Raw genomic sequence first — 72,089 nt, forward strand, 5'->3', positions numbered from 1 at the left:
AGAACCTGGAAGTTCGTTCAAAAGTTGGCGATTGCTCCCGCTGGCAAGGCAGAGGGGAAGCTGCAGTAGAAAACGTTACAGAATCCCCTCCTACAAACACCTCCAGGTCATCCTCTTTTATGAGGATGCCTCCTGGGTTGTGTGGGGTGGGTTCTATGAAACTATTCATTGAAGGAGGGGACTAGGATGTCCTCTGCACTGACCCAGCAATGTTCCTCTGGGCTATACCTTTCCCAGTTGACCAGATATTGTAGTCATCCCCCTCTCCTCCGTGTGTCCAGGATGGCATGACCAATGTAAGCTGGTGCTCCATCAATCCAAAGCTCTGCCAGGGGTGTATGTGGAAGGATGGAGAGATACTACAATGAGAGGGTAGTTGCAGATGGTAGTTGACAGGGTTAATCTTGTGTGTGATCGTAAAGATTTCAATGAAGCGTGGACTGAGTGTTCTGCAAGTTAGTTTGATGCTTTGAGTGAAGTTGATATGGAGGATGTGGGCACAAATAATGGTTGGCCTGGATGTCCTGGTGTTGCACTGCCCTCTGAAGATGTACTTGGGTCCACTCCCATATCTCACTGCTCTGGAAAAAACAGTCGTCAAAGGCTGGCACATCGGTAGTTTTGCCCGTCCAAGGGAGGGAGGGTGTATGGGCTGGTATCTGAGGATGCATTGGAATATAGTGAGGTTCATGGACGAGTAGGTGAGAGAGTTTTGAGTGTACTCGGCCCAGATGACGAACTTGGTCAACTGTTGCTGTTCTTGGCTACAGTACATTTCTAGGAAACTGCCGAGGTCCTCAGCTTGGGAGGTCAGTGACAAAGTTGACCGTGATGTGGGACCATAAAGTCGAATCTCTTAAAGAAGAGAGCCCACTGGGCTTGACTGGGGTTAAGTTATGTGGTTTGGTCTGATTTGTTATTGTGTGTTCTGATTTGTTACTTTGGTTTCAGATTTGTTGATGTGTTTTCGGTCCGTGTAGGTCCGTGTACTTTTTGGTATTTGAAGTTTCTTTTTATAAACAGAAACAAAAAAACAAAAATGAAATCGTTTTTTAATTATGTGATGAAAATGTCAGACACCTTTTTAAAATTGGACTTGATTTTCTTTCCTCATTTATACTTTAAATAAAGAAAGTTCTCTTTCAAACATTCGTTCGGTATCTCACTATGGGAATCGCCTTGGGCGTGACCGATCCTGGAAGCACGAATTACACCACGTCTGTCAGTTGACAGACCAATCACGAAAGTGATGCAGGAGTCCCGCCTCCCTCATATATATTGCTGCCAGCGGTCCCTAACTCATTCTCGTTCTCTTCCCCGTGAAGATCCTATAGTGAAGCTATCCTCAGCAGATCCTCGTAAGGGGTGGCCGCTAAACTGTTCAAAGACAAGCCGTTATTTTTAGGTACGTCGCCGAACGCGGCTGCTTCTTTGGAGAAATATTCACTGTTGAAATGAATATTTTCTCTTTCTGCTGTTTTTTCTTATCTCCTTTTTTTCCCTGAGTGGGGACCAATGCATCAAGGCGGGTTCTCATTTTCCTTTCGAGCAGTCACAAGCTCCTTTTTTCTCTTAATTATCCCCCCCTGCATTAAGCGGTGCGACGGAATAATTGTTATAAGACCCAATATCGAGAGGCACGTTGTGGTGATCTCGTTAATCCGCCGGTTTTCGCATCTCTGTTATGGCAACTGCGAGCCCATCTGGTGGCACAGCGAAAGGGAAAGATCCCTCTCGACCGTGGGCGTGCGGGTCTATGATCTCTTCTAAAGACTCTCTCCCTCTATGCATAGCGTTTTTGGGAGTCAGACACGCTCGCTAATCCCGAGTGCTGCCCGCACTGCTCTCTGTTCCCCTTAAGGGTTTTGGAGCGCCGAGTGCCAGTCGTGGCCGCGACGAAGGGGGATCCGAATTTTTCTCCACCTCCCGCGGAAACGCTGGAGGTTGCCCCACAAGCACGGAGCTGGGGAGAGTTGATGGATGAGATTTCTCCTGAACTTCCTCCCCTTTTCGAATCAGACCCTTTGGCAGGGGAAAAGGAGGAGGAGGAGGAAGATGATGAGGCGATTGCTTGCCTTTTAGAGGAAGATTTGGAAGAAGATGAGGAGGATGCTATCCTCCCTCCTAATCTTTCCTCTAGGCCTGGCAGTGCCATGGATGTGTCCCCCTCCCCCATGCCAGGGGAGCTGGACCTCATTGAAATGTGTCAGAGAGCAGCTGCTAAACTCTCTATCGACTGGCCCTCTCAGCAAGAAGGCCAAGGGGCAGAGAGGGATTTATATGATGGGAAGAGGCTGCCATCGCGCACTTCCCCAGTCAAGCAGCTGATTCCAGCCGTCCCAGCATGCGTGGCAGAGATGCAGCGCTTCTGGGACAAACCCTTTTCACACAGGGTGCCTGTTAAAGGTTTCTCTAGGCTGGATGTCTACAATATGGAGGAGTTGGGGATGTCCAACCCCCCCCCCCAGTCGAATTATCGGTGGCAAGTCACCTCCACCCTAATCGGCGGGTAGCCCTATCCTCCCCCTCTCTTTCACTACTGGGACGGACAGAGAGACTGTCTGCTTCTCTTTTTCAAAAAATTTACTGCTGCTCTGCCCTGGCTATCAGAGCCCTAAATGCCACCTCTTTACTTACAGCGTATCAGGCTGAGCTTATGGAGGAGATGGGGCGGCAGACTGATGCTGGGTCGCCTGTCTCAGCATTATGGGAAGAAATCTGCGTCATTGCAGATCTCAATCTGCGCTCCTCTAGAGGAGCAGTCCAGAGCTGCGGCCGCAGCATGGGCTTAGCCGTGGTGGGGGAAAGAGCCCTGTGGTTGGGATTGACAGGTTTGTCAGAAAGGGAGAAGGCAGACTTCCTTGATGCCCCTGTGGAGCCGAAAGCCCTTTTTGGGGCTGCAGTGACGAATATGCTTCAGCAGTGTGACCTGTGCAAGAAGGATGGGGAAGCTTTTGAAACTTGCCTCCCCAGGAAGCCTGCTGCTCGACCTTCCAAGCCCATGCATCCGGGGTTTTCCTCTTCTTCAAAGGGGGGAAATCCAGGGTACAGAAACCCTAGGCCCCCCCCTCCACCTCAGCAGTCAATGCAGATGGAGGTTCACCCAAAACAGCCCCAGCCGAGAGGTAAGGCCTCGTTTGCGGCTGCAGCGGCTAAGCACTGCCCAGTTAACCCTCAAGGGGGAAAAAAGAGGCGGACAACCTAACCTGTGGTCTAATGGTGGATCAGGAGAGGGGCTACAGCACTCACGGAGTCTCTGTAGCACCTCTCTACACATCACAGGAGTCTTGCTCCCCCCCACTAGCAAAGAAGCGTCGGGGTGTGACTCAGGACAGATGTTTAACAGGGCAAAGTTGTCTTGTTGGAGAGTTGGCACCAGTTCATCCAGTGCCCCACAAGTTGTTCCTCCCCTCTCCACCCGCGGGGTTATGCAAGAGAGATGAGGGTTTACAAAAATGCTTTCATGTGAAATAAATAAAAATGTTCCCTGTGCATCCAGGCAGTGGGCCAAGGGCACAGAAGTGTGTGAAAATAAAAACAAAAATACACACAAAAACACCCAAATCAGAGCTGCAAACCCCAGCTCTGCCACTGGATGGCACAGTTGCGCTATCGGTGAGCAAGAGCTGCAGCGGTCCGCTTGCTGCTCACGCGGAGAGTTGGCGCGCATGCGCAGTACACCCTTGGGTTTTATCCACGATAAAACGGGGTTATCGTCTGCAGTTTGCTGTAAAACCTCCACTCTTCAACAGTATGTTAATGTCGGAGAAAGAAAGAAGGGGAGTCAGCTCAGATTTTAGAGGAAGAAATAACCTCTTTAATGAGCAAAAGAGCAATTCGGGTTGTGCCGTGGGAGGACAGCCAACACAGTTTTTACTCCCGGTACTTTGTCATTCCTAAGAGAGGGGGGGTCTCCGTCCCATTCTGGATTTGCAGAACCTCAACAAACACCTCAGGAAGTACAAGTTCACAATGCTCACAGTGAAAACATTATACAAAGTTATTCGTCCCGGAGACTGGTTTATATCTGTGGATTTGAAGGACGCTTACTTTCACATAAGTATCTACCCGGCACACAGAAAATTCCTCAGGTTTGCCTACCAGGGCACAGCCTACGAATGTTTGACAGTTCCGTTCGGGCTGTCATTAGCCCCAAGAGTGTTCACCAAGTGTGTTGAAGCGGCTCTATCGAATCAGCTCGTGTCTCATTTGAAGGGCTTAGGCTTCAAAATAAACAAGACAAAAAGCTGCTTAGTGCCCACTCAAGAAATAATTTACCTGGGTCTCAGACTGAACTCAGACCTGTATCAAGCTTTTCCATCAGAAGAGTGGATCAGGTCAATTCGTGGATGTCTTTCCCTTTTTCAGAAAGGAAAAAAAGGTCCAGTTCAGACTGTGTTTGCGTCTTCTAGGGCTGATGGCCTCGGCAGTGTCTGTCATCCCGCTGGGACTGCTGCGAATGAGAGAGTTTCAGTACTGGGTAGCGGCACAGCGTTTATGTCCGAAGCGCCACCTCAACCGCAAAGTGATAGTGTCATCGCTCTGCATGCGCGCTCTCCGTCACTGGAGAGGTCGCGCTTTTCTCGAGTCAGGGACATCGCTGGGGGCGATTTCTCTGAGAAAAGTACTAACGATGGATGAATCGCTTACTGGTTGGGGCGCTGTGTGCGAGGGCAGAATAGCAAAAGGGAAATGGCCCGTCTCGCTACAGAATGCTCACATAAACTTCCTGGAACTGTTAACAGTGTTTCTAGCATTGAAACATTTTGTGCAGTTCCTACGGAATCACCACGTTCTGGTCAGATCAGACAACACAACGGCGGTGGCATATATAGATCGCCAGGGAGGCACGCGCTCTCCTCAGCTCTGTCTGGCACGAAGACTGATGGTGTGGGGCATGAAGCATTTTTATTCATTACGGGCGGCTCATGTCCCGGGGATAATGAACACGGGGGCGGATCTCCTGTCCAGAAGGACTCCTCTGTATGGAGAATGGAGGCTCCACCCTCAGGTAGTGGACCAGTTGTGGGAGAATTTCGGCCAAGCTGCCGTAGATCTCTTTGCCTCGCACGAAAATACTCATCGCCGTCTATTCTTCTCTCTGGCGAAAGACGGTGCACCTATGGGTGTGGATGCTCTGGCGCACCCGTGGCCAAACGTGCTGCTTTACGCGTTTCCTCCACTGAGTCTGATCGTACCAACTCTAAAAAGAGTAAGAGAAGGCGGTCACTCAGTAATACTGATTGCTCCGAACTGGCCAGGGAAATTGTGGCTGACGGAGATAATCCAACTCCTGTGCGGTCGATCCTGGCCTCTCCCGGTGCACAGAGACCTCCTCTCACAGGCGTGCGGGGAGATTTTTCACCCGGCCCCGGACAAAGTGGCTCTTTGGGCCTGGCCCGTGAGAGGTTGAATTTAAGTGTTGCGGGTTTGACTCCGAGGGTGATTGGGACGATTCAAAACACGAGAGCGGCTTTGACGCACTCCGCATATTACAGGAAGTGGAATGTGTTTGAGCTATGGTGCGCGAAAAAGCAAATTGTTCCTTTTCACTGTTCAGTGGCAGAGGTGCTATGCTTTCTGCAAGAACTGTTGGATAAGGGCAGAGCCTTTTCGACCATTAAGGTTTATCTTGCTGTAATTTCTGCATGCCATGTGGGGATTGACAGAATTTCTATGGGTAAACACCCACTTGTATGCAGGTTTATGAGAGGTGCGTGGCGTCTGAGCAGGGTTTCAAAGCTGCTGATTCCGCCGTGGGATCTGTCCGTAGTAGCACTCTCTAAGCCCCCTTTTGAGCCGATAATGTTAATTTAAAGCTCCTTTCACTAAAGGTCGCTTTATTATTGGCTCTTTCAACCGCGAAACGGGTTAGTGAACTGCATGCGTTGTCGGTTATGACTCCTGTATGCGGTTTGCTATGGATTTCTCGTGAGTAACTCTCAAGACTAATCCAGCTTTTGTGCCTAAGGTGAGCGAGTCAGCTCTCGCCTCTAGACAGGTGGTTTTACTGTCTTTTCATCTGCCGCCTTTTTCCTCATCGGAGGAGGAGCGGCTTCATTGTCTGTGCCCTGTCCGTGCATTGCGTCACTATGTGGACAGGTCGAAGGGACTAAGAAGGAGTAATCAGTTATTTGTTTCATGGGCTGATTCTCACAGGGGTAAACCTATCTCCTCTCAGTGCCTGTCCCACTGGGTGGTGGAAGCTATTATATTGGGCTAGAATAGCATGGGTCTTAGTCCTCCAGAAGGGCTGAGGGCTCATTCTACCAGAGGTATGGCTACCTCATGGGCACTGTTTAGGGGCGTTTCAATTCAAGACATCTGTGTGGCGACGAGCTGGGCTTCGCCACACACTTTTGTCCGATTTTATAGGCTGGATGTTACAGAGCCGTCGCTGGCTCATTCCGTCCTAAGTGTGTAAAAAAAAAAAAAAAAAAAAAAAAAAAAGAGCAAACTCGCAGAGGAAAATCTTTTGTTTTTCACACGTCTCCATTACATTCTGTGAATAAGGGAGGCTTTGTGTTTATGTTATCATGCATCATGAGTTGGTTGACAGGCCTGCTTTGGACAGCATATCTGCAATACGGGAGTGGTCTATATCCCATAGTGAGATACCGAACGAATGTTTGAAAGAGAACTTTAGGTTACTTACGTAACCCTGGTTCTCTGATAACAGGAGTGAGGTATCTCACCACACTTCCCTCCTTGCAGCAGCACAGAGAAGAGATATGCTGAGAATGAGGTAGGGACCGCTGGCAGCAATATATATGAGGGAGGCGGGACTCCTGCATCACTTTCGTGATTGGTCTGTTAACCGACAGACGTGGTGTAATTGGTGCTTCCAGGATCGGTCACGCCCGAGGAGATTCCCATAGTGAGATACCTCACTCCTGTTATCAGAGAACCGGGGTTACGTAAGTAACCTAAAGTTCTATAGCACAGAAACGGAAAAACAGCTGCATTTTCTTTGTCTAAAACTGGAAGTATCTCTTCTTCTGTCATTTGTGGCGATGTACAGTCTTCTTGGCGCCACTACATTCACCTGGATGATGCCACTACAAATCGTTATTTAATTACAATTACGTAAGAAACCGGAAGTTGTTAGAGCGAGGTGCGTGCTACCCAGCATCTCACCTGCAGGCTCCTGCAGCTAACACCGGTCCAACTGGTAGAGGAAGGTCATGGCTTTAGAACTTTACTCAGGCATAATTTTAGAAATGGCAAAACAAGGCTTGTCAGCGGAAGATATCTCTGAACACCTGTCACAGGAATATGGAGAAGTGAGAGGGTTTTCCGCAAGAAATATCAGAAAATTTTGTGCTGAAAATGTCCCAGCTTGTTCTTGCCTGTTGGACACACACTTGGAATTAGAGGTGGCAAAAGCTATAAATGAGGTAAGACACCTCTAACTGTCTGAGACACTCTTTCATTCTTTCTTTCTTTCTTTCTTTCTTACTTAATGTTATTAGCACAGTGTCTTCACATGTGGTATTGGAAGCTACTTTTTAGTATTTCTTTATTTGTTTATTTATTTATTGACTGGTGGGGCCAACATATGTCCGCAAAATGATGAAGGGATATCTGTCCACGAAAGGCATACATGCTGCAGAAGGACGAATTGGGTCAGTTTTAAAGGAGGTGCATCAGCCTTATCATGAAGCAAGATGCCAAGTAAGTGATCTTGCTAATCTTTCTTTACATACAGTATGTTTCATCAAATGTGTTGAATTCATGCGTAATGCCTGTAATAGTCAGTTGTACAAAAACTGCTCATAAACTTTAAGTAAACATGCCAATACTAGGCTACACTGTAGAAATACTGCACTAAAAGTAAATGTACAGAAGTGTGATCAAGAAAATGCAATTAATGCAAGTATCAAAAGTATGTGCTCCCTGAAACTGATAAGTGATCATTCAGTACAGTAGAGATTATCAGTAGTATTTGAATGTTGTAGCCAATGAAAGTGCAGCTGTTTCAAGCACTATAAACCGGACATTCCTAACATATAAAATGAAGAGAAATCTAAAAGTCCAAATTATGTGAGATGTTTAGACTGGTAACTACACTTTGGTGAAAAGCCTGTTACCAGAAACAATGGGTTTGTATTGAAATTTTAAATGTAAAATCCAAGTCTTTTGTCAACTTTCATTCATAAGTCAGATTTTATTTACATAGACCAAGATGGCAAGTTTGCTTTCTACCACTGGTAATAGTAAAAATCCCAAATTTCAGTTAGCTCACATGGCTTGAGCTTACTGTTAAAAGCTGTCTTTATTGTATTTGTGGAATAAAAATCTACTGTACTCACTACTAAAATCTGACTCCAGCTCCACACTGACCCGACAGCTCAGTCTGAGTGAGACTCATAGTTAGTAAGGCCTCAAAACTAAATAAGCCAATCAAGCAGACTAGATGAATACAGATAAGAGATTTTATTTTGTAATCAGCGCTGATACAAGAATTGAGATGCTCACGCATGAACGTCCCAACAACCTCTACCCGGGGAACTCCAACTACAGCCTTTATATACATTTCCCTTATCTTTCCCAATGCAACACGTCACTGGTTCTTTGCCTAGACAATCCCACCCATCTTTCTTTTTTGACCTTTTAGATTCTTTTTTTACACCATTATCTTTGGATTTACAACTTTTCGAATACCATTATAATTAAACTTTCCTGAATCATTATATTAAAAATTGGGCGTTTCCGCCCCCACCAGTGGGATTGTCTTTGGCCTCACTCTCGCCAATACCTCATTCTTCTTCAGGAGACAGCATGGGTAAGTTCTCAGTTCTTCAGGGGCCAACACCCCTTTCTTTTATTAACTTTTACACCTCACGGATTTTCTGATTTATCCGCTGTCTTCCACGCATGTTCTCTAGATATTTCGCCTGGTACCACCATTGCCATTCAACACGCACTGCGTTTACTTCATGATGAGCTCACTACCGCTCAAGGTACCAATGGAGTGAAGATTGACCACAACAATCTAGGGTGCGTCTCTGCCATTGATTGGTCCAAGTTTGGAAAGCCTGGTACCGCAGAGAAAGCCTGCCAGACTGACATCATTGGTACAACTACTTGTTCTTCAAAGCCCCTGCAGCCTGTGTGCAAGGCCCGTGACAGGCCAACATGCCGTGTTAAACCTTATATTGTTCTTAAGCTCAAACGACCTAACGAATAAACTTTACCTGAGAACTCACTCCTGCTGTCCCCCTGATTATTTCACACATACCTTATACATATATTCTTATTTACAAAATTATCTCCCACATATTCTACTGTGATTTTTTTTAAATGAATCTTGTTATTTTTAAGGGAGCTCGGAACCTTAAACCCATACCATACCATGCTGAATATATGGGCCATAAGCTTCACCTCGACCAAAATGAAAAACTTCATATAACAAAAACATTTATTGTACAGTAAACATAGGGAAAAAAAGTATTGCACAACTCTTGGATTTTAAACATATCCTTCTAAAGTGCCTGCTGTAGAAAGTGACACCGCATCGCATTTTATACATCCTTAGCAGTAATGTTTGTTCTTCAACTACCAAATAAGTACACCACAACATTAAAACCACCAGGTGGGTATAATGTTGTGACCCTGACCAGTCTGTGGCTACACTGCCCCATACACAGCAAACTGCCAAGCACTGTGGCTATGAACGAAAAGCTTACCGAGAACCTACAGTGCATCATTTCTTGCTGCATATGGGACTGTGTAGCCTCACACCAGTCAGAGCCACATTACACCTGTTGGATTTTAATGCTATGGTTGATCAGTGTATGAACAGGTACATTCAAAAGTATAACAAACAATTAACAAAAAGTGCAACATTGTTGGACAGAAATGAAAATGACATTTTGCACAACTTCAAATAATTTTCCTCCTCTAGGCCTGCAGTGATCACCTATGGTATGTGGGATCAAGTGCGAGTAGACCATGGAAAGGAGTTTTACCTGACACTGTTCATGCAGGAGATGCTGTCACACCATCAGGAGAGACTGCCTTATCTATAGACTTCATCTACAAGAGTAATATTTCTGCACTATCAACAAAAGAAACTGAAATTCTTTCTAATCTATACTTGTAATAAATTCAAGTGGTGTTTTGTTAAATCAGAACCACACAGTTGAACGACTTTGGCCTGAGATCAACAACCGTGTTAACTATCCCTTGAAAACAGCCCTTCTGCAGCTGATGGACCAAGAGGAGATCAATATGGAGGACAACCTTGTAAGATACTGTGTGTCCAATCTAACTTGTAGGCTGTGCCACACTGGTCTTACAAGCGTGGCAGAATCATGGAATGCTCATATGATTCCAGGTAAAATATGTAGTAGGCAGTATAACTTGAGCACTTGAGTAAATTTTTGATACACACACTTGTTCTTATGTTAACAGGAAAAGGCATACCAAATCACGTTGCAGAACCTGGGTGTAAACGAAGAATTACATCAGGACTCTGGCCACATTCATTTGGAGCTGCAGACCTTTACAGACAGCATGTAGGATCTGGACTGACAACACACTCAACGTTTAGAGTTGATCCCTTTACAAAAGAACAGGACAAACTCAGAACGGAGAATCATTTTTCAGAGAAATATCCTGACATTTCACATTTGTTTCATAGAGCAGTAAACAACGACTTTGCTCCATACAAAGAAGCCTTGCTTTATCTGATAAACACAACTCAGAGAAATGCATGAACTGGTGCATTTGCAAGCTACAGAACATACTGAACTGAAACAACTACAATACATAACTGTAAGGGTTTACCTTTCTGTGAGTAATTAAAACATTACTCTTCCATAAAAAGGATTTCAAAACTGAAAAAGCAGCAGTTAGACCTGCAACTTCTGTTGCACTGTTGTTGAGTTTTCTACATTTTGCACAGTGTGGAGAAGCCTCCTTCCACTGCTCCACACATGTCTTGCAGCCAATAATGCTTCTGCAGCACAGCGACAGCATTGGCTCTTCAATGATATCTGCAAAAGTAACGTGACAGAGGACTGTTTTGTTCAGAGGATATGTTTTCTTTTCTCCAAGTCTACTTATATGCTGATACATGTTTGGTCATGCAGTTATTCCACATATTCTTATTGATTTGCAAGCATTCATGTATTAACTTAGTTTGATTGTAAGCGAAAGGTGAATAAATCAAGTCGTCTCTGCACAAAGGCTCTTTAAAATTTAATATCCTAATTGAGGCTTCAGCAGTCTTTTTTTTGCTATACGTCTTTGCTGCTGAGAGGTCTGTTACTATTGCAAAAAATTATCGAATAATAAACAAAAAAACTAAAGGTACAGTTAAAATATGAAGTCTAAACGAACTGGTGTGTGCCCTGTGCTTAAATGTCAGTTTAAAGACGATACAACTTTAAAAAAAAAACAAACCTCTTCCTTCACTCTAGCTGACGTCACACACACACACACACACACACACACACACACACACACACACAGTAGTGGTCTGAAGTCTGTGAAAAATACATTTAAAAATCCATATAAAATAAACTATAATACTTATCAGCATGAAAAGTAATAGCACACCTAAGCAGCATTTTAGCGCTGTAAGCATGTTTCTAGCTATTACCGTATTATCGGGCGCTCTACCAAATAAGCTAAACTGCAGCTTATAATACTACTGAGATCAGTGGAGTAATGTTTTACATGCTTGTTCTGCCGAACATCTCAGAGAAAACCGAACTGTGTGCGCTCTTCTTAAATATCCGTGCGGAAACCAGAATGTGAAGTCCGTAAAAAATGCATTTAAAATTAATAAAAAATAAACTACAATACTTTTCAGCATGAAAAGTAATAGCACACTTAAGCACAGCATTATAGCGTTGGAACCATGTTTTTAGTTATTACCGTTTAGGACTAGTAGCGAGTCCAGGAACCGGAATAATAATAATAATAATAATAATAATAACAACTAGAATGTTGCATTTCCAGAAGAAAATGCGAGTGTGATTGCGAATATGTTGCTTAAAGTAATGCAAGACATGCTCAAATTCACAGTTTAAAAAGTTGAAGGTAGTTTATGTGGCTGTAGAGTAAGAATTCAAGCTGTAGGAACAGTTTAAAAACAAGGTGTCCTTAAAAAAAAACCTCCTATAAAATAAACTATAATACTTATCAGCATGAAAAGTTATAGCACAGCCAAGCAGCATTTTAGTGTTGGAAGCATGTTTCTAGCTATTACCGTATAAGCGATATACCACACAGCCAAGTGGCTTATAAGTGCCTTGAAACATGCTTTTATACAACTCACTGCACAGCACGTAGCGCAAGCCTCTTTTACATATACATAAAAACTTTACATGCTTAAACTATTGCAAAAAATTATCGAATGATAATTCGATAAAAATGCTTACGCAATCACACTAACGCCATCCCATTCTTTAGCCATCTAATGTGGAGTTCTCCTTGCAGCTATAACAGCTTCAACTCTTCTAGGAAGGCTTTCCACAAGTTTTAGGAGTGTATTTATGGAATCTTTCAACATTGCTCCAGAAGCGCATTTGTGAATAATAAAACCTTGCATAAATGATATGAAGAAAGAGATTAAGATAAAGTGTAAGAAAATGGGGGTTTACTACCCTCCCCATGCCAAGCTATTTGCTAGGCATGGGCACTTGCCCATTACAGGAGAGGCCACTTGGCATTACCTTATCCAAACACAATAATACAGTACGAACATAGTAGTATGAACATCATTTATGGTATGAAGAAGAGATGGACAATATGATAATACCGTGTGTTTCACCATACAATGAAGTTCTTACTCGAAATCATCAAGCAGCCTAACACGTAAGTTAAGGACATAAAAAAAACTATCGATATTTTATCTATATGAATAATTTCTGCATAACTAAATGTTGTTAATACTGTGTACAGGATGGTCAGTGGCAGTTTGTATATATGACGTCACACACCGTTTGGTCTGCGGTGAAATGCGAGTGATCATGTGCCATTCAGCTACGTACTCAACACACACACACACACACCCATTACAGAATGGCACGAAGGCAGAAAGGAAATGTAACGTGGTGTGGTGCTACTTCTCAACAGCGGTAAAAAATGCTCAATGCAATCAATATTTGTGCTGATAAAAAAAAGTCACACACAGCAACAATACAAGCAACCTTTTTCAGTGTGTATATTTTGTGTAATTTGTGTCTTTGTAATTTACCTTTACATGTAATGATCTTTTTTGTAAAAATGAACATTATTTTGAAAAATCACATTGAGATTTAAAATAGTGGTATTAAAATTGTAAGAAATAGTGGTATTAAAATTGTAAGAAAAACAAGCTAAAAAATGTGTATGGTATCACATGAAAAAATTGTGGTATCATTCATCCCTAGTGACGATTGTCTTAGCTGATTAATTGTTCTTATTGTTGATTATTAAATTGTAAAATAATAAAACCTTGGTTAAATGATGTATAGAAGGAGATGAAGATAAAGTGTAAAAAAAACAAAAACAAAAGGGGGTCTCGTTCATTAAATCCCCCCCATGCCAAGCTATAGCCAAGCTCTCTCATTGCTAGCTCACAGCCTATAGCTAGTAGCCTATGACTAATAGCCAAGCTACAGTGAGGGAAAAACACTCAGGGAGTGCTCTTAATCTCAGCTCGTTAACTGTATGAAAGACACCTGTCCACAGAATGAAGCAATCAATCAGATTCCAAACTCTCCATCATGGCCAAGACCAAAGAGCTGTCCATGGATGTCAGGGACAAGATTGTAGACCTACACAAGGCTGGAATGAGCTACAAGACCATTGCCAAGCAGCTGGTGCGATTATTCCCAAATGGAAGAAACACAAAAGGACTGTCGATCTTCCTCGGTCTGGGGCTCCATGCAAGATCTCACCTCATGCAGTTTCAATGATCATGAGAACGGCGAGGAATCAGCCCAGAATTACACTGGAGGATTTTGTCAATGGTCCCAGCTGCCTTGAGATCATAGTCACCAAGAAAACAATTGGTAACACACTACGCCGTGAAAGACGTGAAATCCAGTAACGCCCGCAAGGTCTCCCTGGTAAAGAAAGCACATGTCCAGGCTCATCTGAAGTTTGCCAGGGAACATCTGAATGATTCAGAGGAGAACTGGGTGAAAGTGTTGTGGTCAAATGAGACCAAAATCCAGATCTTTGCCATCAACTCAACTCGCCGTGTTTGGAGGAGGAGGAATGCTGCCTATGACCCCAAGTACACCATCCCCAGGTGACAGGACAACTGCACCGCATCAAAGGGACGATGGACGGGGCCATGTACCGTTAAATCTTGGATGAGAACCTCCTACCCTCAGCCAGGGCATTGAAAATGGGTCGTGGATGGATATTCCAGCCTGACAATGACTCAAAACACACGGCCAAGGCAACAAAGGAATGGTTCAGAAAGAAGCACATTAAGGTCCTGTAGTGGCCTAGCCAGTCTGCAGACCTTAATCCCATAGAAAATCTGTGGAGGGAGCTGAAGGGTCAGCCACAAAACTTTAATGACTTGGAGAGGATCTGCAAAGAGGAGTGGGCCCAAATTCCTTGAGATGTGAGATGTGTGCAAACCTGGTGGCCAACTACAAGAAATGTCTGACGTCTGTGATTGCCAACAAGGGTTTGCCACCAAGTACGAAGTCATGTTTTGCAAAGGGGTCAAATACTTATTTCACTCAATAAAATGCAAATCAATGTATAACTTTTTTGAAATGTGTTTTTCTGGAATTTTTTTGTTGTTATTCTGTCTCTCACTGTTCAGATAAACCTACCATTAAAATTACAGACTGATCATTTCTTTGTCAGTGGGCAAACGTACAAAATCAGCAGGGGATCAAATAATTTTTCCCTAACCATATCTCATAGCTAGCTCATAGCCTATAGCTAGTAGCCTATGACTAATAACCAAGCCCATAGCTCATAGCTAACTATAGCTAGTAGGTTGGCATGGGTGCTTGTGTGGCGTGGTCACTTGCCCATTACAGGAGAGGCCACTTTGCGCTACTAGACACGAGCACAATTATAAAAGGGGGTCTCATTCATTAAATCCCCCGAATGGAAACCGGAGCCGTGTTTTTCTTCACGTCGGCGAGTTTAAAGCCATTTTACTCGCACCCACAGGCTAGGGGTAAGATGACTGCTCAGAGGCCAGCTTTGACGTAGGGCCTGTGTAAAGTAAAGGTAAAGCTAAGATTATTTCTGGATTTATTGACTTATTTCCACAGAACTATTGTAATCCGGTCCTTAATGCTGCTAAACACTAGCTTGGTCTGTGCCACTACCAAGCCTTGGATTGGCACAGGTAAGTGATGTTGAGATTGAAAAAGAATTGTTTTTGAATTAAAGTGAATGAACTAGAACTTTTTGTAAGCCGTTTGAAATATTGGGCTACTTTTCTTGTCGAAAGCCCGGGGAGTGTATAGCATGTTGACTTTTAGCTCGTAGCTTGTAGCTGTGGCTAATATGGTAAGATGAAATGACACCATACTTGATATTGTTGTCTAGGTACTTTTCATAAAAACCAGTCGGGGGTTTGTGAGAATGATGTCTAATGTTTACATGTTTTGGTGTCTTTTTGTATCATTGCAAATAAATAAATGACATGTTTTATCTGCTAATCGCGCTAGCAGCTAATGCTAATCGCTAGCTTGGTCTGTGCCATTACTAATCCTAGAATCGGCACAAATAAGTGATGTTGAGATTGAAAAAGAAATGGTTTTGATATAAATCCTGTTATTTCCTGGTTAAAAGCCTATTCTGGTCAACAAGACAATTACTGTGTAAAAAACGTAGAAATTCATAGTTATGTTCTAGTTAAAGATGTTCTAGAGCTAAAAAGGTTAAAAGTGGATGTTAAATAATTCAGTAAGGTGTGTTGCTGCTAAAAACATGATCATTAATCATTACCTCAAAAGCTGACTAAACTAAAACAGTGATAAAATGTCCATTAAAAATGTAAAGCAGCTAAGAGAAAATATGCCTCCTTTCAGAATAAGAGCTTACCTTACCCAATAACTTGTACTAAGAATGGATCTTTTCATTATAATGACGATGATTAGACGATAGAAAGTCTATTTTATTTTATTGACTGAAACCTTCTGTTGGTGTTGACTTGATAGTTTAGTGTTTATCTTGATGTGCGGTTTGTGGACAGTCCAGATTTCAGGGTGCAGCTAAATACTTTTAATTGTTTTACTTTTAGGTACGGATGGACGGACAAGCAGAGAGTTGAGCTTCTCTATATGACTACAAGAAAAGAGACAACAACGAAGTCAACAACAAGAAGATGACAAAAACCTTCTCTCTGTGTGGAAAAGACGTAATCCTCAAGAAACCACCTGTGATGGACTTCAAAACTCGATGGCCTGCCCTGTTTGAGCTTTCCCAGGTATGCTGAACATAGGGCTGGGCGATACAGCAAAAAAAAAAAAAAAATGATCACGATATAATGTTTCATATCATTCGGTATCGATAATTATTGAATATTTTTTCACAATCCATTTATAAATGAAGACTGATAGAATAAATGTTTGAATTTAACCACTTTATTTTAATTTACCAACATTACTAAGGCAACTAGTTTTAATAGTCAAAAACAAAAAAAAGGAAAGAAAAATCTCGTCTCTTGTGTCTTATAATAAAATAAAAATAAGTGTTAAAGAGATGCTTAAAGTTAATAAATAAAATGTGACAAAGTGTGTGCAATGGTAAAGTGTAAACGCTGAACAAACAAAGCAAACCTTGAGGTAGATCAACATCTGTAAGATGTCAATAACAACGACACAGTAAACCTCAAACTCTGTAAACAAAACAAATTATGATAATCTAATCTGAGCATTCAAGTAGAGGAACCAACCATCATTATTCACATTTACATTACAACATTACACATTGTGAGCAAGAAAGACAAGTTGGTTTACTCTCTCTGGTTTTAATGCTGCCTGAGTACATGTGACTACATTACCCCCTATGCAAAAAATTCTGTCTGAGGGGGTGCTGGTGGCTGGGAAGAACAGGTATTTTATTGCAAGCTTGCTTACTCTTGGGAAGTTGCGCTCATGTAGCCTCCACCACTCCAGTGGTTCAGATTCACTGTCAGCGTCAGGGGAAATCAGGTAGCTTTCCAGCTCACTCTGTAGTCTTTGTCTTTCAGTGAGCGGTAAATGACTAATCAGTGACTCTAGCTCACACGTCTCCAACCATCACCTGCACGGTTTAACGCATTTCCTGTTTCTCTTGAGATCATCTTACAGTTAGTAATTAGTGAGTTAACGCCTGATTAATCACAACTTAATAGCACATTTTTATCCATTCTAAATGTACCTTAAATTAATACTTTTTTAGTTTTTAATACTCTAATCAACATGGGCATGGACAAATATTGAAATGTATGTTGTATATTATTAGTGAAACCCTATTCAACATAGAGCATGAAGACTAGACATGTTTCAAAGGTCATAGATATTTTTCTTGTTCATGTCTATTAAACATATGAAAAAAAGAACATAGAAAACAATTACTTCTTTCTTTGCACTGAGCTATTTACTTACATAAGCCTGTTAACATTTTCTGATCACTTCTTCTAAACATACAAAGTGTACATTTATTTCTGAAACCACCTTATTGCGACGATACTGCTATCGTTGGCTGTTTGCGGACGATACTGCTATCGTTGGCTGTATCAGGAAGGGACAGGAGGAAGAGTACAGACAACTGATACAGGACTTCATTGCATGGTGTGACATTAACCATCTGCACCTCAACACTACAAAGACCAGGGAGATGGTGGTGGACTTTAGGAGGCCCAGGCCTCAACCTGAGCCTGTTACGGGGGACTGTGTGGAGTTTGTCAAGACCTACAAGTACCTTGGAGTACAGCTGGATGAAAGAATGGACAGGACTGCCAACACAGACGCTCTGTGTAGGAAAGGACAGAGCCGGCTGTACTTCCTAAGAAGGCTGGCTTCCTTTAACATCTGCAAAAAGCTACTGCAGATGTTCTATCAGACTGTTGTGGCGAGTGCCCTCTTCTATGCGGCTGGGGAGGCAGCATAAAGAAGAAGGATGCCTCACGTCTGGACAAGCTGGTGAGGAAGGCGGGCTCGATTGTAGGCTCAGAACTGGAAAGCCTGACATCAGTGGCAGAGAGGAGGGCGCTGAGCAGGCTCCTGTCCATCATGGACAATCCACCGCATCCACTGTACATCATCCCCATGCCATGTGACTCTTTAAATCAACGTGGGGTGGGAGAAGTCAGTGCTGACACTACTCTTCTCTCTGTACTGAACTGTACAATAAAACACACACTACACATAATACACTCCAGTTTATACAGAACTCTCAATAAACTGAGATTTGCACAGGACTCAAACACGCACATTCAAACTTTTTGCACATCGAATAGGTCTGTAACCTTAAACACTTGTTTTGCACATTACTTATCTTGTTTTTCATCTCATTCTCCTATTTATTCCTAAATCTCTGTATTTAGTATTTTAATGCTATATTTTCTTATATTGTTATATTCTGCTATATTTTGTAATATTTTATATTTTGTTATTTGATATATTTTTGTTACATTTTATATTGTGTTATTTGATAATAATCATAATTTTTTGTTATATTTTGTATCCTAATTTGGGTATTTAGTATTTTTGTTATATTCCTTCTTATTTTATCTATTAGCTGTGTTTGTGGATACTGCTGGAAACTGTGAAGTTCCCTTTGGGATGAAAAAATCTATCTATCTATCTTAAATATAGAGCATAAAGAACATAGACATGTTTTTCAAATAACTTGTTCATGACTATTAAACACATGAAGAAAAGAACATAGAAAGAACACAGGTTCACATTCCGTCTCTGCTGAAAAGAATCTAGTGTTGTCTGCCTTTGGCGAGGGGCAGGAGAGCTCTCTGCATCAGATGTATGCTTTGCCGTCACGGGATATTTTAAACTCGACGTGCTGCGGCGATAACTTACTTCACATCGACAATAAATGCAGACTTTTGTCTTGTCGACAGAACCATCAGACATCGTTTTATATATGAAGACGTTTTTCTTTCTCAATTGCGGCTTGCTGCTGCATCTCCCATTTCCCAAACTACGGGCAAGGCCAAGGGTCAAACAGAAAATGCGCGCTGCGTTAATCGCGCTAGTGTTAATCTGCGTTAGTGCAGGATTATTACTATTACTACTACTATAAAAATTATAGTTTTATAGAAACTGAAACAATATTCCATGTTTAGATCAAGAAACTTTCAGGATAACGAGACCCAGTGATACCAATTGGAGTATAACTCATAGGACTACTTCATCTGTGGATGTTTTCTTTTATACTTTATTTATGAGTTTCAAGCAGTGTTATAAAGAAAATGTAAGGAAAATAGAACCAAAGATGTGGCCTAAGAAAATAAGTGCACAGTTTGCATGACAAAACAATAGTTTAAATCAGAGTGAATGCTGGAGAGGGTCTGTTCACTTCAAGACGCCTGTTGTGGAAAATTCTCCATCATTGTAATCAGTAATTCTCGTACCAAAATGTCTTTAGAGGCTGTTGGAGCTGCATGCTGACAAAAACCATCACAAATTCATCTCCCATGACGAGGCGGCTTTAACCAAGACAAACAGGAGAGGTCAAAATTTTATTGTCCACCAGATAACCATCCAAGAATCTGAAGAATGTGCGGCAAACACCTGCATGTGTGCATCTGTATCAGAAGATGGTGTGGTGTGATGCAGACTTGTGTTTCAGGTGAGAAACACTGCACTGACCCTTTACTGTACTGCTGTGTCTGTTCTCTCTACTAGTCATTGTATAGAGATGTATTTCTGTGTAGTCACATTAAGCAGAACACTAGTGCTGTTAGATAGATAGAAAAATATGCACTCTTCTCTTTATCTATCTATCTATCTGATCAAACTCAATTAAATGATGTTACATGGATTAAGTTGTTAGGTCGCTCAAGCAGAATATCATTGTAATATGACTTATTGCCTGTATCTATCAAAAATATTAAACTAGAGAGAGAGAGCCCGACAATTTTGATTCTCGTGAGCATCCTAGTATAACATTTTTGTGTCTCTGAGGACATTATGGAACCCGTGTCTGTCAGTCACAAGGTAAAGCTCACTTCTATTTGATGTTAAATCTTAAGAGACCACATGTCTGTTAAGCCCAAAACTTGATTTTGTTAATGAAAAAAAATCTAATTCTAAAAAATGTCACTTGTGCCAAATTGAACTGCACAGTCCTGTTATACAATAGCTGTAATGTCTTGTTATTGCACGAGTCATACTTTATAGAGCTCAGCCGCTAGTTGCAAGTTTCAGAGCTCAGCCTCAAGTCACGTGCTTTTCAAAAGTTTACGTACCCACATACACACTCGTTTATCCGGCGCCACACACACACACGAAATACAGTTTTGATTCGATTTTTAAATAAATAAAGTTAACCAGAGAAGAATGCTACTTTAACATGTTAACAATAATTATGTATTTTAATAAGGAAATAAAATCATTTAGTCAAACTATTACTCAATTAGTCATATCATTTAAAAAAAAAAATCAAAACTATTTCGTGCAGTGTGTGTGTGTGTGTGTGCGCGCGCGCGCAAGCTGGGGAACGAGTCTGTTTCGGGTGGGGAAGAAAGGAAAAAAATGGGGAAGAAGAGGAAGGAAGAAAAAAAAGAGAAAGAAAAGAGAAGAAAAGGAAGAAAGCAAAGGAGAGACAGAATGACACGTGTGATTTATATGCGCCTGTTTTGTAAAAAAGCACTTTTTTTTTAAATGTACAAAACAGGCGCATATAAATCACACGTGTCATTCTGTCTCTCCTTTGCTTTCTTCCTTTTGTAAATAAATAAACTAAAGTTAGCTTATAATACTACTGAGATCAGTGGAGTAAAGGTAGTAAAAGCAAGGTGACTTATAAGCAAGTTGAAACATGCTTTATACAACTCGCTGCACGGCACCTAGCGCAAGCCTCCGTTACATATATAAAAACTATACATGCTTAAACTATTGCAAAAAATTATCGAATAATAAACACAAAATAACGTTACAGTTAAAATATGAAGTCTAAACGAACCAGCGTGTGTGCTCTGCATAAATATCAGTTTAAAGACGATACGACTTAAAAAAACAAACCTCTTCACTCACTCTAGCTGATGTCTCAATCACACACACACACACACACACACACACAGCAGCGGTCTGAAGTCCGTGAAAAATACATTTACAAATCCATATAAAAAAACTATAATACTTATCAGCATGAAAAGTAATAGCACACCTAAGCAGCATTTTAGCGTTGGAACCATGTTTCTAGCTATTACCGTTTAATGTTTTACATGCTTGTTTACGACATCTACAGATGCGTTTACGGCACTTACCGAAAATCCCAGAGAAAGACCGAACTGTACGGAAACCAGGAAGTGAAGTCCGTGAAAAATGCATGTACAAATTAATATAAAATAAACTTCAATACCTATCAGCATGAAAAGTAATAGCACACATAAGCATAACATGGGCAACATTTTAGCGTTGGAACCATGTTTCTAGCTATTACCGTTTAGGACTAGTAACGTTTTACATGCTTGTTTACCACAGCTCCCGAAAATCTCCGAGAAAAGCCGAACTGTGCGCGCTCTCCTTAAATGCCCGTGCGGAAACCAGGAAGTGAAGTCCGTAACGATCGTATTTAAAATTAATATAAAATAATACAATACTTATCAACATGAAAAGTAGTAGCACACTTAAGAAACACATGATGAACATTTTAGCGTTGGAACCAGAATTTTAGCTATTACCGTTTAGGACTAGTAGCGCGCCCAGGAAACGGAATAATAATAATAATAATAATAATAATAATAATAATAATAATAATAATAATAATAAACAGTGACGATAACAAGAGTAATCTGAAAGCCAAAACATGATTTCACAATTACTGCAACAATAATTTTGTTATTCTTTCTAACTATTCACATTAGCTATCCATGCATTGTCCTAGAGATTTATGGCCCTTTTTTGCTTTACCTATTATCTAAACTACAAAAACATTGAAAAGAGCAATACCCCTACCTCTGAAATGTTTTGGTGGCCGTGGAGGGACTTGGAATAGCCCACTGTGAAGGTGAACCTGCAGAAGCCACTGCCGGTGTACGCATGAATGCAAATCGCTGGCTGGTAGAGCCTGTTGCTGGGGTTGAATCCATGTCTTCGCCGTGGACCTCATAGTGACCCCTAGGTGTAAGGTCTAATGTGCTGAGAACACCAGAGACTCCTCACGGGAACAGGGCCACATTTGAATCATCAGTGAGGTACACAGTATAAGCTGAAACCTGGTTAAGAAAGAAAAAACATTGTCATTTTATTCACCTAAAATTCTGACATGACAATATTGTGCAGAGGTAACATTAGTTTGTAAAGTGAATAAATAATATCACCTTATGAGAACTTATACATACACAATGTTACAATTTAAACCTGGGGCATTACTGGACATAAAGCTCTACTGGGGCACAGGGCACCCACCCACCCCCAAACTCATGTTACAACTATTTATTTTCCTCTAGAATGTCTGTTGAATATGTGAAATGTGCTAATGTGCTGTATGAACTGAAAGTGCGCTGTGATTAAACTGCATCTCTTTGACATTGTGGATTAAAAAAAACCTCCTCCCCATTATCGTCAATCTAAATTAATACACTGCCAAATACAGAAGCTTGTCAAAACCCAGGGTGGAGATTTTACTGGGGCACATGCCCGGTAAAAGGGGTCTAGCCATGCCCATGTACTTAAAGTTACATAAAGCAAAATATATTTGCAAGAATACCGTTAATCACCAAATGTGAACGAAGCTAACAAGTTTGCCAGCCAGCTAAGTCCAACTTTGAATTAGCGGCAAAACCGACGTTAATTAAAATTCAATTCAATTTCAATTCAATTTATTTTGTATAGCGACTTTTACAATGAACATTGTCTCAAAGCAGCTTTACAAAAGAAGAAAACAGAGAAAGGGGAGGGGAAAATGAAAAATAATAATAAAAAATAACTAACTAGAAATAAGAATAAATTATTAAATTCTATAATTAGACTATTTTATCCCTAATGAGCAAGCCTGTGGCAACGGTGGCAAGGAAAAACTCCCTGGGATGGAAAGGAAGAAACCTTGAGAGGAACCAGGCTCAGAAGGAAACCCATCCTCATTTGGATGACAATAAACAGAAAATAATGTAACTGTAGCTGATTAATATCCTTTCTACAGCAATCAATGACCCATGAGGAACTATTAGGTCACTGTAGTTTCTAAGGTCATTATAAACACTAGTTCTTTGCTGTCACGGGCTGACAGATGAAATGGCATATCTGTGATGGTGTGAAAGTCCCCAAGTGGCTCTGTCCATGGCTGTCTCCTGGGCCACACAGATCCATCCACAGCATCAGTGGGCACCATCAAGTGGCGAGACTCCGACCAGGGGTAGGGCAGCGGTCGCACTGGAAACTGGCAAACACTGGGAGCTCAGGAGTGGGGTGTATAGCTCGATAGAGAAGGTAGAGAGAGAAAGAGAAAGATATTAAGTTTCTGATCATGTGATGCTTAAAGACAAAGTAGAATTATGTGTAAAGTGCAGGCAGGGACTCCTGCAAGACTAGCTATGACAGCATAACTAAAAGGGAGAGCCAGAAGGTCACAGACATGAAGGCTTCCCGGGACATAAAGCATCCAACCACTTCACAGTCAGCAAACCTGAGCGACTTGCGAGGGTGGTAAGATGACAGCATCCAACACATCCCAGTACACCAAACACTCTATGACCATGAACCTTCCAGATCTGCTCCTTTACCTAAGAAAACTATACATTAAAAGCTTGACTAAACAAATGTGTCTTCAGCCTAGACTTAAACATTGAGACTGTGTCTGAATCCCGAACACTAATTGGAAGGCTGTTCCATAACTTTGGGGCTTTGAAAGAGAAAGCTCTGCCCCCTGCTGTAGCCTTTGCTACTTGAGGTACTACCAAGTAACCAGCACCCTTTGATCGGAGTAGGTGTGGCGGATCATAAAAGATTAAAAGATCGCTGAAGTACTGTGGCGCGAGACCATTTAGTGCTTTATAGGTTAGTAACAGTATTTTATAATCAATGCGAAATTTGACTGGGAGCCAGTGTAGTGTGGCTAAAATAGGAGTGATGTGCTCATATCTTCTGGTTCTGGTTAGGACTCCAGCTGCTGCATAAAACACCACAGTAAACAGTAAAGTAACATTTTTCAAAGGTTTTCTTAGCTGAAATGTGCAACTTAACTTTTCAGCCGTCATGTCCTCATCCCTGAGTGATACTCTTTTATTATTTCATCCAGGTGAATGTAGTGGCGCCAAGTAGACTGCACATCGCCACAAATGACAGAAGAAGAGATACATCTGGTTTTAGACAAAGAAAATGCAGCTGTTTTTCCGTTTCTGCGCTATAGAACTTTCTTTATTTAAAGTATAAATGAGGAAAGAAAATCAAGTCCAATTTTAAAAAGGTGTCTGACATTTTCATCACATAATTAAAAAACGATTTCATTTTCGTTTTTTTGTTTCTGTTTATAAAAAGAAACTTCAGATACCAAAAAGTACACGGACCTACACGGACCGAAAACTCAACAAATCTGAAACCAAAATAACAAATCAGAACACACAATAACAAATCAGACCAAACCACATAACTTAACCCCAGTCAAGCCCAATGGGCTCTCTTCTTTACGAGATTCGACTTTATGGTCTCACATCACGGTCGACTTTGTCACTGACCTCCCAAGCTGTTGTGGATACACTACTGTCCTGTTGGTGGTTGATCACTTCTCCAAGGTCTGCAAATTTGAAGGGGCTCCCCACATCCATGGAAACAGCCATGGTGCTCCTAGATCACATTTTTAGGAACTATGGCGTGCCAGAGGAAATTTGGAAATCAATGTTAGCTCGGCAGTTTTCTAGAAACGTACTGTAGCCAAGAACAGCAACAGTTGACCAAGTTCATCATCTGGGCCGAGTACACTCAAAACTCTCTCACCTACTTGTCCATGAACCTCACTATGTTCCAATGCATCCTCGGATACCAGCCCATACACCCCCCCTCCCTTGGACGGGCGAAACTACCGATGTGCCAGCCTTCGACGAGTGTTTTTTCCAGAGCAGTGAGATATGGGAGTGGACCCAAGTACATCTTCAGAGCAACACCAGGACATCCAGGCCAACCATTATTTGTGCCCACATCCTCCATATCAACTTCACTCAAAACATCAAACTTAAACTGCCATGCAGAACACTCCACGCTTCATTGAAATCTTTACGATCACACACAAGATTAACCCTGTCAACTACCATCTGCAACTACCCTCTCATTGTAGTATCTCTCCATCCTTCCACATACACCCCTGGCAGAGCTTTGGATTGATGGAGCACCAGCTTACATTGGTCATGCCATCCTGGACACACGGAGGAGAGGGGGATGACTACAATATCTGGTCAACTGGGAAGGGTATAGCCCAGAGGAACATTGCTGGGTCAGTGCAGAGGACATCCTAGTCCCCTCCTTCAATGAATAGTTTCATAGAACCCACCCCACACAACCCGGGAGGCATCCTCATAAAAGAGGATGACCTGGAGGTGTTTGTAGGAGGGGATTCTGTAACGTTTTCTACTGCAGCTTCCCCTCTGCCTTGCCAGCGGGAGCAATCGCCAACTTTTGAACGAACTTCCAGGTTCTCTGTATTCTATTGTATTTGCTTATCGTGTACTGGCCCGTTTCATGTATTTTTGACCATGTGTTTAAGTTGCCTTGTGTTTTTTAATTCACTGACTAATGTAAATGTATAAATGTGAGCCAGAAAGAGCCAGAAAAGGATCTTGCCACATGTTTTCCATGCAAAGAGACAGGGGTGGGAAGAAAAACATTAAAGAAAAGCAGTCTCCAGGATTGTAAAGAAAGTTTTTTGTGTCCAAATTGTGTTGGTTTTGTGTCCAAATATTTTTAAATACTATATTGTAAGTCTAGCTAAGTTTGTTGTTTTTGTTGTGTCAGTGTGGTTCATTTGGAATGGCTCGTTTCTAAAAGGTTAGAACCACTTTAACTGTTGACTGTTAATATTTCTTTCTTTTCTTATGTCTTTTAGGTAAGATTGGTTACATGAGACCAGTTGGAACGGTACTGGAATAGTATTACTCTGTTGTTTATGGGTCTTATGTACACTATATTGCCAAAAGTATTCACTCACCTGCCTTGACTCGCATATGAACTTAAGTGACATCCCATTCCTAATCCATAGGGTTCAATATGACGTCGGTCCACCCTTTGCAGCTATAACAGCTTCAACTCTTCTGGGAAGGCTGTCCACAAGGTTTAGGAGTGTGTTTATGGGAATTTTTGACCATTCTTCCAGAAGCGCATTTGTGAGGTCACACATTGATGTTGGACGAGAAGGCCTGGCTCTCAGTCTCCGCTCTAATTCATCCCAAAGGTGTTCTATCGGGTTGAGGTCAGGACTCTGTGCAGGCCAGTCAAGTTCATCCACACCAGACTCTGTCATCCATGTCTTTATGGACCTTGCTTTGTGCACTGGTGCACAGTCATGTTGGAAGAGGAAGGGGCCAGCTCCAAACTGTTCCCACAAAGTTGGGAGCATGGAATTGTCCAAAATGTCTTGGTATGCTGAAGCATTCAGAGTTCCTTTCACTAGAACTAAGGGGCCAAGCCCAGCTCCTGAAAAACAACCCCACACCATAATCCCCCCTCCACCAAACTTTACACTTGGCACAATGCAGTCAGACAAGTACCGTTCTCCTGGCAACCGCCAAACCCAGACTCGTCCATCAGATTGCCAGATGGAGAAGCGTGATTCGTCACTCCAGAGAATGCGTCTCCACTGCTCTAGAGTCCAGTGGCGGTGTGCTTTACACCACTGCATCCAACGCTTTGCATTGCACTTGGTGATGTATGGCTTGGATGCAGCTGCTCGGCCATGGAAACCCATTCCATGAAGCTCTCTGCGCACTGTTCTTGAGCTAATCTGAAGGCCACATGAAGTTTGGAGGTCTGTAGCGATTGACTCTGCAGAAAGTTGGCGACCTCTTCGCACCATGCGCCTCAGCATCCGCTGACCCCGCTCTGTCAGTTTACGTGGCCTACCACTTCGTGGCTGAGTTGCTGTCGTTCCCAAACACTTCCACGTTCTTATAATACAGCTGACAGTTGACTGTGGAATATTTAGGAGCGAGGAAATTTCACGACTGGATTTGTTGCACAGGTGGCATCCTATCACAGTTCCACGCTGGAATTCACTGAGCTCCTGAGAGCGACCCATTCTTTCACAAATGTTTGTAAAAACAGTCTGCATGCCTAGGTGCTTGATTTTATACACCTGTGGCCATGGAAGTGATTGGAACACCTGATTCTGATTATTTGGATGGGTGAGCGAATACTTTTGGCAATATAGTGTATGTTATCCATTTAGCCCACTGTTAACTGTGAGGTACGGGTTGTGTTGTGTATTCTGTGTTGTGTGTGTATGTGTTTCTTCAGGTTGGTCCACTCCGTACTCCTGTCTAAAATATAAGCCAATAATGAGTAAGTGTGAGAGACATCTCTCTCTCTCTTTCTCTCTCTCTCTCTTAGTGTGTGCATGTACTCTATTTATTTTTAGTGAGTAGACTATATGACCATTAATTAGTAGTTCAGTTGTGTAGCAGTGTGTTTATTGCTATCAGATTAATTATTTTTAGTTAACCTAGCTATGTTGTATGCGATTTCAGTCGACTTCCATGTGTTATTCATCGAGGTTGTACAAATAGGAACACAAAATGGGTTGTTCTATGTTCTTATAGCAGAACAGGGACTTTGTTTTGTTTTCTGTTACTACGATGCACTATAAAGCTGCATTTTCGAAGTCATTGTGCTCGTAAAAACATTTAGCAATTTAGCGATATTTACTTTTTAAGGCAATTGACAAAGTGAGGTTAACAGCAACTTGTCATATTTGCCTGTATTGAATGAATGAACCATCACATTTCTGGCTTTAACAGCATTAATTAGCCAGTAGGTGGCACAGTGATTTGATGAATTTAACATCTGTAGTGCAGCATGCAATAGTGCAGCTGTGACCCAGACTTTTATGCCAGGGGTGTCCAGTCTTATCTGCAAACGGCAGGAGTGGGTGCAGGTTTTCATTCTAATCAAGGAGTCCACCTGTTTATTTGGTTGATTTTACCTTTAAACACAAATATAAGGCTATATCTATCCAGCAGCTTAAGCTGGAGTGAAAGTCAAACATGCAACAGGACAATGATCCCAAGCACACTAGCAAATAGACATCCAAATTGCTAAAGAAGAAGTGCTGCAATGGCATTAATTTATTTGCACTAAAATTTATTCGTTATATATACATTTATATATACATTTGTTTATTAATTTCTTCCTTCACTCCACCAGATGTAAACATCATTCCTTCAGGTCCACCAGATATAAACCAGTCATGGCTGAGGATTTGGTCAAAAGTGGGCAGACTTTCAGGTTCCAGGTCCAAACACCAGTTATCCGATTGTGGCAAGCTGTGTGTGAAGTGATGAGATATTTTAGATAGTGCTTTGACATTTTGATAGATATTTATATTAGTAAAAAATCTATTAAGCTTGTAATGGCAGTTTTACAAATTCAGCAGTTCTAAATGATGTTTCTACATTCCATGCCTCACCTTGATGTTCTTCTGAGGTTCCTCAAACCACTTGTGGCTGAGGATTTCCTCGAATGTTGGGCGGGAGGGAGGATGTCGCGCCAGACACCATAAGATCAGGTCACGGCAACCTGTGTGTAGTGATGAGAGAGACATTTAGTCAGAAATTGTAGATCTTTTTTTTCTTAATAATCAATTAATATGATTCATTTATTGTGTAACGCAGTCTAAATAAATGTCGAAACTTGATGGGTTTGGACTTTCTCACCTTCAGACAGGCCCTCAGGGAAGTGCATATTGCGGTTAATGACGTCTTCTTCGCACTGGAAGGGATAGTCTCCACACACCATGATGAACAAAAGAATTCCCAGACTCCAGACGGTAGCAGGAACACCGAAATACTCTCCCTCACATAACCACTCAGGTGGGATGTAAGCTCTGGTTCCTGAGTGAAAAAGAGAGAAGGTGCACCGTCAGCAACGTCATAAAAATGGTTCTCCACTGCATTTGTTTATTCTGTCCAATACCTATTATGTGCTTACCTGCATAATATCTGTAGGGGGTGTCCTGCAGCAAATCACCACAGCCAAAGTCGATCAGCTTCAGCTGCAGTGTGTCGGTGTTGATCAGAATATTCTCTGGCTTGATGTCACGGTGCAGGACACCACAGTCACAGCAGTGGCGAGCAGCCTGAACCACTTGGCGCATGAATTGTTGTGCCAGTGGTTCTGACAGCCAACAACCGTGTTTTTCCTGGAATTTCCAGAGGTCTGTGCAGGGGCTGGGTCGCTCCAAGATCAGAATGTAGCAGTCCGACATCTCGAACCACTCAAACAGCTCCAAGACATTCTCATGCCGATTTTGCTTGGACACCATTTGCATTAATGCCACCTCCAGGGGAAGGCTCTTTGTCTCTCCAGGCTGAAATATGAATAGATATGCTTAGCATGGGTGTGGAGTGATTACGTTTAAATTCTGGTAAACAGAAACGATACAGTACAAAGGCTTGGATTAATAATGTCTCAGGTGTCTATTATGGATTATTCATTATTATGTTACCAGAAACAATTAAATTTACACATAATTTTTCACATAACATCTGTGCAATATCTCAGAAGTAAAGGAAGTTTACTTACAACGGTGATGAAAGCTTCGTTCATTTCCTTTCCCACGTATTTAATGGCAACCTGTTCACATATACAACACATAATTACATTCTTATAGACCACCTCACTAAGACATATACAGCCCACAAGCTGTGATGCATTGTGTTGATTAGTGCAAATGAACTGTAGATGTGCAGTCCTGTTACCTGTTTTCCATCAGCCTTACGGACTCCTGCACAGACACTCCCGAAGCCTCCTTCACCCAGCAGCTCGCCTGAAGTGTACAGGGACTCAAACACCTCTGTTAAACAAATACACAATCATTTAAATCAAGTTGAAATCAGAAAATCCACAGTAAATTTTTACTTGAGTTATCAATTCACTAGCAACTCATTACAGCAACAGTTTTAGAAATGGTGGATTCTAACATACCCCATGGTGTAATGTGGCTCTCCAGAAGAGGACACTGAGGAGCAGGTGTCTCAGTATTTGCTGGGTTCTGTACATAAAAAGTATTGTACATAAGAAATTCACACGTCATGAATATGATTTATCATACTGGATATGCCTAATATTTGACTGCATGTAATGCAAGCACTTGGTTACTAAAAGAAATTAATTAAATATAAATATCAAATATTTATGAATATGAATTTAAAATTAATTAAAAAATAAAATATTTGATTGCGTTATTTTGAGCTTAACATTTATATACCCACAGATTACTTTGTGTTAATGTTTTTTTTTGTTTTTTTTTTACTTACAGATTATCTCATTGAAAACTAGTTGATAAAGGATACATTTTTTTAATCTCTATGTGATTATATTTGTGTAATCTAATATAATTAGATAAGCACAGCAATCTTTGTTACAGAGCAGTACAAGCCACGTAATCTAGATTATTATAGCATGTTTTTGCTCGATATTTTAAGGTCTATTCTCTTCTCACTGTCTCACCTTAACGTTCTTCTGAGGTTCCTCAAACCACTTGTGGCTGAGGATTTCCTCGAATGTTGGGCGGGAGGGAGGATGTCGCGCCAGACACCATAAGATCAGGTCACGGCAACCTGTGTGTAGTGATGAGAGAGACATTTAGTCAGAAATTGTAGATCTTTTTTTTCTTGATAATCAATTAATATGATTAATTTATTGTGTAACGCAGTCTAAATAAACGTCGAAACTTGATGGGTTTGGACTTTCTCACCTTCAGACAGGCCCTCAGGGAAGTGCATGTTGCGGTTAATGATGTCTTCTTCGCACTGGAAGGGATAGTCTCCACACACCATGATGAACAAAAGAATTCCCAGACTCCAGACGGTAGCAGGAACACCGAAATACTCTCCCTCACATAACCACTCAGGTGGGAAGTAAGCTCTGGTTCCTGAGTGAAAAAGAGAGAAGGTGCACCGTCAGCAACGTCATAAAAATGGTTCTCCACTGCATTTGTTTATTCTGTCCAATACCTATTATGTGCTTACCTGCATAATATCTGTAGGGGGTGTCCTGCAGCAAATCACCACAGCCAAAGTCGATCAGCTTCAGCTGCAGTGTGTCGGTGTTGATCAGAATATTCTCTGGCTTGATGTCACGGTGCAGGACACCACAGTCACAGCAGTGGCGAGCAGCCTGAACCACTTGGCGCATGAATTGTTGTGCCAGTGGTTCTGACAGCCAACAACCGTGTTTTTCCTGGAATTTCCAGAGGTCTGTGCAGGGGCTGGGTCGCTCCAAGATCAGAATGTAGCAGTCCGACATCTCGAACCACTCAAACAGCTCCAAGACATTCTCATGCCGATTTTGCTTGGACACCATTTGCATTAATGCCACCTCCAGGGGAAGGCTCTTTGTCTCTCCAGGCTGAAATATGAATAGATATGCTTAGCATGGGTGTGGAGTGATTACGTTTAAATTCTGGTAAACAGAAACGATACAGTACAAAGGCTTGGATTAATAATGTCTCAGGTGTCTGTTATGGATTATTCATTATTATGTTACCAGAAACAATTAAATTTACACATAATTTTTCACATAACATCTGTGAAATATCTCAGAAGTAAAGGAAGTTTACTTACAACGGTGATGAAAGCTTCGTTCATTTCCTTTCCCACGTATTTAATGGCAACCTGTTCACATATACAACACATAATTACATTCTTATAGACCACCTCACTAAGACATATACAGCCCACAAGCTGTGATGCATTGTGTTGATTAGTGCAAATGAACTGTAGATGTGCAGTCCTGTTACCTGTTTTCCATCAGCCTTACGGACTCCTGCACAGACACTCCCGAAGCCTCCTTCACCCAGCAGCTCGCCTGAAGTGTACAGGGACTCAAACACCTCTGTTAAACAAATACACAATCATTCAGTAATAAATAAGAAGTGTGTTGTCAATGTCTCCGAGTGTGGTAAGGTAAAGATGAGCACCTGCTAAAACACACATTTTCCACCATCTTTGTGTCGTCTTAACAAGAGAACTCTCAAGAAATAAGTTTATAACTTGCACATTTAATCTTACACACTCTGCGTATTTAATGTCTCCTAACTCTGCAGTAATTTTGAAAAATCAATCTGAAGTCATCTTTTCAGCTACCTAAGCTCTGATCCCTTCTGTCTCTTACCCAAAGACTGATGTTCACTTTATGTAACTATGACCATATTAGATTCAAACATTTTAATAAACCTTGATGTGCAAATATACGAATTGATTAGAATGTTCTGACCCAGTGTGACGTGCTAAAGATCTGACAGACACGTGCTACAAATATTTACTGTACTTTAAATCGTTACTGTAAATTCTTTTCTGTGTGATTCTTTAAGTTCTATGTTTTATGTCCAAATAGTGGACGAACGAACATACCCCATGGCGTAATGTGGCCTTCCTGACGTGGATGCTGGAGAGTGAACATCTCACTAGTCATGAGGCCACATGTGGAGTTCTTCAGCTTAAACTCTTCATCCGCGTACAGCTGACGAAGGTCTAGCAGCCACTCTGGTTCTTCTCCCATCCCTTTGTGTAGCCTCTCAGACAGCTACAAGACAGACAGGGAAAGTAAACTGACTAAATATTTTGCATTTAAAGCATTGGAATTTTACAAATATTGATAGCTGTATTTACCGCAATGGTCATTTCTATCGTGGTCTTGGTGATTTCTAGTGGAAATTCAGCAATTGCTGTAGCGATGGACTTGCAGTACTCAAAGGCTTGGTCGAAAAGGCCAAACTCAGCTAGCTTGCTGGCGTGAAAGCACTTGAAGATCTAAGACAGACAGAGTCATTCCATCTTAGCAAAAAGGTTCATGCTTAAATTTGACAGAGGTAGAAAGAATATTAAAAAGAAATAAAAAGAGAAAGTCTAACCTGGAAATTTGGCTGAGGAAGCCCTGTGGTCAGTGAACATACATATTCGTAGACCTCAGTACGTTCAACTGCTTCCCTCATGGCTGATTGGCTGATTGGCAGACTGTAGAAAGAGAAAAGTGCCTCAGTAGCAAGTCGGGAAAATAATCATACACATGCGCTTTCACACAAACACACACCCAATACCTGTTACAGCCAATGAGCTCAAAGCTGGAGTGTTGTAAAATCTCCAGCTCCTCCATTGCAGCGATGTAGCACAGCTGTGCAGCATAGGTCAGTCCTATGGAGTCTGCAGATGAAAGACCGAACATGCATGTAAGGATTTGGGTCCGTGCAATAGTCCAGATTTCATGATCTAATTACAACATGTGAAGTTCTGAAAAAATTGTTTATACTATCCATACCAAGGTTCTTTCCCATTTGAACCACAGAATCCAATATCTCGTCATCTGGCTCAGCACAGCACAAACGTTTCGCCAGTGGAAGACACCAGTTGTCTTGGATTTTCACCCCTAGCTGTAGCAGGAATTGGCACATTAATACACAAAAAATAAAGCAAAAACAACACAAAACATACAACACAGTATACAAAACAGACAGATGGTGATGCTGATGTATTACTAAACAAAGGTATAGGTAATATAACATATTAAATATTACAACATAAATTTACAAGATTAAAAACAAAACAATACCCTTTTCCTCAGAAGTCTGTAGCTCTTGAAGAGGACAGACCCGACGTCTGCCAGCAGTGCTTCCTGTAGAAGAAATATCTTTCAATTAAGCTACTCTAGATACAGTATATTTATTCATTCTGACAAATATTACATATTAGCAGATTAAATCTTTTGCTGCTTTTATCATGAATAATTTTGCTGTAACAGTCAATACACAATCAACTAAAACACTTACTCCATTTTTGCTGCAACGCAGCTCCATCATTTTCCAGAAGAAGTAGGCCTCCTTCTGGTCGGGTTGCTCCACCTGTTGTAGGCACTCCTGGGATTTCCTCTGGATAAAATGTAGAACGTCATCCATCTGGATCTTGCTGCTGTAATAGATGGATATGGATTAATACACTTTGCTCACCTGATGATATGTATCCAAATATTACTGTTGAATGTGTGTGTGTGTGTGTTATCTGAGAAGAGAAAAAAGAGGACTCACCTCATCAGAGGGCCAGGAAAAGAAATATTTTCCCCATCGGGTAGGTAGCTGTCATCAACTTTAAAGATGCCGTATTCTATCTCATGATGAGACGTCTGAACAGCAGCGTTGCCCTGCATTTTCTTGTCCATTTTACTCATCATGATAAAACACTGTGGAACACAATAAATATGTCTGGTTATTTATTTATATGATTCAACTTGTGTTTAAATTATTTTGGACAAATTAATCAGACTCACAGACGATATTTGCTTGTCATTTGCAAATCTGAGACTTTTTCCCCACTTTCCTTTGCACTAGTGATGGGAAGTTCGGATCATTTTACTGACTCGGATCTTTGAATCTCGTTCAGCAAAATGAACTAAACTTTCCGAGTCATTTCGTTCATTTTAGCAGAATATAATTACAGTGTTAGGTGTTAATAGCAAATTACCTCGACACATGTACTTACGCAAACGTTGATCACATTCAGAATAAGACAAAACTATAAATCAACCAAGGCCAAAACAAGACTGACAGGAACAAGAACAGAACTTTATTTCTCAGAAAATGTTCATTGCACGGGTCTTTTGATACTGTAAGATACTGAGCCAGGAGGTGGTCACGTGATGAACAGACTGCATAGCCCTATGGCACTTGAATGTCACGTGATGAACGAAAGATGAACTTAATCATGTTTTCCGGCTCGTTTTTCCCGAGGCTTATTAAGGATTCGATCAAAACGATATGGATCGATGAAACATAAAATGATAAGGAACCGGTCAAAATGAACAAATCTTTCATGAACGGCACATCACCTGTGTCCATAATAAATACATGAACGGAAACGGGGAAACGAGCCGGACTGTTGCTTAGCGGATTTTTAACTTAAGAGTAAAGCCGTTATTTATCATAATAAAAAAAACCCGTAGGACCTATTTTAACACTTTTTTTTAAGTCATTTTCCTGAAGGTTTTACACTTTAGGCTCAAGAGACAGACCAAATCAGTACAGACAGTCGCAGTCACACAATATATTTCCAGATACTCTATCCTAATAGTTTTCATACCTTAACGGACGTAGCTTTCAGCTCTTCTGCTTCTTAAAGATAATTTAGTCGCGATGTAATCACTGTGGTGTCGCTCAGAAACGGTAAGAAAGCAATGAGGCAACTTTTCACCGCTCTGCGTATAAGTAATAGTGTCGTCATGGTCGTTATGACATCATCGGAACCTCAGAATTCGGAGTTCTGATCTCCATGGACGCGTTTTTTTTTTTTTTTTTGAAGGCTTAGTTATAACAACAACGAAAAAAAACCCAGACAGTATTAATGCACACATTCACAGTGAAATCCATTATGTACAGACCTTTTTACTGAAAGTTATCTGGTTTCACACATTTATTTATAAATCATTCAATTCAATTCATCTGTATAGCGCTTTTAATTCCTACAGCAGGGTAAACTGAACGGCGGCCATTTTATACACATCAGTTCAGGTCCTAAAGTTTAAAATGGCGGCCACTGCCGGGCTACACTACAGTGGGGAATAAACGTTTATATGATTTACGTTTAATTCAAAAGAATTGGACAAAGCGTTCACCTCATTGAGTTGATTTTCCGTAGGGCTTTTGGTGAGAAACGAAAGCCAACACTGCCCCATGTGGACGAAACAGTGTCAATACACTGACCTTGAACATGAAAACACAGTCAGCAGAATGGCTTCAGGTCTCAGTTCATTAACCCAGAACACATCAACTCTTAAATAACACGAATAAAAACCACGGTACATCAGTTTATTCGTTTATACACTACCAGTCAAAAGTTTGGACACATCTTCTAATTCCATGGTCTTTCCTGATGTTTATTTCTTTCTACATTGTAAAACAATGGTGAAGGCGGCCAAAATACACAATAATGTCCTTTGAACAGTTGATATTGAGATATGTCTGCTACTGATGCTCTGTAAAGCCTTCATAACGGCTCTAATCTGAGGTGCTGTTAATTGGTGATTTCTGAGGCTGGTAACTCTAAATGAACTTCTCCTCTGCAGCAGAGGTAAATTTTGGTCTTGCTTTACTGGGATGGTCTTCATGTGAGCCAGTTTCATCGTGGTGCTTGATGGGTTTTGCAAATGCACTTGACAATACTGTTCTTGCAAGAACTATTCCAGAACACCTGACCTTCGTGTCTTAAAATAACAACTGGCTGTTTTTTGTTGTCATTACATATGGATTACTTAAGTCCATGTGTGTTATTTCATAGTTTTGAAATCTCCAGTATTGTTCTAGAATGTAGAAAATAAGTCACTAAACAAAAAACATTGAATTAGAAGGTGTGTCCAAACTTTTCACTGGTAGTGTACATGAAACAAGTTCCCTCACCTGTCTCTCTTTATTCTCTCTCTTGAAGGTAATAAGTTTTTTTTTTTGCTTTTGCTACTGAGGAACTGCAAAGTCCTTCTTCATGAAAAATTCAGATCTTCTACAATTATAACTTGTTAAATCTGAAGTAGGTAGCCTTTTTTTTGGTAATGCCAAAAATGTATATGCCATTGTTTAAAAACGTTGCTCATATTTTTGTGGTTTAATTTGTGGTTTTATCTTTGGGCGAAGACTTTTTCAGCAATACCAGACACAACAGAATGAAGTAAATTAAAAGAAAAACCTCAATCAGATAAACAGAGCAGAAACAGCAACATCACATGACAATGAACAACCTGTTTGTTAGCATTAAAGCTAACTGTTGTGTCTATTACATCATACAGATTTGAAGATTTTCATTGCGACATTAAAAGTGTTTCTTAAATGACTATCAATTCAACTTCTTAAAATAAGGATTTCAGCTTCATTTCCTTCACCCGAACATATTAGAAATAGCTTTCCTTCAAATATAGAGACTGAACACTGAGCATTTCAGAAATCTCTCAAATTTAATTTATTAATAGCAAGAAATTGTTCAGTGGAAATTCAAACACACAGCGTATAAAGCAGACTGCAAAAACAAATGGGCTTAATTTCTGATGTAACAAACATTTATTTATAGTGAATATCATGTACATCGAGTATATCCCCAGGTACCAGTGGTGTAACGTCTGGGACCCCCGCCCTATGCGGGGCTCGACCCCAGACACCTGTGGTGTGTGTGCGCACGCCAGCACACGGTGTAATGAGACCCATGCGCAGGATTCAGCGAAGCACTGCTTTTATTACATTTAAGACGCGACATAGGGAAACAAACGTAACACAAGACATGGCATGGATAACAAAACTAAACAAAACCTAGACCTTAGCTTGGACATGGAACCTAGCAAACAAAAGCCCAACAGAAACCACGGTACAGATAACAATCATGGACAAGGACACAAACACAAGGATCCCTATTTATAGGGGTGGACATTAGGGCTAATGGGATACAGGTGACACAATCAGGATAGGAACAATAGGAAGGGCGTAACAAAAGACACACAAAGAAGCAGGCTTCCAAGGTTCACCTGCCAGCGCCCTCTCTGGGCCTGGCAGGGAACTGTCCAGCTGTTCCTGACAAGTGGTATACGGTGTGTCTGAGCTGCTGAAATAAAGTGACTGAAACATCAGGGACGTTCTTTCATCCTTCATCACCTGTGTGTTGCGTTTAGATGACGGATGGAATTAAACTGTAATGAATTATTTTCGGTGTGATCGACGTCGCCGTGCCCGTGTTTAACACTCCAGTCTCTCGTGCAGGTCACTGAGCCTGAAACAGGAAACGCTTCAGTTTACAGTCTGATCTTCATTTTATAGAAACTTCTTTTGGAAATGATGGACGACTTACCAAATAAAAACAAACAAACAAAAACAAAACAAAACAAAAAAAAACACTAAATGCTCAGATTGGGGATAAATCGCTATGTTATTTTTAATAGCATTATAAATGATCAGTTATTCAGTTTAATAAAGACACCACTTTACACCATTAAAAAATGGCTCATGAAATGATTAATAGAAAGTAAGTTTAAAGATAGTACAGTATATCACATAGTGTGATGTTTATTTATAATACATTATAAATTAATAACAGTGCCTGCTAGTAATTTGTTATATGGTGAAATATAATTGTAAATAATATACTGTAGCATAATTACAATCATTCTAAATAAGCATTATACTTTTCACGCAATCAGGGAAAGAAGAGCAGCACATCAGCCTGAGATTTGAGCAGCATATGATGATTTATTATTTATTTCTATTGATTGTGAATTATTTGTAGATCAAAAGTAGATGTGCAGGTAAACCACTCTTCATCTTCTCCTCCTCATCAGGCTGAAAATCTCACCTCTGGGTGCAGCAGAACAGGCAGGGAGACGATCGCTCCTCCACACGGTAACAGCCCGAGTTCAGGTGATCTTTACACTCCGATATAAAGGCCTGGAGCTCAGACACGGGATTCCCGTCAAATTGCTGCTGCTGGGGAAGGATACACACACACACGCACACACACACACACACACACACACACACACCACAAGAGTCGACTTCCAGAAGCTTTGAGTAAAAGATCAGCTATGTTTATATGTTGATATTCATGATTTATTTGGTGACTAATGTAGATTTTTATACACACACCACCACAACCTGCTCATCACACATGTAACCTATGTTTCTAACATCTAATGTCTACATTACACACAAAAATCTTACTATGTAAATAGTTATTTTTTCCTTTTTTCTTATTTTATTGTGTACTTCAGTTCTCGCTCTTGCTCGTGTTTTAACTGTAGTGGCACTAAATGCCCTGGGGCAGTTTGTTTCCCCTTTTTCTTCCTGTTCCCCTGCCCCAATGCAGTTTGTTACTCTTCCTCTTTCCCTGCCCCAATGTAGTTTGTTACCCTTCCTCTTCCCCTGCCCCGGTGCAGTTTCCTGTCCTTCCCCTTCGCCTGCCCCAGTGCAGTTTGTTACCCTTCCTCTTCCCCTGCCTTGGTGAAGTTTGTTACCTTGATGGTCTCGTAGGTGTCGGTGATCAGGGTGATGAAGAGGCTGAGCACCATGTAAATGAAGAGTGAAACGAAGGTGTACAGGTAACCACGACTGAACAGCCACACCAGGTAACTCTTCTGCTGCATGTTCTTAAAGGTGGCGAACATTTCGTCTCCGTTGATCAGGTTGAACAGACACTCGGACACTGTGTTCAGCATGCGGAACTGCAAGACAAGGTTCTTCATCGTTAAGAACAATGAAAACTCAGTGTCAGACAGCATAAACACACTGAACAGAGACACTGATGCTGTTATTTTACTAGACTACATCACTTAGGAAAAACACCACACTTATCCGCTCTAGAACCAGAGGTGGGTAGAGGTGGGTGAACTTGAGGCCATGGGTGATCTGCCTCCGTTAACTCGCACACGTCTTCCTCTGCTTCAGCTTCATCATCTTCCTCTAAACCCAACGTCTCGCGAGACTTGTGAACAAGCCATATAAACTAATTATTTTAAAATCTCATATTAATTATTAACATTTGACAGTAACGGAGAAACGCCGCCAAATGTAGTGAAGTAAAAGTAATTTTTTTTCACTAAAAATGTACTTAAGTAAGAGTAAAAGTACACATCTTTAAAAATACTCTAAAAGTACAATTACCCAAAAAATTTACTCAAGTAAATGTAACGAAGTAAATGTAATTCGTTACTACCCAACTCTGTCTAGAACCATATGAAAGTGTCTCAGGTCTGATATAAAAAGGCTGCACTTCTATCTTCACACGAGACTGAAAATCTTTCTGTAGCATGACTTGTTTGTCGCTCTGTGACGTTCGAGCATCTTGAAGCTACTCGCCTTCTCAATTCAATTCATTTGTATAGTGCTTTTAACAATGGACATTGTCCCAAAGCACCTTGACAGAAATATAGAAACATAGAAAAATAAATTATAAAGTTTAAAGTTACTCTTTTATCCCTAATGAGCAAGCCTGAATGAGAAAGCCCTGAGATTATATGAAGAAGAAAGCTTGAGAGGAATCAGGCTCAGAATTGAACCTCATCCTCATTTGGGTGACACTGAACAGTAAATAATGTACATGTTGATAATGTCCTTTCTCCAACAGCAACCAAACAACAGCAACCAAACAGTCAGAATAGTTTGCAGAACTAAATGTTCTAGTAATGTCTAGAAATGTCACTGTCATCAAAATATTTAGCAAATCTTATATGTCTGTAGTATTTACTGTTGTAAAATAAATAACTAGATTTAATTACATTTTTTCTGTTTAACATTTTCAGTTATTATGTAGATATTGTTTATTTTCTTTTGATAAATGTTACCAAATAAATGAATTATTTTCTCTATGACCTTAATTTACTTTTATTACAAATTACACACACGCTACAATTAAACTGTTTATTTGGTTAAGATTAAACAGTAATGACACACTAGCTTCTACATAGTTACCATCATCATGTACAGTATTTAAGGGTTACTCAATAAAGCCTCCAAACATTTGGAACAACAAATGTGTATTTTGACCATGTACAATTTGACACACAATTTGATGTGGAATAACTTTATAAAAGGGCATTTTGTCACTTAATATTGCAGAAGGTCAGCCATAAAAGCAAAAGTGCCAAGAAACAAACAAAAACATACCCTCACAGTTATAAAAAAAAGAAAAGAAAAGGATGACATAAAGATCAGTTGTGAGTCATTTGTAAGATGAGATGTGAGTTAGAGTCTACCAGTAGCTTGTACTTTCCATGGCAAAAGCATTTAAGACAGCAACTTTAACTTTAAAGCTTTGGGGACAGCTTAATCCCATATACTTCTATGAAAGGTTTCTGGAATAAAAGTGTAGAGCATGGTTGAGGGGTATGCAAGTTTGAGGGTATAAATCAGCCATACAAGCACTGTGTCCTTGCCTTCAAGAAGGATGAAAACGTCCACAGGATCCTCTCCATGGATGACCAGGTTCTTGAGGATGTATTGAATGGTGTCACTTCGCCTGTGTTCCTGTACATAAATTTATATTTGTATGCAGATTTTTAGCCATTGAAGAGTCTCAGTGATAGTCCCAAGCCTGGATAAAATGGAAGGGTTGCGTCAGGAAGGGCATCCGGCGTAAATCCTGTGCCAAATCAAAATATGCATAACAAATGATCCGCTGTGGCGACCCCGAACAAGGAGCAGAAAAAAGAAAATATGTATGCAGATTTTTTAATAAATAAATAAAAATAGGGCTGCTTGAATCATTTGAAGTGAATTTATTATGAGGGTAGAATTAACAAAAATGTAGGTGCTAAAAACAACCATCATGAATTAAACTGAGTCAAATTTAGATTAATGGCTGGACCCCACAAATTGTTATTTTACTCACAATAGAACATAGAAAACATCAAATGTTTTAACTGAAAAAATGTACCAAGGAAAAAAAGGTAAGTTTGTATTTGATGGCTGTAACAGATCTTAAAAAAGTTGGGATACAGCAACAAAAGGCAGGAAAAGTAAATGTTACCAAAAACAAACAGCTGGAGCAACATTTTGCAAATAATTAGGTTATTTGGTAACAGGTCAGCAACATGATTGGGTATAAAAAGAGCATCTTAGAGAGGCAGAGTATCTTTAAAGTAAAAATGGGCAGGGTTTCACCAATCTGCATAAAAATCTGTCTATAAATTGTGGAACAGTGTCAGAATAATGTTCCTCAATGTAAAATTGCATAAACTTTGAATATCTCGTCATCTACATTAGATATCATATATATCATCAAAAGATTCTGGAAAAATCTCCGTGCGCAAATGTACAAGTGTGAAAATCAATATTGGCTGCCATTAGTCTTTAGGTGGCACTGCATTAAAAACAGGCATAAATAAATGTAAATCACTGCATGGTCTCAGACACACCTCCAGAAAACATTGTCTGTGAACACAGTTCACTGTGCCATCTACAAATGCAGGTTAAAGCTCTATCATGCCAAGAAGAAGCCATATGTGAACACGATCCAGAAATGCTGTCATCTTCTGGAGGCCAAAGCTCTTTTAAAATGCAAAGAGGAGCAAAGCTGATCTGTGGTCAGACGAATAGAAATTTGAATCCATGTATGCTGCATACTCCAGACTATAGAGGAGAGGGACCAACTGATTTTTGATTCTAAATTGAAAAACAAAAATCAAATTATGATGCCACATTAATTTATTTTTATTTAATATTTAACACAGAAAAAATAGAAAAGCTCTTTTATTTATTCTGAACACACATAAAAAAGAGAAAATGGCTTGTTTGTTAATTTTTCTCTATTCGATTGATCATAATAAGTGTAGTAATCAAACTCTCATAATACCAAACATGATGAATGCCCTAAAGTGCACCGTATTTCCATGATATGTATTTCCATCTAACCTAACCAGGAAGTGAAGCTAAGCCTAATTGTCTGTCTTTTCTTGGGGAAAAATGTCCACTCTTGAGCCATTTGCGAAAATAATTTCTATTATGATTCAATCTGGAGCAACATTTTGAGTCATATCTCAGACAGTCTAGTTCAACATGGTGCCGGTCGTGGTTGTTCTACAAAGAGTATCCGAAGATTTTGTGCACAGCACAACACTGTAAGAAGAGGACATGTATCGGACTCCCATTTAGAACTGGCCATAGCTAATGCCATAAGTGAGGTAAGGACCAACATTTGGCAAAAAACTCATGACAGGATACCTGTCAGCAAAGGGGATAAGAGCGTGTGAGGGCAGAGTGGGCTGACTTTTGAGGACTCTCCAACAAGCAAACCATGAAGCGCGATGTCATGTAAGTGTGTGGGTGTGTGTATGTGTTTAATAAATAGACCCATACTTAATCGTGTTTTCAGGGTGCACGTAACCTGAAACCTGTTCTTTATACCGTGAAATACATGGGCCATAAATTGCACATTGACCAGAATGGAAAAACTGCCAATGTTTGGAGCAATCCTGGTGACTGATGGATTTAGGAGCAAAATTGTCTCTTTTTCATCTATGCTGATAAAGAACAGTCTTTTAAATTATGAGGACGTTTACAGGTGAGCAATTTTAATGAATTTGCATTTTAGTAGTATTTATTATTATTATTATTATTATTATTATTATTATTATTATTATTATTATTATTATTATTTCCAGAGCTGCAGTTGTTGGGTTGTTGGGATGTGGGACCAAATTAGAGTGGATTATGGAAAGGAATTTTACTTATCCTTATTCATTCAAGAAATGATTGAAGGTTTACCGAAACAGACGAGAGAGACTACCCTACATGCAAACACAATCAACTAAGGTATGAGCTTGATTGCCTAATATAGGCAAATTGTGTAAAGACTTTTTTTTTTACCAATATTGAAGAAAATCATAGCTCCTGGTTCATATAACAAAGAGGCACAGTTGTAGTTATAAGTTTACATACACCAGAATGTTAATAGTTTCTTAAAATTTAAGAGGGATAATATTTAATAATTTAAATATTTGGTACTTTTTTGTACTGCCTTGAAAAAGCTATTTCACATATTTCATGTTTACTTATAGTTCCCGAACCAAATTAACTGAATTTACCAGTTGAAATGTTTACATAGGCTTGATTCTTAATACCAAGCAGTATTGCCTGGACAACAGCTGTATGAATGTTTTGTGGTCTATCTATTCCATCTGGTAAGGTACGATTCTGACTTTTGCATACTATTTGTTTAACATGGTTGGTTCTAGAGTTGTTATTTGAACTGTGTTATATTGTATAGCTTGTTAATCCTTTAGTGTTGGTGTATGCTTCTTAGTTGTCTCAGTTGATTAATCAAGAGTAATTTCAGTCTCCCTTAAGGTGTGAATTGTGGGCAGGGCTTACTAATTTATATTGAAGGTTCTCGTTTGCAGGTAGCTCTGTCAAGACCTGTTAATATCTTAAATAGTAAGTGTCTACTCACATACTTTTCTTGTTCTGTTACATTCTTAACTCATACTTAACCTCCTTAACCTTTGACCAAGACACAGACATGTGCCTCAAACCCATCTCTGTTGTTCCTCTAGGAGACTTCATGGAAGAAATGCACACTCTCCTCTGTGTCTTCCCTTCTGACATCATCCCTCTGACGGTCCTTGGAGATTCCAACCTCCCATCCGACAAGCTTCAGTCTTCTGGCCTTCTGACTCTTCTGAATTCGTTCTCCTAGTCATTCAACAGCTGCCCTCCGATACACAAGGGAGGAAACGTCCTGGACTTGGTCTTCACCTGCCCTTCCCCAGCTACAGACATGACTGCTACCCCACTTCACATCTCAGATCATCACTTGGTATTTTTCACTATCATTCTCCCTGTTCTACCCAAACGTAACTAGACGCTATTCTCTCCTCTCTTTCATCAACCATGGACCTTCTCTGCCCTTTATCCACTAAGGAAGACTTCTTGTTCTGCTCCCTGGCTGTCAGATGTGCTTGGCAACAATCGGAGAGAACTACGAACAGCAGAGAGGAAGTGGAAGAAATCTCGACTGGACGCATATCTTCCCTCTTATTGTACGGTTCTGTCCAGATTCTCTTCGGACGTGACTTCTGCCAAGACTTCCTTCTACAAGGAAAAGCTTCTTCTTGAAGCTTCTGCACAAGATCCCCGAAAGCTCCACAACAACATCTCTGCACTACTCAACCCTCCGACTCCCCCTGCTCCATCCAATTCAGAAGCTTAAGAAGATTTGCCAGACCTTCACTTCTGCCCCAACTTCATCTACATTACACAGTCAGGACTCAGCTACTCCTCTCTCTCAACCATAGCAGCAGAAGAGGTTTTGCAAATCATCCACTACTGCAGTCCTACCACCTGCCCACTGAATCCAATCCCTTCCACTATGCTCCAGACCATCTCTCCTGACCTCCTGCCCTTCATCATCACCACAGTCATCAATGGATCCATAACATCTGGTCAGGTATCAACTGCCTTTAAGAAAGTAAGGGTTATCCCTATACTGAAGAAACCTGCTTTGGATCCCTCTAACATCAATAATTACAGACCGGTATCACTTCTCTCCTTTCTTTCAAAAATTCTCGAACGAATTGTATATAATCAGCTGTCTGACTATCTCTTGCAGAATAACCTCCATGATCCCAACCTGTCTGGCTTCAAAGCAGTACATTCCACAGAGACTGCTCTTTTGGCAGTCACTGAGAAACTATATGCTGCTAAATCAGCCAAGCTGTCATCAGCCCTCATCCTCCTCGACCTTTCTGCAACATTTGACACAGTTAACCACAAGACTCTCTTGTCCACCCTCAGGAGTCTTGGAATTTGTGGAACAGCATGGGAATGGTTTACTTCCTACCTGGATGGTCGCTCATATCAGGTAACATGGAAGGGATTGAGGTTTGCTCCACACAGACTCTCTACTGGTGTCCCACAAGGCTCAGTACTTGGTCCTCTCCTTTTCTCCCTCTACACCCACTCTCTTGGCAAAGTTACATCCTCACATGGCTTTTCATACCACTGCTATGCTGTTGACACCCAACTAATCTTCCCCTTCTTTCCCTCAGATACCACAGCTTCTGCTCGGATCTCAGCATGTCTGGCGGACATTTTATCTTGGATGACAGCTCATCAGCTGAAACTTAATCCCAGTAAAACTGAACTGCTGGTCATCCCAGGTGATTCATCCCCAGCCCAGGATCTTGCATTATCTCTGAACAACTCAATGACCTCCCCTTCAGCCACTGCTCACAACCTTGGGGTAACCATGGACAATCAACTGTCCTTTTCCTCCCATGTTGCTAATGTGACACGCTCATGCATGTTTCTTCTGTACAACATTAGTAGGATTGGACCATTCGTATCCACACAGGCTACTCAAGTGCTTGTTCAGTCTCTGGTTATTTTGAGACTGGACTATTGCAACTCTTTACTGGCAGGTCTTTCTCTGAATGCAATTCGTCCACTGCAAATGATCCAAAATGCAGCTGCATGGCTTTGGTTCTCCCACATCACTCTTCTACTGCGTTCCCTCCACTGGCTTCTGGTAGCTGCACGCATCAGATTCAAAACACTGATGCTTGCCTACAAAACCAAGAATGGACCAGCACCATCTTACCTTAAAGATTTTATTACTCCTCACACTGCACCTCGCTCCCTCAGGTCCACTAGCACATTGCTCGACTGGTCCCACCATCTCTCAGGGTAAATGGTAGGTATACATCTAGATTCTTCTCTGTTCTGGCACCGAGGTGGTGGAATGAACTTCTCCTAGATGTCCATACAGCCGAGTGACTGACTGTCAAATGCCTGAAATGTAATGTAATGTACTACAAAAGCTGATCATGCTGTTCAAAAACATAATGTTTTCACATCAGCAGTTTAACCTCTAACCATTTAGATTAATGTTCTACTGTTTTCACAATCACAGAACCACACAGTTGAAAGGATGTGGCCAGAGATAAATAATAGCGTTAATTATCCACTCAAGACAGCACTTGTGGAGCTAGTGCACCAGGAATTGTTGTATATGGAGGACAACCTTGACAGATACTGTGTCTCTATCTTCACATGCCAGCTATGTCACCTTGGCATCAGTAGAGTTGTTCAAGCTTGGAATGAACACAGAATTCTAGGTATAATGAAAGAACACATTTTTATTAAAATAACAATGATTAAGAATAGTCAATCTGACTTGAACTTTTGTTACTCCAGGCAAAGGAATCCCCAATGTTTTGGCAGAGGGTGGATGTCAGAAGAAAACCTCTGAGGAACTGTTGCCACATGCCAATGAAGCAGCTGACCTTTATTAGGCAGAACTAGGCTCTTCAACTAACTAGACATTTGGTGTTTGGAAGAGATCCCTTTTCTTCAGGGTGACAAAGAGCATGTGTGGAACACCACTTCACTGAACTGCACCCAGATATTTACAACATTTGACTTCTCGGACTTCAAACTAGCTCTGCTGGATCTCATCGACACAATCAGAAGATACACAACATGAACCATAAATAACAGAAAAAGCTGAGAAACAATAAAACATTTGTTTAGTCAACAGAAATAATGTCTTTCAGAATGGACAATGCATCAGATAGGCCTGTGACTTCATAGACATTGGTGCACTCTTCTCTACATTTAAGACACTGGCTAGAGGTTTCATGCCATTGCAACACACATACTTTGCATCCCACAATGCTCCAGCAGAAGACTGCAAACATTGGCTCCTGAAAGGGCCCTGTGAAATAAGATTCAATAAATCAAGTTTCTTACTCATTTTGTCTGGTTAAAGTTCCAGATTTTCCCCACTCTCATTACAAAGTTACCTAAAAAAAGTAACAGCATTTTGGAACCAAATTAATGACCCTAAAACATTCTGCATAACAAATATTGCAATGAGCTACCTCTGGTTCCTTCGGACTCCACTATTTCATTACCCTGAGCATCTGTAAGGATCAACGGCTCTTCACTGTTCAGGGCACTTTGAACTAGCCGTAATGCCAGGGACTGTTCCTTCACAGAAATAACATAAATGCACAATATAATCACACTCTCCGCTGTCACCCAAACGAGGATGGGTTCCCTTTTGAGTCTGGTTCCTCTCAAGGTTTCTTCCTCATACCATCTAAGGGAGTTTTTCCTTGCCACAGTCGCCTCAGTCACCTCAGGCTTGCTCACTTGGGATAACATCTAGGACTGTTTTTCTGTTTATATGTTTGTTGTTTTCTTATGTAAAGCTGCTTTGAGACAATGCTCTTTGTTAAAAGCACTATAGAAATAAAATTGAATTGAATTGAATTCAAACTCCATAAACCGAACAACTATGGTTCTGCTGGGCTTCAATTTTCCAGGCAAACATTCAGCAATGAAAATAGACCTTTCAGCTGAAAAGTTAACGTGATATTTTTCAACTTTTACAGCTACATATGTACAATTAAGTTCCCTTGTTAGCAAACAATATATGTACATATGTAAAATTAAGTTCACTTCTTAGCAAACAAGTTAGACAGACAGACAGAGCACAAAGTTACCTCTAAAACGAACGGGGCATGCTCGCCCTTGGGGGTGCAGCACTAGCCTGGACAGGGGATGCTACAGATGAACCTGCAATACTTGCTGCTGTACGTAAAAATGCGTTGACTGCCACTAGAGCTACTGGCACATGAAGATGGTGACAGACTCGTTTCACTGTCGCCATGTACTTCATAACTTCATACTTGCTGAACAGTCCATTCACTCCAGGAAATATCACCATGTTCATATCGTCAGTCAAATACAAATTTTGGCTGGACACCTGCAAAATATTGCTGAATAGTTATTATAAAAAAATGAATTACAAATTAATTCACATGATGCACAATTCATACTATCTATTAATTAAATTATTATCAATAAATTAACAAAAGCTGTATGCAATCACACATGGCATATGTATATTTAAGAAGAAATTAGAATAACTGGGGCACATAGGCAGGTAAGAACCAAGTACCACATTTCAGTCGCACAGAAATTTGTCGACAGCCCCTAAAATACCGTTTCCAAATGTCTGTCTAACTAATTTCACCGTGGTAGAAGACTGCACGTTGCCACAAATGACAGAAGAAGAGATACTTCTGGTTTTAGACAAAGAAAATTAATTTGTAATTCATTTTTTTTTTAATTAAAAAAAATCACTATTCCTTCAGTACCTTCTAGGTCATGTGACCCTGTGACCCAAAACTAGTACCAAAATAATCTACTTGGAAACACCCAGAAGGTACACCTGTTGTTATCCCAAAATATGTCTTCAATGATTTTTATTAAAATTTTTATTTATTTATTTGATTAATTAATTAATTAATTTTATTTATTATGTATTTGAAGAAAAGGTCACTTATTGAAATTAAAATTAAAATGAAAATCAACAAGACATTTCTTGGGATACAAAGAGGTGTAGCTTGAGGGGGTTTCCAAATAGATTATTTTGGTATTAGTTTTGGGACACAGGGTCACATGACCTAGAAGCTATTGAAGAAATATATATATATTTTTTAAATAAAAATTTAAATAAAAATCAGTGAAGACATATTTTGGGATAACAAGAGGTGTACCTTGTGGGGGTTTCCAATTAGATTATTTAGTGGTTATGTGAGGGAGAGTATTTTGGTGTTCCTGCTACCGTCTGGAGTCTGGGAGTTCTTTTGTTCATCATGGTGTGTGGAGACTATCCCTTCCAGTGCGAAGAAGACGTCATTAACCGCAATATGCACTTCCCTGAGGGCCTGTCTGAAGGTGAGAAAGTCCAAACCCATCGACGTTTATTTAGACTGCGTTACACAATAAATGAATTATATTAATTGATTATCAAGAAAAAAAAGATCTACAATTTCTGATTAAATGTCTCTCTTATCACTACACACAGGTTGCCGTGACCTGATCTTATGGTGTCTGGCGCGACATCCTCCCTCCCGCCCAACATTCGAGGAAATCCTCAGCCACAAGTGGTTTGAGGAACCTCAGAAGAACGTCAAGGTGAGGCATGGAATGTAGAAACATCATTTAAAACTGCTGAATTTGTAAAACTGCCATTATAAGCTTAATAGATTTTTTACTAATATAAATATCTATCGAAATGTCAAAGCACTATCTAAAATCATCACTTCGCACACAGCTTGCCACAATTGGTGTTTAGACCTGGAACCTGAAAGTCTGCCCACTTTTGACCAAATCCTCAGCCATGACTGGTTTATATCTGGTGGACCTGAAGGAATGATGTTTACATCTGGTGGAGTGAAGGAAGAAATTAATAAACAAATGTATATATAAATGTATGTACAAGGAATACATTTTAATGTAAATAAATTAATGCCATTGCAGCACTTCTTCTTTAGCAATTTGGATGTCTATTTGCTAGTGTGCTTGGGATCATTGTCCTGTTGCATGTTTGACTTTCACTCCAGCTTAAGCTGCTAGATAGATATAGCCTTATATTTGTGTTTAAAGGTAAAATCAACCAAATAAACAGGTGGACTCCTTGATTAGAATGAAAACCTGCACCCACTCCTGCCGTTTGCAGATAAGACTGGACACCCCTGGCATAAAAGTCTGGGTCACAGCTCAATTCATCAAATCACTGTGCCACCTACTGGCTAATTAATGCTGTTAAAGCCAGAAATGTGATGGTTCATTCATTCAATACAGGCAAATATGACAAGTTGCTGTTAACCTCACTTTGTCAATTGCCTTAAAAAGTAAATATTACTAGAATAGTACTTAATAAACTTAGAAACAGCCAGTAACTCGAGTTTACACACTTATTTGACATTCGCTAAATTGCTAAATGTTTTTACGTGCAGGATGACTTCGAAAATGCAGCTTTATAGTGTATCGTAGTAACAGAAAACAAAACAAAGTCCCAGTTCTGCTATAAGAACATAGAACAACCCATTTTGTGTTCCTATTTGTACAACCTCGATGAATAACTATGAATAAATAATTCATCTGATAGCAATAAACACACTGCTACACAACTGAACTACTAATAAATGGTCATATAGTCTACTCATTGAAAATAAATAGAGTACATGCACACACAGAGAGAGAGAGAGAGAGAGAGAGAGAGTGCGAGAGAGAGAGAGATGTCTCTCACTCTTACTCATTACTGGAAACCTAATTTGGAAATAGACGTATATATTCTTACAGTTTGTGTACATTCCATGGTGGGGCCAATGTGGGTATCATTTGGGCTTCAAGTATGGGCCCTAAATGGGTTTGTCCATGAGTTCCATGTAGGCCTGAATTCTGAATTAGCTCATATGAATCTCAAATCTAATCTGACTAGGGCTAATGTGTGGTGTTACGACCCAGTCTAGGGTTGTGAAGCACAGCGTGAGAAACAGCACATGGTTATATATAGGAGGTAAAATAGATGTGATGCCCCAGACTTAACAGGAACGAGTCACATGACACGGTAGTGAATTAAAGTGATATACTGTGATATAGTGATATGCACAGCACAGTGAATCGGGAAGACTTCAGGGTGGACCAAGGTCAGAACAGAAACACACTGGGATTAGGGACTAACTGACCTACACACACAAAAAAAGAAATGAATAATAAGACAAATACCTTTCCTTACCTCTCTTACCAAAAATAGAGACAAAACCCACCCCCCATTCAAAATGGTAGTCACGTTGAATATATACAGTACAATGTATCAATATTTACAAACACAACCAAGGATAATATACACTAGACAGCTCATCCAAGCAAGGAACATATCAAAACCCGTAGTCAAGACTGGAAAAGATTGAAAACATAATTTTCAAAATCAAGAACACGAAACGGAATCTGAACACACGCAAGTGTGCATCGAACCTGGGGGTACTGGCATCCATTTCAGCTTAAGTGGTAACACATAGAGCTGGAGCAACAGGAAGGCCGGAAATTAAAAATTTCAAAAGGATTTTCAGAATTCAGGAATTCAGGAATTCAGGAATTTCAGTAAAACTTTTCAGGTTTTTACAAAATGCTGAACATCAGCATTAACATTTTAATAAAACAACAGAGTAATACTATCCCAGTACCGTTCCAACTGGTCTTATGTAACCAATCTTACCGAAAAGACATAAGAAAAGAAAGAAATATTAACAGTCAATAGTTAAAATGGTTCTAAACATTTAAGAACTAACCCTTTAAGAAATGAGCCATTCCAAATGAACCACACTGACACAACAAAAACAACAACCTTACAATATAGTATTTAAAAATATTTGGACACAAAAACAACACAATTTGGACACAAAAAACTTTCTTTACAATCCTGGAGACTGCTTTTCTTTAATGTTTTTCTTCCCACCCCTGTTTCTTTGCATGGAAACCATTTGGAAAGATCCTTTTCCTTCTCTTTCTGGCTCACATTTTTACATTTACATTAGTCAAAAAACACAAGTCAGTAGAAACACGGTCAAAAATACATGAACCGGGCCAGTACACGATAAGCAAATACAATAGAATACAGAGAACCATGAAGTTCGTGCAAAAGTTGGCAATGGCTCCCTCTAGCGTGGCTACCACCTCTTTTATGAGGATGCCCCCGGGGTCTGTGTATCTATGTAAATTGTGTATCTAATTTTGTTTCTTGTACATGTGTGGAATTCTGCATTAACTTTAAACCATTTCACTTTTTTTCAATAGTGCAACTTAAGAAAATAACAAATATATATATTTATATTTATAAGAAAATGGAATTCATTCAGAGCTACTTTACTTTTTAGATTAGTTTGCGATATCTAAAAACACACCTATATACGCAGGTATGTTTCGAAGAAAAAACTATTCCAGATTAAATGATGTAAGGAATGCTATAAGAGCAGAGCTGCATTCAAACACATAAAAAATCAACTTTCTACTGCCGCAGCCTGCTGAACCTCCTGTATATCTTGAGTGAAAGAGTCTTGTCCAGTCAGTGTTAAGAATTCCTAACTATACTTACCTTTTCCGTTTGTCTGAATTGTTGTTGTGTTTGTGTTATTTTGTTTTGCACTTCTCGGCCACCGTACACAATACTCGTGACTATTTCCACAAGACCAAATATGAAAAAATCAGGTTTCTCAATAGCAGAAAGATCATCAACAACTAAAATCTAAATATAACAAGAATTATTTTTATTTTTTTCTTAAGGAAAAATGTACCTTTTGGATAATGGTGTGTGTGTGTGTGTGTGGTGAGCTTTACCTAGATTGCTCTGTCTCTGTAATCAAATACACACAGGTATGAACATGGTCCAGCAGCCAAAACTCTCTGGCCTACTTTCTCTCTGTGCGTGTGTGTGTGTATGTGTGTGTGTCAGGACACTCTCGACCTAGTAAAAGCAATCCTGTGGTCTGAGCCAATCTCCCGTGACACATTTTTCACTGGTCCAGACACACACAGGAGGAAAGCATGTCCTCGTTTATATCTCCCTTTTTTTGGTTGTTTTATGATAATGTTTTTTTAGAGGACAGCCAATCCACTTTCTGTGAGGATTGTTTCTATGACAATATTCAGGAATATGCGACAGTGACACTTTGCCCTGACGTGAAGTGTAAATTGAAGTGACTAGAGACATTAAGGCAGGCGGACAGGAAGAGTGTGAGGTCTGAGATGTTAATACAGGATTATTGTGAGCTGCTTTAAGTCTGATTGAACTGAAACCCTGAAAAGACAGTGGGATATTATCCTGCTCTGTGTGTGTGTGTCTGTGTGTGTGCGTGTGTGTGTGTCTGTTAAAAAAAACTCTCCCTCAATTCTATTAGATAAACGGACATAATTGAGTATTCTCAATGTCATAGCACAGGATGAATCCTTCTCTCCAGAGACAGGTGTGTGTTAATGAGACACCCCCCCACACACACACACACACTCCATGATGTCTTTACTCATTATTGCATCCAGCTGTCTTGTACACGCTAATTGGTCAAAATGAGTTCATTGTTTTTTCTGTAAGGAGTCATTTAAATAAACACGTGTGGAAGAAGTCTCCAGTGTCAGTGCTTCGTAACAAAGGTAAAGCTGGAACTTCACATTTTGAAGCTGAAGCTTACTTTAAAAAGGCATTCCTTTCTCGCTGGATCTCACTGATTGATGATTTAGCTTCATCATATGTAGTCATGTTCATTAACCAGAGGTCTTCCTCATCTGATCTGAGAGCAAGCTCATGCTATTACACTGTTAGAAAACTCAGACAAAAGTTTGATCATCTTGCTCATGCTATAGATCCAGATCCCGAGCTGTCAATCATATAACCATCAGGACGCGTCTTTCCTCCAGTGACACCGTGTCCTTAACAGCCTTATTAACATCTCATCTGATATCCTTTAGAACCTGGTTACAGTAACACACTTTAAACAGCTTTAGTAAAAAAATCAATCCCACACTGAGCCAGGGGAATAAAAGACACCGGTCATATCGGCTAAAGTTTATCATCGTACAGACAGAGAAGGCAGAGAGAAGAGAGGAATAATGAAGTTGATAGAAAACTGCAGTCTGTTACAGCAGAATGTAAGAACGATAGAGTGCTTCAGCTACAGGGTTGCCAGATTTCAGCACAATTCCCACAGCAGATACTGAATAAATGGCTGAAATGAGCTCAAATGATTCAAGCAGTGAAAAGTTCCTGGTGGTGTGCATGCATTTCTCATTCACTCTATCTGCAATATCATATGTTTATTGTTGCCAGATGCAGCTATTATCCTCTCTAGGTTCCTATTTTAGACTCAATTCTGTAGTCTGTGGGCTGTAGATACACTTTCTGCCCTATTTTGCTTTCATGCTGAGGTGCAGTGGAAGAAATGAATTCAACACTTTGTTCATTACTGGATTACAGTTTATTCAATCTCCAAACTGTTATTACTACAGTCACACACACACACGCACACACACACACACACAAACATAGCCCTTATTAAACAGACGTAAATCGTTCAGCATCACCACTAACAGAAACGTCTAAATATTTATACACATATTTCTATCTAATCTTTTTTGCTCTGTAGGTTTCACAGGTGAAGTGAACGCTTGGTTTTCAGGAGCATCCTTTCTGTCAGGAGATTTTTTTTTTCTTCGATTGGATGTGAATAGAAAGTGACGCTCCAGGATACCATGCTGTCTGCTGGATCAGATCTTATATCAAAAATCTTATATCAAAAATCCACCAGTGAGTCGTGCAGTCAGCAGTCGTGCGGTCAGTCATACGGTCAGCAGTTATGCATTCAGTCATGCAGTCAGTAGTTGTGCGGTCAGCATTCATGCAGTCAGCAGTTGTGCAGTCAGTTGTGCGGTCAGCAGTCATGCGTTCAGCAGCCTTACATGTTACAGCCTGAAACTGTATTTCTTGTGAATAGATTTGATTTGCTTGAGCTCGCTTGCAGTTTGTAGAATGCAGTGTAGCTTAGAAAACATGGTACAAACCAGAAAGTATCACAGCAGTGTGTGTGTGGTGTGTGTGTGTGAGAGCGAGAGAGGGAAAGATTACAATGAATAAAACTTGTTATAAAAGAGAAACGTAATGGGAGAAATGAAATGTCTTTAAATGTGGATTTAAAATGTTACACACACACACACACGCACGCTGTAAATCGTCCTGAAATTTACATTCACACAGGATCAGGACTTGCTGTTTTACTCAAACACCAGTTCCACAGCTGAAGTGTGTAGTGAGTGTGTAGTGTGTAGTGAGTGTGTAATGATAGTGTGTGTGTAATGATTGTGTAGAGTTTTGACTGTGTAGCGAGTGTGTAGCAAGTGCGTTATATGTTTTGAGTGTGTAGTGAGTGTGTAGTGAATGTTTAATCATTGTGCAGTGTGTAGTGATTGTAGTGCTAATCCCCATAACGTCACACTTTTCCTCCCAGTGAATGTTCCCTCCTCATCCTCCCCCCGTCTTTATCGTGAAAGATCCAATCAAAATGGCGGACAGTCTGTGGGCGTGTGCTGTGGGCCGTGTGAGTGGTGTGGGTGCTGTGGGTAGTGTGGGCAGTGTGAGGTGGGTCAGGGAGATGTAAAGGTTCTTCGATGTTCACTACTAGCTCTTCAGGCTTGGTGCCGCTGGAGCAGCCTGAGTGATTCTGGGTGGTGTAGCTCGTTTCTAGTAGACGTGGCAGTTCACTCATCTCGTTGCCGCTGGCAGTGATGCAGCTCACATCGCTTTTGCTTCTGCGGTTCGCAGAACGAGGACCAAACACCCAGTCTGATGAAAAAAAAAAGACTCAGCGTTATAATCTACACTGTGACGACAAAAATCATATTAATATTACACCACAGAGCTGTTCTGCCTTCTGATTGGTCGGATTAAAAGCATATTTAATTGAACAACTAAAGCAGACAGGCATGTGATGGAAGGAGTCTCCAATGCCAATTAATCAACATCTGAACTCTGACCAATCACAAGCCAGGATTCAGGAGCAGTGCTGGGATGGAATCTTCCTTTAATTAACAAACTATAAGCTTCAGCATTAATACACTGTGAGGATTCATTTATTCTGAAGTTTGTTAGTTAAATCATGAACACCTGCATTAACCGAGTGGAACGTTTCTCAGCTTTTCCTTTGCTGGTTCTGTGGTGAACTTCTCCACTGTCACATGGGAGAACTTTGCATTCCTGGTCAATGCAAAACACCATCTGAGGTCAGCGGTGACTCTGGGCTTGGGTGCTAATGACCGGAAAGATGACGATTTAAATCCCAGAACTGCTGAGAGTCATTTCTGAGGCAAAACCCAAGAAGAAGAGGTAGAAGAAAAGGAAGAAGAGGAATAAGATAGCTGCAGGAAGCACTGATGGGTCCAAGCACATGGTAACAGAGGAAGACCAGAAGCTCTTATTCTCAATGAGATACTGAGCACTGAAGATCATCTTTCTAACCATATGTTCCATGTTTGATGTGAAATAAATAAAAAGCTCTGCTGCTGTCCTCACTTCCTGTTTGGTGACCACCACCATATTTGTTTGTCTGTTGGGTTGTTCTCACGAAGCAGTGATGATTGGCCAGAAATTGTAGGAGAAAGGATGTGGAAAGATTCTAGGTTTTTTCCCTGTTGGGGAAAACTGCTATGTCGGTCTTCTGTCACGGTGCCAATTTTCATAAAAAGCTTCTGAAGCATCCTGTGAGCTGCATCAGAACCTCATGTGGAAGAAAAACAACAAATACACACACTTCAGGTGCTTGGCCACTAGTACTAGGTTTGCTTCTTCTTCTTTTTCTTCATCATTTAGTTCATCAAGTGCAGATGATGACGAATGACACAAACACTCAAACAAACAAAACAAAATGACTCGTAGTGTGTAAACCGTAATAAAATTCATTTGCTTTTTTACTAGAAAGTCTCCTGACTGACTGTTATGGTTGTAAAAGATTAATAACTTGGCTGAAAAAAGTCAGTGGTGTCACTGAACTCATTTAACACTCAAGCAGAAGAAACAGAGTGAAGTTGAAACTAAAATTAAACCCATTCCGCAGGATTCCTGTTATTACACTCCGCTGTGCTCTGTGGCATCTGTTAGCTCCACGATGTTTTTCGACTGAAGTCTCGTTTTTAATATCGTAACTTTCTCGGATTCCCTGATAAGCAGCTACACAGATTTGTTGTTGTTTTTTGTGACCAGCAGCCCTGCAGTGTCCTGATGGAGTCTGAGCATGATGAATTGATGGGACATTTTTCATCGTTGAAGCATGTCATTTTTAGTGACCCTCACCATCTAATCGTTCTGCTTTCCGGGAACACGGCCAATCGCAAATCCCTCTGAGCTCCAGGCAGAGGGAGCACCGGTACATTATACAGCAAAGAGTTTAGCCTAACTGTAGAACACACGCCTTCTTCAGAGCTATCTTTTTATCACTTGGGCCTCAAAATAGCTTTAGAGTAAATATTAACATTTATCTGTTTTCTTATAACTGATCGTTACTAAACAAACAATCGTGTTAAGGTCTTAATCGTGATTGGTCAGAAAGTGTTGAGTCGTTCTCTAGAACAGCAGCTCAGGTATATATCAATGCACTCATTATCTTTACACTACAATATCATTTCATGATTTTAAAAAATCTGTGGAATCAGTGATATGGTGGAATTTTTCTGTGAGGAGAAATGTGTGTGTGTGTGTGTGTGTGTGTGTGTGTGTGTGTGTGTGTGTGTGTGTGTGTGGGTATAGTGTAAGGAGTCTCCAGTGTCAGCACTGTGTACCAGTCTTCAGGACAGAGGAGTTTACACTTCTTTACGGTTTCTCAGTAACATGACAAGACTTAATGTCATGATGCCAGCGAGTGTGTCGCAGGTGTGCTGATAATACACACTACTGCAGTCTCTCTCTGTCTCTCTCTCTCTCTCTCTCACACACACACACACACCAAACTACACAAGGGAAATACATCATCTGCAGGACACACAGGAGGTCCAGGACTCAAGCCTTCTCTCTTTTCTTCTCTTTTTTCTTTTATATGATCCATATGACAAAGTGCTGCAGGTGACAGGAAACTCCCACAGCACTAAAGCGGAACTGTGTGTGTGTGTGTGTGTGTGTGTTGCAAATCCAAAATGAGGAGTATATTTCAAGTATGATATGTTCATCATGTCAATGCCACAATTTATCACACACTGACAGGAGGTGGATGCAGAAGCTCTGGGACTCTGGAACTGACCACTGATCATGTGATTCTACATCATTATTAAAGACTGAACTGATCACAACATCACAACATTTATTTCACAACAAATCAGTCGTGCTATAAAATCAAAATAAACACATTAAATCAGGGGTTTTATTTTATCTAACACTGACACTGATAACACTGAGAAGGAAGAAAATTCTGAAATTAAATGATTGTATAATTATGTATGATAATAATAATAATAATAATAATAATATTCTGTATGATGTTTTCCAGCTAAAGAATATATATAGCGAGAGACAGACAGAGGAAGATATGAGGAAGACAGACAGATAGACAGACAGTGAGACTCACCCACAAACTCGTGCAGCAGATCTTTGACCAGATGTCCCACTATGGCGTAGGCCACCAGCACCACCACGAGCGCCGCCATCAGCAGGTACAGCACGGCTTTGGGCAGCGGAATGGGCTCCCGGTCGGGCGGCTCACGACCACCGTGCACGAGCACATCACCCTCCGAATACGAGTACTGGTACACGTGCTCCGTGTGGTTGGAGTCCGGGGGCGCGCGGCTGGCGGGCTCAAGCGCTACGGTCACCACGGCCACCGTGACCGCCTCCGCCTCCTCCACGCCGCGGTGCACGAGCCCAGCCGACCGGTTGACGAGCGGCAGGATGTGAGACAGGAAAAAACTCCAGTCTTTGATCGCGGTGGTGTTGCACGACAACATGGCGACTTCCATGTGCACTCCTTAGTTGGTGCTCACTTTTTGCAGAAGTTCTCCTCCGCGGCATCGCCGGCGCGCGACCATCACTGCTTTGTCTCGTGCACGGTTATTCCGGTTTACGCAGGAGCCTTGTGGGTGAAGACCGAGTACAGCCAAAAAAAAGCCTCAAGTTAGTTTGTGTGTGTGTGTGTGTGTGTGTCACATACCGGTACTCCAGCTAATGCTTCACGAACAATTCCCCGTTCTCATGTGATCATGCTCCTTAGAAAACAAAACACACATATAATCTTGCCTCTGATGTGATTTGGCAAAGCGACCCGTTCCAGAACGACTTCTCGAGCTCAGCAGAAATCCTGAAACGACACCGACCACGTCTGAACGGTGAAGTGCGTGCGTTTGGCACCAAAAAAGCGCCCGCGTGCGCTCCTTCGAGCCTGTGTGGTGCAGATCTGAGTGAAGTAAATCGCGCGCGCGTATGCCTCGCGTGCGTGTGTGTGTGTGTGTGCGCGCGCATGGCGCACGTGCGCTGTCCACAATGGCACGCGAGTATAGAAACGACAGCCGCGAGCTCACCTGTACAATTACTTCTGCAAATGGCAAAAATAATAAAACACATTATCCGAGTTCCAAGATGAATGAAGTATAATAATAATAATAATAATAATAATAATAATAATAATTGCTAGTCGTTGCCACATTATGTCATCGTCATGTATAATTTGCATATTCATTGTATAAACATTTGCATATATTACATCATTTCATATCATCATTTGCATATCATCGTCATGCTACTGGTTGTTCAGGTTGTTATTGGTCACAGCACCACAAATGAATTATGTACAAAATTGTGTTATTATTTCTATCAAGAACAGGGACAAAATAATATCGTAGAAAAAAATCGCAGTTGTATATCTTTTATTGATGTAGATATCAGTATGAAGAGAGTTGTGCAGGGCTCTGAACAATGCAGATCTCTCTCTCTCTCTCTCTCTCTCTCTCTCTCTCTGGGATTAAAGGTTTCTACTCTTCTTTATCTCAGTAAACATTGCAAATATTCTGGGGATCCACTCAAACAAATGAATGATTTTATTTATTTATTTATTTATTTATTTATTTATTTATTTATTTATTTATTTATTTATAATAAATAAATAATTTCTGAAAAAGCAGCAATCCCTTTAAAATTTCTGCAAAGTTTTCATTTTCATGTGTCCTTCAAAAGATCACAGGGTCACTCTGCACCTAAGAATGCATGGATTTACTTACACTGCCGTGTGTGTGTGTGTGTCAAGATTCAATTAGTCTTGTAGCATTTATTGAAAGAATTTAAAGTGAAGAGCTTGTGTAATGTATAAAACAGAAATATGGATAGTGCGAAGAATCAGATTAAAGAAACAAATTTATAAAATAAAGTTCGTACATTTAGAGCTTTCTCAGGATCATTTCCTTCTTTCTTCTCTTCAGCTATGACCTTCAGCAAATGCAGCCATGCAGACTTCCCCTGTGTGTGTGTGTGTGTGTGTGTGTCCTCACACTCTTGTCTCTTACATATATTACACTGTATGATGTAATCTTTATTGTTTACCACAAACCACAAAAGTCTCATGCTGTTATAATTAAATCATTAACATCACACCTATCTATCTATCTATCTATCTATCTATCTATCTATCTATCTATCTATCTATCTATCTATCTATCTATCTATCTATCTATCTATCTATCTATCTGTCTGTCTGTCTGTCTGTCTGTCTGTCTGTCTGTCTGTCTGTCTGCCTGCCTGTCTGTCTGCCTGTCTGTCTGTCTGTTCCCATTTCATTATCTATTATAATAATCTACATTTCACATTCTTCATCGTCTCTCTCGGAAAACCTGCTCATTTTTTCTTTCTTTCTTTTTTCCTCTGAATACAGATCATCTTTTTTCTTTTTCCCCCAGAACACGGATCATCCCATTAGCGGATGCTGGGGATTATGGATGCATGGAGCACTCGGATCTGACCGATACACCAGTGAGCGAGCGAGTGTGTGTTTTTGGGCGACAGGTTGCTGCAGCACAGGTTTTTAGGAAACACTGTGAGATGTAGGTCAGATATTTACGTCTGTCTGCTCAGCTTTCATTCTCTCTCTCTAATGCTCTCGCTGTGCTCACGTGTCCACTTTCACCTCAGACGTCCAGCAGACGAACACACCTGTTCAAACACGAGGAAAAATATAAAACATGACAGGATTAGTCCTGTCCCAGTTCCAAGTGAAAGAAACATCCTGACACTAATCTTATACAGAATCAAACCTTCAGTGCAGCATGACGTCTGGACTCTGCTTGATGGTCAGGTGTTGATTAATTCTCTAGAACAGCAGCTCTAAAAACAGTGCAGGATTAGATTTATGCGCTCACTATGATACCTTATCGTTTCCATAGCAACAGCCGGTTCACAGGGATGTGATGATAAACAGATTATTACAGTTTTTCTCAGTTGCTTTGGAGCATTTCTCAGATCAGAAATGAAATTCTCAAAACTTCCTGTTCAACCGCCACATCATTTAGACACTTGTGCACATCATATGAACATTTCTCGTTGCTTTGATCAAATTGCAAAGGCTTTTGTACATTCATATAATTGATTGTGTACAATTGTCTGCTGTTTCCTACATTATCACTTGTTTATGACATGTTGATCAAAATATATTATACTAGTTTCATCTAAATAATCTCAATCCCCAAAACATTTCAGCATCAGTTCATTGCACAAGTCACTGAATGCAACATAGTTAAACCAGTTGTCAAAATCTAAACACAAAAAAAAGAAATAAAAAAAAAAAACCCTGTTTTTTGTAAATGTGTCTTGAATTGACGAATTGTACATATGAAATTTGAATGTCATTAATGAAGGGGCGTGAAGAACCAATGATCAACTAGTTCTCTAAAACAGGTCAATCTCTCAAGGTGAATCTCGTAAACCTATAATTGGGATGCCTATATAAAGAGCAAAACACAGATTTACAATTGTTGAAAATGGATGGAAGAGCCAAGAATAAGAATAAGGATGCATGCTGGAAGGGTAAGGAGGCAAAATAGAGGAAGAGGAAGAAGAGGCCAGAGACATAGACACATTTCTGATGACATTAGAGCCACTATTGTGGACCATGTTGTCAATCATGGCCTCACAATGGCTGAGGCGGGTCGGAGGGTACAGCCAAATATTGGGAGATCAACAGTTTCTTCAATTATTCAAGCATTTCATGGAGAGGTATGTAATCCACCAGTGTGGACTGTGCTGTTATAGTGTATATACACTCTATACAATCTATCTATTAGTGTATTTTTTCCACACAGGACTGAAAGATTACCTCATAGGGGTGGCAGAGGACCCCTTTTCACACCTCAGCAGGAGGAGGCCATTTGCACCATGATCAGAGCAAACAATACCATTAGGCTAAGGGAAATACAGAGGGCCATTCTAGAAGACAACAATGTATTTAGAAACATCCAGTCTGTTAGCATCTCAACTATTGACAGGGTATTGAAAAGACACCACATGACCATGAAACAGCTGTACCGCGTACCATTTGAAAGGAATGGGGACAGAGTGAAGGAGCTACGGTACCAGTATGTACAGGTAAAACATCTACTGTATGTGCATACAGTAACTAATTTACATAAACTTCTTATATTGACTTATATATATTACAGTATGTGTGACCTATATACATTTGCTATAGCTTTAGGAAAATAACACACAATATGTGTGTACATTTGATATAACTGTATCTTGTGAAATGAAATGAAAATGCATAACTAATTGGGTATCTTCTGGGTTGTAGCATATAATGGAATTAGAGTCAAATGAACCACCTTACACCTTCATATACGTGGATGAGGCAGGCTTCAGTCTGAACAGAAGCAGAAGATGTGGTTGAAATGTCATCGGCCACAGAGCTACTGCTGACTTGACAGGCCAGTGGGGAGGAAATATCACTATGTGTGCTGCTATTTCAGAGCAGGGTGTGCTAACTCATATTCCCCTTATAGACCCATACAACACACAGCATCTCCTCACCTTCCTAGAGACCCTCTATAGGGCTCTCATCCCTGATGATGAGAGGGGTCCATTTCAAGATGATTTGCCAAAATATGTGATACTTTGGGATAATGTGAGTTTTCATCACTCAGTCATCATCAGGCAATGGTTTTTGACCCATAACAGAATGTTGATGCAATTCCTCCCACCCTATTCCCCATTCCTTAACCCAGTTGAGGAGTTTTATTCAGCATGGAGATGGAAGGTCTATGATTGCCAGCCACATACTCAGATGACCCTTCTGGCTGCCATGGATGCAGCATGTGAGGATATCACAGTGGAAGCCTGCAGAGGCTGGATTAGACATTCCAGAAGATTTTTTCCACACTGTATTGCAAGGGATGATATCTGTTGTGATGTGGATGAAAATCTGTGGCCTGACAGACTGGGTCGTCAGGGGGTATAGACAGACAACGGCATGCACAGTTTTGCCTAAGAGGTGTTTGCCTATGTTTACCTTTTGTAATTTTATATTTTTCCCCATTGTGCTTTTGTGTCCTTTTCTTTTCTATCACACCGACATTATATGTTATATTGTAATTCTTTTTTTTCCAGTCCACTAGTAAAGTACAATAAAAAGTGTGAATCCTGTTCGCTCTCTTACAATCAATATCCCACATACAGTAATGTGTAAATTTGTGCAGTTGAAATTCATAGATCCCATACAGAAGAAATTCAGCCTTTTGCATTGTCAATCACTGTAATCCAAATCATAGTTTATATCAGGAAATCCTGAACCATGCACTGTCATTCTGACAACATGACTAAACATTTTGACTATACCGTATATAAACAATGACAAAAGGACTGGTCATTCTGATGGCGATGACATTTTCATTGACACAAAAAACGTACTTTTGAGAGAATACCTAAGGATTTTGAGTAAAATACATGCTTTGTGTTGTGCTGTTTGTACAAATTGTTTTGAGAATGCACTTACTGGTTTGCAAATATTAAGGATGATTCGAGAAATGCTCCAAAGCAATTGAGAAAAACTGTAAGGTCATGTGTTTATAGCTGCTATAACGTAGGTGAGAAGAGGATCTGGCTCCTTTCACTGACCTTAAATGTATCTGTATGAAGAAAGCGTATAAGTTGTCAAGCTTGAATAAATAACAGAGTGTAAATCTGGTTAAATTGCTGTGCTATAAGAGGAATAAGACAGATGTTCTGTATATGACACACTGAACTCTGCTTCATCGCTGATTAATTTACCAGAACAGCACACAGTGGCGTTCTTATGTCTCTGCTTCTGTCTCTTTATTATTTATTAAAACATTAAAGTGAATGCTCTGATGCTCGGCTGCGTGTTGTGCGAGCTGGAAGTAAAATCAGGTCACATTTCAGAGACACAATGAGCTGAATGAAGATTCACTTCTACATAATTACTGAAGAACCAGACAAAAGCTTCAAAGCTAAGTTTTTCCATATCCATCATTTATACACACTTTCATTTATTTAACACTGAGAGAGAGACAGAGACAGAGACAGAGAGAGAGAGTGTGTGTGTGTGTGTGTGTGTGTGTGTGTGTGAGAGAGAGAGAGAGAGATAGAGAGAGAGAGTGTGTGTGTGTGTGTTATTTAGAAAGTGAACTTCACCTGACAGATTTACAGACTGAGAGAATGTAACTGATAGAAATACAAGTTCATTGATGAGCTAAAAGACAATAAACTCAGAAGCCTCGCAAGAGAACAACAGATCATCCTCCTCATCCTCAGCTCATCATTACCTCCATAAATCACTTAGAACCTCCACAGGATGTGTTGTTAATTCATAGCGGGATGATTTAACAAGCTGTACATCTCTCTCTCTCTCTCTCTCTCTCTCTCTGTTATATAAGTGTGGGTTTTATTGTCATGGTGTTGTATCACTCCATCATCCTGCTGTACTTCTCCTCATGATGTGTGTAATGTGAGTTTCACATCCATCAGAGCAAAACTCTCTCTCTCTCTCTCTCTCTCTTTCTTTTTCTATCACACACACACACACAAACACACACACACACACACACACACACACACCATTATCCCAAAGGTACAGAGAAACCCGAGCTAAAAGGAAATTTGAAAAATAAAAAGATGTTCGTTTTGTAAAGATTAAAACTTTGTTTTTTAAATTTAAACTGAGTCGTTCTATTTTATACTCCAGAGATTTAGCGCTGATTTTTGTTTAGTAAAGAGCCACATACTATTATCTGTCATAGCTGTCACTTATGTTATAGCAGCTATAAACAGCGGTTCCCTCAGCAGCCTCTCTATTCAGAAAAAATTCAGGAATCCACAAAGAAATGCGAACTCCTCTGTCAGAATTTACAGCTTTACCTCTGACACTGGAGACTCTTTTCTTTCTTCTTCTTTCGGCTTTTCCCTTCAGGGGTCGCCACAGCGAATCATCTCCCTCCACCTATCCCTATCTTCTGCATCCTCAACACTTGCACCCACTAGCTTCATATCCTCATTTATTACATCCATATACCTCCTCTTTGTCCTTCCTCTTTGCCTTCTGCCTGGCAGCTCCATGTCCAACGTTCTCCTACCGATATACTCACTCTCCCTCCTCTGAACATGTCCAAATCATCTTAATCTGGCCTCCCTAACTTTGTCCCCCAAACGTTCAACATGAGCTGTCCCTCTGATGTACCTGTCCAACCTTGTCACTCCCAAAGAGAACCTCAACATCTTCAGCTCTGCTACTTCCAGCTCCGACTGCTGTCTCTTCCTCAGTGACACTGTCTCTAAAACCAAACAGCATGTCCCGTCTCACCAGTGTCTTGTACATGGAGACTCCTTCTATATGTTTCATAAATGACATAAACATCATCATATTTTTAATCTGTCAGTCCCTGTGAACAAGCTGTTGCTATAGAAACGATAACATACTACACCGAGTGCAGCTCAGACTGAACAGAAACTTAATCAACACCTTTTGACCAATCAGAACGGAGCTTTGGGCGTGGCAGTGATATAAGTGGCATGTGTTCTTGTGATGCATAAAGAGAAAAACAGGTGCAGTGGTGTGCGGTGTCCTGCAGCGTGGAGATTTATTGGTGTTTATTGGTGGACGTCTGTAGGGACACACATCAAGGTCACTCAGGATCTGCTTCTCTTCTCATGAATACCACTTCCTGTCTCACCAAATCCATCTGTAGCCAGAACAGGGCTCAAAATAACATCACCAGAACATCCTAGTGAATGTCATGATGCATGCCTTCTTCATAAACTTATCATTATTCATCAAGGAAGAAAAGGAAGATGATTTAGCCTTAGCCTAGCATTTTCCTAAATTAAAAAAGCAATGTCTATAAAATAATTGCGCGAATAAATGCAGAGGGAGAAACAACAGAATCTGTGAGGTTCTGTTACAGGAAATTAATCAACAGCAGGATGAATTGATGAAGCAGAGTCTGATTCCTCTTACACCACAACATAGAACTAAACGCTGTACTTTTTATCCATATATAGTCACCTTTAATAGCTGAGCAACGTTAGCTCATATTCTCACTAAACTTACCACAGCTTCACCTCTGACTGGAGACAATTAAAACATTACATAAATGTAAATTCTATACATTTTTATTGGTTTATATGGAGCGTGTGAATGAGACGTTGCTATGGAAACAATAACGTATTAGAACAAATGCATGGATTTGTAGCTGCTGCTACAAAAATCTAATCAGCACCTTCTGACCAATCAGAATACAGAACTCATCAGTCAATAAAATGATTTGTAAACCTTCAGTGTCTTCCACTGAATAATGTCATGATCCCAGGCGTAGATCTTGTGGATCTTGTACATGAATTTTCCGCAGAAGTGTTCTCTGTGAATTTGATGTATGTGGTGTCGGTGGTGTCGCCGTCGTCCTCGTGGCGTCATGTGAGAAATGTGTGTGTGTGAGAGACTGAGTGTCGAGTCTGATGGATGGAGAGGAACGTGCACAGAAACACGGTGTGACCTCAAACAGCAGGTGAAGGTTAAAGACGGCGTTAAGAAGAAGAATGTGAGCAGCTGTAATGTCCTGAGGAGCAGGAGGCACAGGGAGACCCGGATCGCTTAGTATGGAAATGAAAAGCCATAAATTGAGCGGATCATGGCGTGCTGAGTGAGCAGTCCTGTCACTGAGTTTACACTCCGCCGAGCCGACAGAACTGCTTGTTTAAGACGCTCGTTAATGCGATCTTACAGGACAGCTCTGTAAATTCTGTAAACTCTGATTACGCTCGGAAGGAAAAGTTTGCAAGGTCGGGACACGGAGTTAGGAGGAGCTCATTAGCAGATAACACGTGTGACCCTGGAATGTGTCACACAGGATAAATGAGTAACAGGTCTGCATTAAAAATCCCACTCCCACATGACCCTAAGGGAATTCTGATCAATCCCACCCATTCCCTAAGGAAATCTGTCCAACTTTCACAATTACTGAAGGAATTCTGACCAATCTCGCTTGCTTCCAAAGGAATTCTGACCAATCCTACCTACTCCTTCGCTTTCAAATCAATACCAAAGAACTTTCACCAGTCTTGTCCACTCCCTAAGAATTTTGTTCAATCTCATGCACTTCCGAAGGAATTCTGACCATTCATTCCCTTACCTGTTACAGATGGAATTCTGCCCATCCCACAGGCTCCTGAAAGAAATCTAAACAATTTTGTCTCTTCCCAAAGGACTAATCCTGACCGATCCTGCTTATTCCCAAAAGGCCAATATCCATGCTTCTAAAGGAATTCTGACTAATTCTGATGGGATTCTGCCCCATCCCACATGCTTCTGAAGGAACTCTGACTAATCCCTCCCAATTCCCCAGATATTAATTGTGTAATTCTGTTGAGTTTAACATTTTCTAATGAAATCTGTTGCAAAAATACTACTGAAGAGGAATAAAAGAATGCAGTGATCATGTGAGAAGCCCATGTGTTTCTGAAACACAGGATAATTTCCGGATCCTCATGGACTTCCAGGTGGTCAGACAGACAGACCGGATAAGGTTCTGCGTGTACTGGGTCTGAATTCAGCTTTGATGAGCGCTCATGAGAACGTTTTTTGAAGCTTAAATCCTTTTCTAATTCTGCAGTAAAGGAATGAAGGCTAAGACACATTTAATTACAGAGCTCTAACAGGAGGAGTTTCTGCTATAACCTTCTCTCCAGCATCTGTAGATTTTATAAGCGCAGAAATCCGCCGCCTCTGTCCTCAGGTAGCATGGATTCATCTGCCAGCATGTCCAATCACACGGCCTGCTTTCATGGAGATTAATCTAAAAATGGAGCTGTGAGCAGGGCTTACATCACACCGTCATACGGCCAAATCTCCCGAAATCATCTTAAAAACAAAGAGGACAGAGAGACGGACAGGTGATGAATAAACCCCAAAGTTTTCCTCAGTTTGATTTCCTAAGGTCATTTTATCCCAGTTTCTGTTCGGCTCCAGATGATGTCACGTGATTATCGATTCCTCACAGAGATATGAGGAACAGACGTGGAAAAGAAACTCTGAAGAGGAGCGGATCGTGAATTAATGTTTTAATGTGGAGGCTATTAAGAATCTCCTTGTTATGTTATTTCTATTAACATTCAGATCCTGGACAGAAGAAACTGAGGCTTAAACAGTAACCCTGTTATTTCACAAAGCTTTATTGTCAGAGTTATTTCGTATTTACCCTGGGTAGTGTATCTCGGGAATACTGGGAATACATACACCTGGATGAAACACCTGTCCATCTCACACACACACACACACACACACACACTGCAGAGCCACATCACCCTCTGGTACTTGTTTGAGAGTTCAGAGGAAATCTGAGACCCCTGGAGATGGAGTAATTTTTTTATTATGTTGTATTTAACACAAAAAAATAAGGTTATAAAATCTATGAGATTATAGTTTTTTTTAAATAAATAAGTTCATTTAAAATGAATTTTAATATATAACCAAAGTATTATTATTATTATTATTATTATTATTATTAATAATAATAATAATAATAATAATAATAATAATAATAATAATAATAATAAGTGAAACTATGAGTTTATTAATCATTTTAAATTCTTAGATTAGATTCTTTGAGATTAGATCAATGCTACAAAATGAAAAAAAATCAGTGACATGATTAATGGACTTTCAGGTTTTTAAAAATTTTATTTCCTGGTGGCATTTTCTTTTCTGTCATCTGATATTTTATTTACCTGAGCAGCCACACAGCCGACCACAAGACAAGAGGAAGTCACACACGGAATAAAAAAAACTTTTTTAATGATGTCCCATTAGTACTTTTTACATTACTGTACTGTACATCAGATTCCAAATCAATACTTCATTATTATTATTATTATTATTATTATTATTATTATTATTATTATTATTATTTTAATTTTATTATTTTATTATTATTGTGTTATAATGTATGATGTTACACAAGGATGCACAAAAACTGTTCATATGTTCATACTTTTTGGTCTCTCTCTCTCACACACAAATACACACATACTCATGGTGCAGTCTGCACAGTGACTCAGCAGTTTGAGGAGAAGGCGAGCAGAAAGGACTCGAGTGGAATTGATGAGGTGTCTGGAGGTCATGCCAGGCCACCTGTCCACCAGGTGTGTGTGTGTGTGTGTGTATGTGTGTATGTGTTTGAGGTGTCCTCTTTAAGGTGAAAATAATGTATCTCACACATCACACACGTGACAGAGCTGATTGGAGAGAGGGAGAAACACACACACGGATGTTCTGCTATGTTCATTGTAACTATACAAAGGTAAAAATTAAAATAATGTAATTATTGACATACAGTTTGTTATTGATGTGTTATAAAGAGGAATAAGCCGCTCGGGTCATGCTGATATAGGACAGTCATCAACTTCAGGGAGGTAACTGCACCTCTGCCTGGACATGACAGTTTGTAGCCGTTTACTGAATCAGACTTTAAATCTGAACCTCAAGCTCATGTTTGCATGTTTTCAGTGAATTACCTCATCATCATCATCATATACACTACATTGCAAAATGTTTTCTGCGAGCCATGCCTGATTACATTCATGTAAAGGCAGACGTCCCAGTAATGGCTCAGAGTCTCTGCTCTAAATCCTCCCAAAGGTGTTCTACTGTGCAGGACAGTCAAGTTCCTCCACACCAAACACACTCATCTATGTCTTTATGAACCTTACTTTGTGCACTGGTGCACAGTCATGTTGGAACAGGAAGGTTCCCAACAAAGTCTAAAATGTCTTGGTATGCTGGAGTTCCCCTGAAGAACAACACCTGAATTCAATGATTTGGAGGGGTGTTCCAAAACTTTTTTATTGGCAATATAGTGTATATGAGTATTAACTGCTCCCAGATCTGCATAAAAATAATACACTGTATATAATACACTGCTCAAAACATTAAAGGAACACTTTTTAATCAGAGTATAGCATCAGATGTAAAAGGGTCTGGAGAAGCCGTCGAGAATGTTATGCTGCCTGTAACATCGTTCAGCATGACTGATTTGGTGGTACGTCAGTGATGATCTGGGGAGACATATCCATGGAGGAAAACACAGACCTCTACAAGCTAGATAATGGCACCCTGACTGCCATTAGGTATCAGGATAAAATCCTCGGACCCATTGTCAGACCCTACGCCGATGCAGTGGGTCCGGGGTTCCCCCTGGTGCACGACAATGCCCAGCCTCATGTGGCGAGAGAATAAAGGAATTGATACCATTGAAGGCCCCCACGCTCGCCTGACATAAATGCAATAGAACACCTCTGGGACATTATGTTTCGGTCTATCTGACACCGCCAGTTTGCACCTCAGACTGTCCAGAGTGTTCCTTTTTTTTTTTTGAGCAGTGTATGTTAATAAGGTGTGTGATGGCTGAGGCACAGCAGTCTGGATTATTTTTATAGTTAATGAGTCTGGAGCCATAGCTGAGGCTTTAACTGGACATTAATTAGCTCTGAGTGTCTCATGCTGCTCCAGAGAACAAGTTGAGAGATGAGTTTACCGTGTGTGTCTGTGTGTGTGTGTATGTGTGTGTGTGTGTGTGTGTTCTGAAGATGAAGAAGCTTCACCAAGAAGCTTCACCTCTGGCTGTTACACAACGCTGACACTGGAGACTCCTTCCATACATCACACACACGCGCACACACACACACACACACACACACACACCGGAGAAAACATCAGAGACCTTTTAACTCCCTGAGTGTGCAGCATACTCATCCCTGTATACAAGCTGTTGCTATACAAATCAGAACCAGTGCATTTAAATAAACATGATGAGCTCAGATTTATAGAACTGATAGAACTGTTTATATCTCCATTTCTATGTGGTCCTATAAAAATCATACACACACAACAGTCACAACTCCTGCTGGATTTAACTGGTCGAGTCACAGAAATATTTGTATTTAATTGCTTTGTTTCTGTTTGGTGTGGATTTATTTTACATGTTTACGTGATGTGGTCTCTATGGTAACACTGTCTCTTGTTTTTTACCAGGACGTTTTTCAGCGCTGGTGTCTCGGGCAGGACGAGACAAATGAAAAGTGACGTCTAACTATTAGGATTATTCTATAGTAGTTTTAAAATTCACACACACACACACACACACACAGACACACACACACGCACACACACAGACACATTTGTGTACTCTATTTGTTTTCACATACATTAAACATTGGCACATTTTTATATTATTATTATGATTATTATTATTGGTGTGTGTGTGTGTGTTCACAGTGATGCAGCAAAATGCTTGTCGTGCTTCAGTACGCATGACTCACACCCTCGTGACGTGATGGGAACAGTAATGGAATGGATGGACACACTAGAGCAGGAGTGTGTGTGTGTGCTCTTTGAGCCACAGGACAGGAAAATAAACCTAATTCTTAATCA

General features: G+C 40.5%; 2 protein-coding genes and 1 pseudogene across 2 annotated transcripts; 1 reads left to right on the top strand and 2 right to left on the bottom strand.

The window, feature by feature from the left end:
* Positions 1 to 3,194: 3,194 nt before the first annotated feature.
* Positions 3,195 to 5,413, top strand: LOC131365863 (uncharacterized; annotated as a pseudogene).
* Positions 5,414 to 22,099: 16,686 nt separating this feature from the next.
* On the bottom strand, positions 22,100 to 29,649 carry LOC131365864 (serine/threonine-protein kinase pim-1-like). The gene is made up of 6 exons (XM_058409755.1): positions 29,277 to 29,649; positions 29,003 to 29,179; positions 28,756 to 28,865; positions 25,480 to 25,494; positions 25,084 to 25,319; positions 22,100 to 22,286 (listed from the first exon to the last, which is right to left on the bottom strand). The coding sequence occupies exons 1-6, from the start codon at positions 29,614 to 29,616 to the stop codon at positions 22,100 to 22,102; spliced, it is 1,065 nt and encodes a 354-aa protein (XP_058265738.1). The 5' UTR covers positions 29,617 to 29,649.
* Positions 29,650 to 54,658: 25,009 nt separating this feature from the next.
* On the bottom strand, positions 54,659 to 59,704 carry LOC131366091 (uncharacterized). The gene is made up of 2 exons (XM_058410263.1): positions 58,749 to 59,704; positions 54,659 to 55,981 (listed from the first exon to the last, which is right to left on the bottom strand). Exons 1-2 carry the CDS (start codon positions 59,134 to 59,136, stop codon positions 55,629 to 55,631), a joined length of 741 nt encoding a protein of 246 aa, XP_058266246.1. The 5' UTR covers positions 59,137 to 59,704; the 3' UTR covers positions 54,659 to 55,628.
* Between the last annotated feature and the right edge of the window lie 12,385 nt (positions 59,705 to 72,089).

The sequence above is a fragment of the Hemibagrus wyckioides genome, linkage group LG15 (assembly GCF_019097595.1).
Source record: "Hemibagrus wyckioides isolate EC202008001 linkage group LG15, SWU_Hwy_1.0, whole genome shotgun sequence".
In the NCBI taxonomy this organism is placed as follows: domain Eukaryota; kingdom Metazoa; phylum Chordata; class Actinopteri; order Siluriformes; family Bagridae; genus Hemibagrus; species Hemibagrus wyckioides.

Excerpts from the sequence above, each read along its gene's own strand:
- LOC131366091 (XM_058410263.1), bottom strand. The coding sequence starts at position 59,136 with ATGGAAGTCGCCATGTTGTCGTGCAACACCACCGCGATCAAAGACTGG. Across the intron at positions 55,982-58,748 it reads TCTGCTGCACGAGTTTGTGG|ACTGGGTGTTTGGTCCTCGT; the intron begins GTGAGTCTCACT and ends TTTTTTCATCAG.
- LOC131365864 (XM_058409755.1), bottom strand. The coding sequence starts at position 29,616 with ATGCAAATGGTGTCCAAGCAAAATCGGCATGAGAATGTCTTGGAGCTG. Across the intron at positions 29,180-29,276 it reads CCCCTACAGATATTATGCAG|GAACCAGAGCTTACATCCCA; the intron begins GTAAGCACATAA and ends TTTTTCACTCAG. Across the intron at positions 22,287-25,083 it reads ATAGTGAGGTTCATGGACAA|CACATTAGACCTTACACCTA; the intron begins GTAGGTGAGAGA and ends TGGTGTTCTCAG.